This window comes from Hibiscus syriacus, unplaced genomic scaffold (genome assembly GCF_006381635.1).
Source record: "Hibiscus syriacus cultivar Baekdansim isolate YM2019G1 unplaced genomic scaffold, ASM638163v2 tig00110160_pilon, whole genome shotgun sequence".
In the NCBI taxonomy this organism is placed as follows: domain Eukaryota; kingdom Viridiplantae; phylum Streptophyta; class Magnoliopsida; order Malvales; family Malvaceae; genus Hibiscus; species Hibiscus syriacus.
Window position 1 is genome coordinate 3826566 of NW_024062608.1, and position 72089 is coordinate 3898654.

The 72089-nt window shown below is 33.4% G+C and overlaps 2 protein-coding genes and 1 pseudogene across 2 annotated transcripts; 2 read left to right on the top strand and 1 right to left on the bottom strand.

Moving 5' to 3' along the window:
* Positions 1-3703: 3703 nt before the first annotated feature.
* LOC120216538 (protein MAIN-LIKE 2-like) lies at positions 3704-4108 on the bottom strand. Its single transcript, XM_039213923.1, has one exon. It carries the CDS (start codon positions 4106-4108, stop codon positions 3704-3706), a length of 405 nt encoding a protein of 134 aa, XP_039069854.1.
* A 3066-nt stretch (positions 4109-7174) lies between these two features.
* On the top strand, positions 7175-9903 carry LOC120216472 (nitrate regulatory gene2 protein-like). Its single transcript, XM_039213891.1, has 4 exons — positions 7175-8029; positions 8468-8671; positions 8823-9046; positions 9172-9903. Exons 1-4 carry the CDS (start codon positions 7175-7177, stop codon positions 9842-9844), a joined length of 1956 nt encoding a protein of 651 aa, XP_039069822.1. The 3' UTR covers positions 9845-9903.
* Positions 9904-26022: 16119 nt separating this feature from the next.
* Positions 26023-27144, top strand: LOC120216414 (annotated as a pseudogene).
* The last annotated feature ends 44945 nt before the right edge of the window (positions 27145-72089 follow it).

Genomic DNA, 72089 nt, shown 5'->3' on the forward strand with positions numbered 1-72089 from the left:
TGCGAAACAGTAAGCAATGAATCGTTCAACATCTTCATTGTCGATTAACAAATAAACTTTACCTTTTCTCTGATAAGATAGCCTAAATCCACTTAGAGACTCTAAATTCAATTTCTTTGCAACACGTAACATTAGAGTTTCATAAGTTAACTTTTTTAATGACAGTTTTAATTGAAGATTCATGGGTAAAGACAATATTGTAAAACACCATGAACATTCTCCCATGACCCTCCAAAACACAAATCTATCCAAACATGATCAACATTAGATGATTTCATTCTACAAATTGTAAATTAATTTACTAAACAAACGAGCTATAAACTAGATATCAACACTAAGTTAGAGAAAAACATACCTTTATTAAGTTGATAGTTGATAATTTGGGAGAGAAATCATTGAAAAATTGTATAGGAATAAAATTATTTAAAAAAAATTAGAGATGGGGAAGGATGTCGTTGGATATAGGAACGGATGTCGGAGAGAGTGATAGATGGAGATGGAATGAGTTGCGATTTAGGGATTTAGGTTATGAGTTGCTGCTGCTGCGTAGTTATATACCCAAAACATTTGTGTTGCGAAACTAAAACCTGTTGCGAAATTAAATTTGCGTTGCGAATTTGGAAACTGGGTTGCGAAATAGGAGTTTGCGTTGCGAATTTGAGATCGCGTTGCGAATTTGTTGGTCATTTTCGTAAATCCAAAAAAAGTTGGTTAAAATCGTATATTATAAGGCATTTTCGGTCACTGAGGTTATTTTCTCTTTATAAAATTACATGTTTAAATAAATTTAAATAAACTTAACTAATATATCACGAATCAAATGATTTTATTTGTTGAGAGACTTATTAATATCTAATAAACTCATCTATTATCATAACATGCAAATATTAATCCTCCTCGATAATGGCCAGCTTAATCCCATACCTTTCTGGCAAAAACCATATATATTTTCTTACAAATTTGGAAATGGAGTACACCTCGCGAAGTGTATAAGCTTGATTAGTTATATCTTGTAGTTTAGCATGTAATTCATCAATTGATTTATCGTCAAGCACAAAAATGTATTCAAACATGCAATGAGCATCTATAACTTTGTTGTGGCATCACAGATTGAATGCATTTTTGTTAACAAGTTTGTGAATTCTTTAACCTTCATAAGCTTGAGTGCTATTTGAAATAAGCATGAACTCATACTTATATGATAGTTTCCATTCATTGACAACAATCATCCAAGTTTATTCGTCATTGACAAAATTCATACCTAATTAAGTCGCGACACCAACACCAAAATGAGTTTAACAATAAAAATATGATAGTTTCCTTGAAAACAAAAGATAGATATTTAATTAAAGAACCGTAGTATACAATGGCGAGAAACATAGTGCAGACCGGGGGCATGTCCCCAAAGTTTTTGAAAGCCACCAATCCACCCTTTATACTTTTTTTTAAAATATTAATCCTTTTTAAATAGTTGAATTTTTTAATTATTTTCTCAAATTTTTTATTTTCTGTTAATATATATTTTTTCCAACGAAATACCATAATAAAATTACCTTTAAAATTTTGTGGTATACACATTAGATAAGACGTTTTTTTTAAAAAAAATCTATAATTGTACCTAAAATCACTTCACTTGTAATATGGTAATACATTGCATAGGAGGTGAAAAAAAATGGCTAATACAGTACCTAAAACCCGGATTTTAAGGAGCCGTTAAAGCGGTTCCTCGGGAAACATGAAAGGACAAATCTGTCACTCTACGCACTTCTCAATGTTGTCACAGATGTTTTGTTGCAACACTACAAGACATCATGAAGATTTTACCAAAAAAAAAATTATTCAACTATTTATTACATGTAAGGTACTAATCGACCCAATTTTATTGAATTAATATACTTTTTGATAGTGTGACAAAAATGAGCAGATCATTATCTGCACCTTCTTCGAGTTCGTTCGAGTTAGCATCATGTAAGAATTAAGTGTAGATTTTGGGGTTTTGACATGCGATGAAAACGCATATCATTATCAACGCATTCCATTATTTCATTGAATTATTGGATACTCCATCATTATCTAAACCCTGCGAATCAATCACCCCTCTCCTTATAAATAACATCGTTAATAAACATAAAACCACACCAAAATTTAATTTTATATTCTTCATTTTATAATTTCTCTCTATTAAGTTAAGTAAATTTTGATATAGTTCTTAGAAGATAAAATTATTTTTATTATATTATTGTCATTTTAAATTTAATTATTGGATTAATTTTTTTGTACTAATGATTTTGTTTTATTTAGTGCATGTATAAAATGGAAAGCGAGATCAAATCTCGAGTTATTTTCACGAGACGGTAACAATGTTAAATTGTGTTATTAAATTTACTATGAAATTTTTTAAATGTTTTAGCATTAGTTTATTTTTAAGTTCAAATATTATTTATTTAAATAGGCGTATTTAATCTATTGTTTTTGCATATATAAGATTCTCAATCTTTCAAACTTTAAAAATGAGGCGTAATTCAGCTATTGTTTACTATGATGGAGAAATTAGGGAAGATGAAACAAACATTGTTTTCGCATCAAATCATTCTGTCAGAATATCATTCAAGAGAAACATCACTCTTGAGGAGCTAATCACTAAAATTTCAAGGAATGTTCATGTTGGAAGTACTAGAGACTGTCCTCACTTCAGTATAGATTTCTAACAACAATATTTCCATTAACTTATACAACGTTTGAACTCTCCAACGATGACGATGTTGCTATGATGGTTGATTCTTAAAATCAAAATTCAGATGTCGATACACAGATGTATGCGACATTTGTTGAAATGTATGTGGTTTGTGGTATGTCATTATGCTCCTACTATGGGCTGTCTCAACAAATTGATCAAGTTGACAGCCCAACTACAGTAATGTGTAATGATTTTAACGTCATAATGGGAAATCCACATCATGGTAACATCCCATCAAGTTCAATGAGGAGACATTCATCAACAATTTGTTACGATGTCTATCGTAGTGGCTCCACGAACAATCCGTATGGCAACGTCGCTTCCAGTTCAAGGGGAAGACATTTATCTGCCAATTTTTTTACATGAATATGGGAATGTCATTGACACAACAATCTGTTCAGTACTCATTTGACACGATGCCTTCAAGTTCCAAGGGGAGGCATTCAACTATGAACTTCTTCAACTTCAATGTCGAGATGTCTGCGACACAACACTCAGTCCAAAACTCGTATGACACGATGCCTTCAAGTTCAAGGGGAATGCATTCAACTACCAGCTTATTTGACTAAATATCAACATCGCAGAGGAACCCTCATCTCTACTAGAAAAACCTCTTCGTGAGCTAGGTGCAGATGATGCTGAGAGTGGACTATTTGTTGAGCTAGAGTCACTGCTATTCAATATGAACTCCGATGATGATGATGTAGATGAAGTTCCAATAACTACGATACACACCGAACCTCCAACACACATATATGAAGATGACTATAGTGCAATGTACGAGCCATAATTTGCGGATATGCCTAATGTTGATGATTATGGATTTAACTCATCAGTCAATGATTGTGAGTTATATATCGAAATGGAGTTTTCATTGAAAGAAAAAACAATGATTGCTATTAAGAATTATAACATTCGTAATTTTGTTCACTCTAGAGTCGACCGATCCACCACTGAAAAGTATGTTCAACGTCCTTTATCGAGCATCAAGATCTCTCCTATCAGTCGTAATATGCAAGCCCGAACAACTCTTTTAGCATGTTCCTCGGAACAGTCTTCACTCAAATGTTCAACATATGTCACCAACCATGATAACAGTATTTGACCACCGTTGAAATTAGGAGGGATACCTCCAAGATACTTATCGTACAACGAATGATAATCACCATCCGCCACACCCGAAATAACATCACCATCTACTAGTAGCCCCCAATGTAAGGAAATATCCTCCAGCGTAATCGTACACTTCCCACACAGAAGATGGAACTTGTGTGTCTCCGGTCTCCACCTTTCGACTAGTGCATAAATAAGATTGCTTTCAAGGTTACAAGGTCCTTCATATCTAGCTATGTAACCGAATCCAGCCTCCATTAAATACAACCATACACGATTTGGTATCTCTAACTTAACATTTACGAATAAATGAGTCTAATATACAGTCATTCCCTTAATTAAATAAATAGTATACAAATTAAAATATAAACTAATACTAAAAAATAAATAATATTCTTAATAATTAACATAACACAATAATAAAACTAATACAAATTAAATAAATTGTTACCGTATCAGCAAAATGACTCGCGATATGATTATCATCTAAATGCAGCAATATGTAATTCATTTTATAACTGAAAAACATAAAAAAAAATTAGACAGTAAAATATAATAAAACAATTAATTATTTAATGATTATAATATAATAACAATAATTTTACCTTCTATGAATAATAACATAACCTACTTGAACTTTGTTCGAATGAGTGATAAGAAGATATTATTTTTGTTTTGGTGTGATTTGAAGGCTTTATGAGGAGTATTTATAGGGGAGGGGGATGGGGTAATTTAGGCTGACGATTGGGGGTAATTCACAATCCGTGCCTTCGCTGAGTGTCAGAACCCCAGAAAGATGTGGATGGTGATCCGAACTTTACCCTACGTGACACCATCTCGAACAAACCCTAAGAAGACGCAGATGATAATTCACACTTATTTACCACGTTGTCACAAAAGGTGTTAGATCAGTAAAATTAAGACGATAAGTGCCTGACAGATAATTATTTAATGGTCAGATTTTTTTTTGGTAAAAACACCCGACATCATACTGGAAAATAGGGGTGGAATAGGTCAGGCCAGGCCATGCTTAATAGGTCTGAGCCTGGCCTACGGTGATATTTGTAGGCCTGAGCCTGGCCTGTAGACTGTCAAAGGCTTTTATTTGGGCTCGGTCTGACCTGTTTAAAAGCATGTTTCACAATAAACATTTAATATTTCCAATCTAGTCAGTAATTTTAGAGTAAAGTCCCTATTAAGTCACTCTAATTTAGCGTATTTTACAAAGTAGTCACTTTAAATAGGCCGGCCTATAAGGCTTTTTAATAAGCCTAAGCATGGCCTATTTAATTTAATAGACTTTCAATGGCCTTTTTATTAAATAGGTCAGCCCAGACTTTATATAGGCCAGGCCGTAGGCTCCTGTGGACCGGCCTGGCCTATTCCGACCCTACTGGAAAACCCAAATTAACTTCGGTAAAAAGAAAATAAACAAACTACCTCAATTTAACGCATTAACTCAGTTTTTTTAATTATGTCAAATCAATTGTATTTATGGGTATGTAAGTATATATATTTTATATGTAGTATACATTTTTCTAAAATAAAAGTCATATATATATATATATATATATATATATATATATATATATATATATTCTTTTATATTTTTTTTTCATTTTACTTCTATTCTTAACAATGTAACCATTAAAATTTCTCACCCATTTTTTTCTATAAAGTAAAAACATTTCATTTCAAATATATTTTAAAAATATATATATCTAAATATAAAGTAGTTTATCATACGTTAAGAAAAATGATGACAACTTTATATTAACAATTTATTTAAAAATAAAATATTTAAAATATTTTTCTTTTTAAATAAACAATTAGTAAAAATAAGGATAAATTATGTATTTAGTACCTATACTATAATTTTGGTCCGTTATAGTATCTAAACTTTCATTTTTTTAAAATTGTACATAACATTTAGTTTTTGTTTCATTTTAGTATCTGCTGTTAAAAACTTAACGGACGTGTTGACGACACATAGCTCTGATAGATAGACGACCAATCTGAACAGTAGACTACGAGAGAATAATGAGTGGACCAACATAGTCTAGTTTTAAGCTCATCGGACAGTTGATGCAGAGATCAAAGGATGAAGAAATTGAAGAGTCCATCGTCGATTTGGAGAGATTGAAGCGTTTTCCAGTAAAACAGAAGACAACTCACGTTCAAGGGGTCGAAAAAGTATGGACTGGAAAATTTGGGCTTTACCGACCTACATATATGACGACCAACGACCAGTAAGCTCATCTATTATTTTTTAACGGCAGTGTCTTAAAATGAAACAAAAATTAAACGTTAGGTATGCTTTTGAAAAAAAATGATAGTTTAGATACTAATACGGATCAAAATCAATAATTTATGTACTAAATTCATAATTTACCCTTAAAATAAATTTATTGAGTGACATCAATTATTAAAATGAATATTATTTTATATTAAAATTTTGAAATCGAATAATTATATCAATAGAATATTAACAATTAAATAATATGATAAATATATAGTACTATTTACAATCACCTCACGCTATTAAAAAGTTAATTAAAAATAATAATGAGATAATTATTAACCAATATCTGGTGGATTAACTAAACCCTGATTGATTTCACAGTCTGAACAGAATTAGTATTTAACTGAAATGAAAAGAAATAAAAACACAAAACGAGGCTACCTCCTCCTCTGTGTATCCACTAATCTTAGATTCCACTTTTCTGACTTTTGTGTGTGTGTGTTTATGTCACTTCATTCACCTTTCATTTCCTTCTCCACAATCTCTGCAAAAGTTTTCAATTTCATGACTGGGCAATCTCTGCAAATTGCTTCAAGTTTTTTTTCTTTCAAAAAGTTCGAGCTTGGAATTCCCATTGGTTTCCTCTTAGCTTCCATCCATTAAAGTGCCTGATTTTATTACACCCCGACCACTCTTTTCTTCTGCATTGTTTCTAGGAGGTTTCTGCTTTCGTATGTCTGTCTGTCTGTCTTAGTTGAAAACTACTACTCTGTTTTTCCTTTGATATTTTCCTTCTACTAAGTCCAATAAATTTATCTGTGTTGTCTCCATCGACCATCGTCATTATAAAATATTTCTTCCAACTGATTTCCCTTTTGTTCTTGAGAAAAAAGCTCGCTCTATTTTCCTCTGTTTTCTTTGGTTTGACAGTGTTTTACACCCCCCCCCCGAAAAGGGGTTTCTTTACTAAAATGACTTCCTTAAGCTTACCCAAAGTTGGTAATCTTTTTCTTATCCTTTTGTGAGTAGAAAGATTGGATTAATTTCATGAGGGAGATCGTTTTGTTCTGAGTGAAGGGAAAATGGGTAGTGGGAACTCCAAAGCTGGTAAAAATGAAGCCTTGCGTCTATGTAAAGAGAGAAGGAGATTCATAAAGCTAGCTATTGATTCGAGGTATGCTCTTGCGGCCGCTCATGTTTCTTATGTTCAATCTCTTAGAAACATTGGTATAGCTTTAAGAAGATCTGCTGAATCTGAGATGTTGATAGAGTGTTCACTAATAACATCGGCCACTGATTTTGAGAGAACCCCATCACACTCCTCCTATCCATTATCTCCTTCTCATTTAGGAGCCGATGTTTCTTATTCACCATTGGAAAATGGAAGTCCCATTTCTCCGGTCACCACGAATTTGAGTTACATGAGAGCAGCGAATAGTGCTGCTGTGGCTGTTGAGTTGAATCCTGCTAATGGTACTTCTTTGGAGGATGATTCATTGCCAATGCCGCCGCCACCAGTTCCTCCTTTTGCGTCAGGCTCTTGGGATTTCTTTGACCCCATTGATGATTGTGAGGGCTTTAGATTTGTTGGAAATAATGCAGTTGGTGTGGATTTTGAGGATTTAAGAGGGATTGATCATGGTGGTGGTACTAGGCAGACCAATGCCAAGGAAGTGGGGCAGCTAGGCGCAGAACATAATGTTAATGGTCCAGCTGAAACTTTGGAGAGCCAATGTGCTCTTGAACAATCAAGTTCAACAAGGGGAAATGCTATTGGGGAGAAAGATTTATCAGCAGAAAGAGAAGATCCTTCTGAGTTTGTAACCCATAGAGCCAAGGATTTTCTTTCAAGCATAAAATATATTGAACATCGATTCTTCCGAGCCTCAGAAGCAGGCAGACAAGTGTCCCGGATGGTTGATTCTAACAAAATCAAGGTTGGATACTCTGAAGCTGAAGGTAATCCTTTCTGTTCATGAGCAACATTTTACTTCTTATTGAACTTTAAATTTTAGATTCGAGCTCTTTTATTGCCAATTCAATGCTAGTGCTGCATATAGTCATATACTACCGATTCCTCGTAAGCTAACATCTTACAATAAAATCTTTTGTCGTAGGCGGATCCTCGATGTTGCTGATAGCTTGGCGACCTGGTTGCTGTCGCGGGAAGACTGCTTTGGTTTCTCATGGTAAGCTCTTGCTTCTGTATGTACTGATTATGGTATTAGTTTTCTGATGTTAGTTATGGTAAGAGTTTCTATTTCATACAGGCAATTGAAGGTTAGTCTTTTTCAACTTAGTGGCCTTTTTACTCTTTTTACTTTACCACTTATGAATTGTATCGTTCTTTTCTCACGCCATAATATATTGCAGAGCCAATGCAACATGTAAGTAAAATCATCCACTGGAAGAGATCAACATCTTTGGGGTCTTCTTCATCGAGGAACCCACTAGCCACGGGTGATGCTGATGACAGTGCAAGTGATTTTATTGAAGAGTTCTGCATGATTGCCGGTAGTCATTTGTCCACCTTGGAAAGACTGTATGCATGGGAAAGAAAACTCCATGATGAAGTGAAGGTACTTGCCGAAATCACTTAAAAAGAAGTGTTCCGATTATCACCAAAGTGTTGTCAATATCTACCATTGCTAGTTGCTTGCTTTTAAAGTCATCTAATAAATAGTATTGTCCTTCAAAACTCTGACTTGTTAGCTTTTTTGCACCCGTTAGTCTAGTGAATCTATCAGGAAGGAGTACGATCAGAAGTGTGATCAGCTCAGACACCAGTTTGCTAAGGGTCTTAGCACCCGAGTGATCGACAAAACACGGGCAGTAGTAAAGGATCTACACTCCCGAATTAGAGTGGCACTTCATTCTGTTAATAACATATCAAAGAGAATTGAAAAAATGAGAGATGAAGAGCTGCAGCCACAGCTTGTAGAGTTAACTGAGGGGTAAGCTCCTTTAAGTCATAAGTTTTTTAATGACTTAAAGTTCACTCCCATATGCACTTGAAAATCTAGAGTTTACAGAAACAGTGGCATTCATGTCTGGACTAAACTCATGCTTGTCTTTGCAGATTGCTCAGAATGTGGAAGGCAATGCTAGAATGCCATCATTCACAATATATCATCATCTCACTGGCATACCATTCAAGGAACTCAACGGATGCGGCACAGGTAGATGCGCGGAGGCAGATTATGGCTCAGCTTCGGCAAGAATTCGAATGGTTTGGTGTTAGCTTTATTGACTGGGTCAATAGTCATGCATCTTATTTGGAAGCTTTGAATGGCTGGCTGCAAAATTGCATCATAGAACCGCAGGAACGCTCGAAAAATCGATATCCATTCTCACCTCATCGATATCTGGGATACGGGCCACCAATATTCGTACTATGTCGTGAATGGTCAGCTGGGTTAAAAGCCTTGCCAGCTGAGGAACTTAGCGTTGCCATCAAAGCCTTCATGTCGGATATTTTTCATTTAATGGACCAAGTAGACAAACTACAGAAGGAACACAAATTAGTTGATGCAAACAATGGAGAATCGGAGAGCAAAGACGGTCTTCATGCGATTACAGATGGCGATACAACCGATGATGCATCTTCCACCTTGAGCTGCATACAGGCGAGTTTGACTCGGGTTCTTGATAGACTAAACAAATTCTGCGAGGCCTCGGTCAAGATGTACGAGGATGTTAGACAAAAAAGTGATGCTGCTCGAATTGCATACCTCAAGTTGCAGGCCAACTAGATTCTGTAAAGCTGTGTGATGGTTAAATATAAGCAACGTTAAGATTTTGGGTTTTGGAAATAGATTAAGAAAAGTTGCTATTAGACATGCAGGATTTGATCATCTGCATCTTACAATGCTGATTTCGTTGTAGTTTAAATCAAATTTTCGTCGGTGTCTCCACCATTTACGAGAGGTGTACCATTAGAGGTGCCTCAAAGTTGAAGTCCCAGAGTTGTTGATGTGCTCATAGCTTGCTCTTTCTGATTTTGCTTGAAAGGTAATTACTTTTACTTCTTACATTGGGTATTTGGGTAACAATGTATATTGTAACGTGTTAAGGTTGTTTTATACTGATAATCAGCTGCTTACACTTGAACAGCTAGTATGGTAAGTTGAACAGCTAGTATTGGCTTTAATTTTCTGGACTTCACTTGGTTCGAAACCCTGAAATTTTGCTCTGTTTTGCAGACAACTCGGTAAGAGGCAAGAATTTTATTCCACAACGGGAAAAGATATGAACCCCAATAGCCAATGGATCTCGTAAATTAGAATCCGGTCTCACAGGTTTTGAACATGGAGGTGGATGATATTTTCTTGATCTAATTTCTTACCTCTCTTATATTTCTACTATAATTTTTTAAGTTCAAACGTCTAATAGAAAATTGTACGATTATCATATCTCAATCAGTATACCATCTAACTTAAACAATCGTCAGTTTCTTAATAGAAAAATAAGAGTTTGAATTATATGAATAGTCGGATGGTCATTTCGTAACTTTTGATAGTCGGAAACTCAATAAAGAATTGTCATATTATCGATGGACCATTTTGTAACTTTTAATAGCTAATGAAATAAACAAAACAACATCCTATAGTTGAGGGATAATTTGTGAACTTTATCTTTATATTTGTATTTTTAAAAATACTCAAAATATTAAAACTCTTAAACCACACTTTTTTTTTGAATTAATCTGGGATAAATGCAAAAGGTACGATTTGTTTAAAGATAATTATTAACTATTCTACATTGAACGCTCACACCTAGAGGTGTTCAAAAATACCAGATCCGGTTGACCCGACCCGTCCCTACCGACCAAAACTTAAAAAAATGGGGTAATTCTCTAAAAAAGTTACATGACCCGTGATTTTTTCAGGTAGTTGGGCTGGGTTTGGGTCGAATTTTTTATAACCGAGTACCCGATTTGACCCAATAGTTTTAATATATATAGTTTAAATTATATTTTCCTTTCATGTTCCTTAATATTTTTTATCTTAAAATTAAATTTAAATCCCTAAATTTTTCTTGGGTTTATATTATGTACTTTTAAGTTTTGCAATTTTCAAAAAAAAAATTATTAATTTTCAATATGGGATTCAAAAGAAAAATCACTATCAATTTTAATATTTTTAATATTTTCTTTTAGAAATAAACTTTAATATATATATATATATATATATCTAAATATCTCTCCTTAAAACTAACTTTAAATCATTAATTTTTGTGTATGAATTGTATATTATGAACTTTTAAAATTTTATGTATATCCTGTGTTATTTAAATATATATATATATATATATATATATATATATATATATATATATATGAATCGGGTACCCGTGATCCAAAAATACATGTACCTGGACTTAACGGGTCGAGTCACAGGTCGATATACTATCCGAAGAATCGGATAGCCAGTACTTCGGGTACCCGATTTTGAACACCCCTACTCATATCCTGATATTTTTTTGTGCTCAAACTCGAGATCTCAAAGAATAAAGACAATTCTTTTATAACAGAGTTCACTCTGTTCGTTTTTTAAACCACCTTAATTATTATAAGGATAATAACATTAATAAACCAAGGGTTAATTAATGGGATTTAAAAATAAAAAATAAATTATAAATTATTTAAATAATTTAAACCATTTATAAGTTTTATTAAATTTAAGTAAATAAAAATAAATTATCATTTGGTCGGATTTGAGAACTGTCATCTTTTTATGATAATAAATTTTAATAAACAATAATCTGATTAAAAGTAATAAATAAAATAAACGCATAAAACATCATTGTTTACGTCATCAATCATTTCAATTAGTATTATAGTGGCCAAACATATTCTGGATTTTTAACGCCCAAACTAAAAGAAGACACGAGTCATAAAGTCCGTTGAAAGTATTGTCATTAATTCCAAATCTTGTCCACAAACAAAGCTTTCGCTCTTCAATTAAAGTGCACATTTTATTGCTCACACACTTCGATTCGGCAAATGTGCCTCCATCGTATAGATTTTGATTTTTGTTGATACGAGATGATTTTAAGATAATATATGTTATGAATATTTTTAATTAATAAATAATTCACACATATATTTCATAAACATAACTATTTAAATTTAAAATAAAAAAATAATATTTTATCATTAAAATCATTATCTTTATTTAATTTAATTGAATAAATTAAATGTCACGTCGATTTAACATTAGCGTTGCGCATGGGTTAGGATTAGCTTGGGAATCGGGTCATTTCGGGTCATTTACAATAATTGAGGTTGCTTTCAAAGGAACCCTAAGTGAACAAATTTTAGAAGAACCAACTAACCTCAAATCGTATCAACCTCTGGTGCTTTGTTGCCTCACCCATTACTTTTATTACTTCAACACAAGTTGACAATTATTTAGGTCAACTGTTTTTTTTATAAAATAAATATCATAATAGTCAACTAATTAAACAATTCGATTATCGAACGCATTTCTGAATTAGTGGCAATGACATGGCTTGATACTTTTATAAAATTATTTAATATATTATTTTAATTATTTGATTTTAATTGATTGGTTGGCAAGAAGGTTTTGTAGGAATACTCGTTTTGGATTGATCCAGTATACAAATATTGCAAGCAACAAAAGAAATGAGACACGAAAAAAATTAGATTAAAGTTATTCAGTATGAGTGGAAATTTAGTGCCATGTTCGCATTTCAATTTTATTTAAACCAAATTATCCATCTCACTGTGTTAAACAAGATTACCAAACTAAACATCTTTAAAATAATACATCAAGAAGTTTGATTTTTCTGAAAGTAACAAGATTCCAAGTTATTTGGGTTCAATCTTTATTTGTTAATAAATTTATTTATTTCCGTGACACAATATTAAAAAGTAATTTTTTCACTCACTAAATATTTGTTGAATGGTCAATTATTCAAAAGAGATAAAATTGATAAAAATAAATAAATACGAAGAGTTGTATTTTTTTTGAATTATTTCGAATTATGACAAAATTGATAGAATGTAGAAGTTTTGAGGATTAAAAATATTATTATGTTAGACTACATTAGACATCCACTTCAATTTTATTGACATACGTCTTTGTAATAATATTTTAATTAAGTGACATGTTTGTAATTTTTGAAAGAAAAGTAACATGTTTGTTACTAAATCTATAATAAAGTGACCAATGGTATAGTTTACCCAGAAAGCTTCCTTGGTGCTCGTATAATTCAGAAGGAAAAGTTTATCAGTTAAAGTGTCAGATTCTTGATAATTTGGAGGTGGTCTTACAATTTATGGTGATTTCTACGGTAACTGTGAACTACTTGTTTAGGTTTGAATAAGTCATGTATTTATCTTCAACTTGGTATGGTCGAGATTCTAATCCATAATATTACACAAACTAATTAGAATTAAAATTTCAATATCGAATAATTAGCTAATCAAATTATAACTTCAAGAGTAAATTATCATCATAGTTTTAAATATGAACATCAGTAGTCAAATCATGCAATTTAGTATACTTTGAAATCATTTTTTAATATGATCGTCAATCAAAGACTAAATTGAATAATCTTAAACTTTCATTAATATTGGTATCGATATTGCTCATACGAGTATACGACATCGATATTTCCTTAGAACAATATTGATACTAAATACACGGTGTCAATACCAAATTATTTTTTCGAACTTCAAAGTTCAATTTGGTATCGATACATTGATCCAATACTAATACCATACAAGTACAATATCAATACCTATCCATGGTATCAACACTCTTTTATGGTTATTGGATTTGGATCCCTCTAATGTGTATCAATTCCACATGTGTAGTAACGATACTCAATGCCACTTTGATACCAAATAGTCATTCGAAATTTCGCATTGAACCTATAGTATCGATACCTCCCATTTTGATACTGATATCATATGCACCAAATGATCAAAATCATAGTTCATATATACTTCAATGTGCATCAAACTTGACCTAGACTATATGCAACATATGTATGATGTATTGCCATTCCAATTTATGAAACATATCAAATTCATCCATGTTCCACCAATGCATACACATTATCATCCTTGTAACATATATCCATTAATTACAAATTGTAATTCCCCAAGAGTTTTAAAATTATTTGATTATTTAACGAGATAATTAGAGATAAATAATGGTGAAATTATTTTTTTCTAACTTATAGATCAAGCATGTAAATGTGATTTTTTTTTATATAAATTGACTTTTATTGAAAGGATCTTAAAGATATCCAATATGAATAAAGTGCTAAATATCATTATCTTTAGATCTTCAAACATTATTTGATGCATTTTCAAATTATGTAGAAATAATTCTTATGCACGAAACAAGTTGAAAAAGTGTATGTCTAAGACTATTGACTTAATATATCCAGAAAATATGTGATTTGCTCCTACATAATAAGATATTATCTTGTATGAATATAGTATATAATGTATAGCTCAATTGAAAGGAGTATACATCAAATGAGTCAAAACGAAATATATTTCTATAAATTTTCCTCTATAATGATTTTTAAAAGAATAGTAATATAAATATTTAGTAAAACCTTTCAAATGGTAATTTGGAAGATCTTTCACTAGTGGATTGTCTACTTCAACATTTGAAAATTGTATTCAAGATTGAATTGTGAAGATTCAAACTAAAATCTTATGTTATGTTATCATAAGGGAGAGTAAATACGCGATGTACTATTTTCCTTAAAAAAGATTTAATTTCATTGATTTTTGCTAGTAAGATTTTTAATAAGGTGACATATTGTGTTAATTAAATACATGTGTACTATTTTTCTTTGTAACGACCCAAATTTTGGAGTCAATGTTCGAGTATTGACTATAGAATTTATTGAATAAATTCTTTATAACATTGAGATACATCGATTTGAATTTAAGTTTAATTGGGTAAGAAATAGTCTTATAGAAGATAAAAAGATGATTTTTAAGCTTAGAAAGAATATAAGAGGACCTAGAGGGCAATTTACCCATTTGAAAAAAGAATGGCTGACTTGTGAGGATTCTTTCTTCTTGTAGATGTGAGATTTGTGGAAGAGCAAAAAGGTTTTCTTTCCCTCTTCTTCTTTTCTTCATCCTCCATCATTTTTATTCTTTCTTTTTTCTTCTTCTCTTTCCCCTCCTAGAGCAAAACAAAGTAAAAAAAACTTCACCTTTTTTCATCTCATTCTCTAATCCAAAATTCTAGAGGTAAGATTCTTAATCTAGAGTTCTTGAGCTTCATGAAAAGCCCACATCTCCATAAATGATGTTCTTGAGCTCTCATGAAATTTTGGAAGGGTTTGAGCTCCAAAGGCTCATCCTATGGGTTTTTTTCCTTGATTTTCATATATTATAGTTGTTGATAACATCTAGCGTCTTTAGTTTTCATGTTAGAATGATTTGGTGGCTTTTGGGTGGTGGAAGAGTGTTACAATAACCCTTAAAGAGTAAAGAATTGTGAATGTTGGTTTTTGAAGGATGTATTTGTGTAGTTAGGAGTTAATGTAACACATTTTAACTCTTCCATACTACTTGTAATGCATATCATTTAGAATGACTTTCTTGTATGGGATGGAAAAACATGTGGGGAATTAGATGCTTTATTTTTTTATGGACATTTTGGACGTTACCATAGTGTAAAAATGATGTATGATGACCCCTACTAACTTTCATAAGCTTTAGTAACCAATTTAGACCTTAAAATAAATGTTTGGCGTGAGTTTGAGGGTGTTTCCTGAGCAAAACGGTGTATTTTTGGGCCACATTAGTGATATTTGATGAACTAGTATAGAAATTATTCATATTTTGGGTGAAAACTGGGTTTTTTGGGCCTCATTATCTATACTAGATGAACTGGAATCAATTATGATCCCTTGGTATCAATATTGAAGGTTGTGGTATCAATACTAGAATCTTAGTATCGATACCGAATGAACTGTTATCCATATCGAATGAGTTGGTATCCATACTAGATGAACTGAGATCCATATCGAAGATTGGATATTCATACCGAAGGCTTGGTATAAATACCTAAAGTGGTTGAGTGAACTTCAACATGTCAAATAGATTTGGGAGTGAGGAGTTTAATATCGATTTAGATCGAATATTTAGCTTGAGTGTGGTATATTAATGAAATGCCTTTAGGAGGTTAAAATTACCAAATTACCCTTATGGGTCTAAGTGAATGAAATAACCTATACAAGTAAGCGTTTGAGTTGCATATTGGTTAAATAATGATTTGGGATGTTTAACTCTATAATGATAACTTATTCATGAAGACTCGATAAGAATATTATTAATTACTAATATCAGGGTTTGTTGTGGGTAATATCGACACTCTATTAATAAAGTATCGATATTATTCATCGACTACGGATACCAAATGATGAGGTATTGATACTCTAAGTAAGGGTATCAATATTAGATTATTTCTCCCCAAGCATCAAATGTAAAAATAGAATTAATACCAAGTCAATATCGATACTGAAGGGCTTAGTATTGATACCGTTGAACTATATTTTGATATAACAAATTATGGAAAAAAATTTGGAATTGAATTGAATTTATTCAAAGTTTTCAAAAATAATTCAAAGTCCATTTGATTTGGAATTGAGCAAAAAATGTTTTTATGAATAGTACTGCACCGTGTGAATAGTAATGAATAGTACCAATGCTAAAAAATTCCAAAATGCAAAATGGGTATCGATACCTCTACAGTAGTATTGACACTGCTACTGTAAAATCAAGCCCAACAGTAAAAAAATTTCAAATATTACAAAGGTAGTATCGATACCCATTGAAGGGGTACCAATACTACTTGTTTTGGGTAGTTTTATTTTGCATAAAATGAATCCCCAACGGCTTCAAAACATTCCCAACGACTATATACTATTTCAAACTCATTCCAACTTATAAATACATGTTCAAGACACTTGAAGAAGATTGAGAACACCTATCCAAGTATTCAAACACAAGAGAAGAGTTTCTCAATCTTATTTCATCTTTCTCTTATAAATACTGTGTTCTTGTGAGCTTAAATTTTATAAACACCCTACCTTTGAGAGGTTTTCTTGTTTACTTATTTTATCCTTTTGTAAAAGGAAAGGTTCTAGCTGAGCCCTTGAAAAGATAGGGATAAGGTTCTAGTTTAGCCCATGAAAAACTAGGGAGTTGTAAAGGTTATCTCTTTGTCCTTGAAAAAGAAAGAACAAATTAGTGAATTTGTTGGAAAATCCTTGGTGAGGAGCTAGATTAGTGGATGTAGACTTGGTTGAGAAGTCAAACCACTATAAATCGATGTGCAAATTTTCTATCTTTCAATCTCCTTACTCTCTAAACACAAGAACCATTCCGACCCCTCTTGGCGAACTCTTTCAGTTGTCGATTCGAGCTTCTACAAATCCTAACAAATACCATTGGACTGATTTAGGCAAGAAGCCTAGTTTTAGTTTAAAGACTTGGGAAAGGGTCTAGGGCCATTGAAACACCTCTTATAAGCTTACAAGTGAAAACAATAAATAATTATGTTATAAACATATGAATGTTATGAAGTAAGTTTTCATAAGACTTATACATTTGTTTGATACTCGAGTTACTTGTGTATGGTGATGACGTACAAGTCGTCCATTCAATTCAAGAGTGAGTTGAGAAAAAATGCTATAAGAGTGACTAGAGAGTTGTTACCAACCAATCAACCCTAAGTTAAGTATCATGTTAATAATAATGTACCAAGTGAGTAGCGATGAATATTAATTGTCTTAAAGGCATAGAACACTAAAAGACTAATTAATCCTTGCAATACATTCTAAATGAGAGAATGAAAAAGGTAATGGCGAGTGAGAGGATAACCACACATGATTGGGATGATTTATGATAGTGAGTATCTGAGCTACCTTGTTTTCCCATATATAACAATAATTATTGTGTGTTGCCTATGGGTACCATTGTATATCTGTGTACACGATGTTCGTCTTGTGATTAGAAATATTCAAATATATCACAGTTAGTGCCAAGGCACTTGTTTCGCTATATGGGCGCAGATGCCCGAGGCACTCACAAGGAGTAAGTTTTAAAACTCACCCTAGGTACCTAAAGGTACCATAGGTAGGCTAGAGGAGAGTGATTCCCGGGATATAATAAACCATACAACCACACTATGATGCCTACCTCAACTTGTGTGTTTAATGATTGTATATTTCATATGATAATGCATAGTTGCATGATATAGTGGTTAGAGACTCAATATATGTATACTCATGACGAGGCCCTTAGTTATGAATTAAGGGAAACATGAGAATCATACTATTTTATAGTGGATTTACTTTGGATAGATTGTTTATTAGTATTGATAAGATAGTAGTTTTGCTTCTCTGACTATACTTGTTTGTATGCTTATGTTATTAATGCATGTAGCATAGTAGAGGTATTGTGTGGCACGAGGCTTGTGGGTCAGCATTCAAAGATGTTCTTATGTTTGTAGGTTGTAGGTTATTTGGAGTGTGATGGGACAACAATATCATCGGAGGAGTCTCAACAGAGTACTAAAGTATAGTTATGAAAACTTAGTGAGCATATAGAGGTCATGGTTTTAAATAAGTCAAGTTGTAACATTCTAATTATTTATTTTAATTATCAAGTTTCTAAATTAGGGCCACGCTTTTAAAATGTCTTTATAAGTTGAATACGATTTTCAAAGAAAATGGTTCGGTGATTTCATGTGACACTCAAATTTTTAGGATTTAGGTGTTACATTTAGTGGTATCAAAACTAGAGTTTAGCTGGTTATAGGTTAACATGATTGTGTGCTACATGCCCTCAAAAGTTGCAAAATGTACTCGTTGATTGAAACTTTGATATTGTTCATCCATCACTGATTGTTATGTTAATGTGTTAACATTTATTAATAAATATGTAAAATAGAATATCCTATAAGAAAATTGTTGAGGTGACTAAATTGAGAATGCGAACTCTAGTGAGTTTATCATATCATGTTCTAAAATATGTTAGGAAAAGTTCAAGTAGGAACTTAGTATCTCCTTATGGATAAAGATAATAAAGTGTTTTCTAAATCTGTGAACAAAAGTACCAAGGTAAAGTGTAGAAAATGTTATTGTAAGACTAAAAAAGAGGATTTGTACTAAAATGATAGATATGTATGGAAGAAGTGAATGTTCGTTTTTGAGTTGTTGGTCGATAATAGGAAATTCAATAAGACACCCCTTTTATTAAGAATTGCTTTAAACATTGACCTTGATTAATCGAAGTGTCCTGATCATATTCTTAAACACGAACGCCATTATTTATGATCGTGAACTTTTACAAAGAGTTAAGACTCAGATGTGATCCAATGATGATATCAATACTTAGGCAATATCAATACCCTAAAAAAGAATTATTGATACTTTAAGTAAGGGTATCAATATTGGATTACTTCTACCTAAACATCAAATGTAAAAATAGTATTGATACCAAGGGTGAGTACTGATACTGAAGGGTTTTGTATTTATACTATCGAACTGATTTGGGAAAGAAGCCTGGCTTTAGTTTAAGGACTCAGGAAGGGGTCTAGGGTCGCTAAAACACTTCTAATAAGCTTGTAAATGAGAATAGTACATAATCAAATTATAAGCATAAGAATATTATGAAGTAAGATTTCATAAGACTTATGCCTTTATTTGATACTTGGGAAATAGTAAGGACACCTGGGTTACTTGTGTATCGAAATGGCATACAACTTATCCTTATAACTCAATGGTGAGTTAAGGTAAAGTACAATGAGAGCGACCAAAGAGTCATTATCAATCAATCAACTCTAAGTCGGGTGCCAGACTAGTAATAATATACCAAGTGGGTAGGGATGAGTATTAATTATCTTAAGGGCATAAAACACTAAAAGAGTAATAAACCCTTGCAATATGTTGTAGATGAGAGAGTTAACGATGTAGTGGAGAGTGAAGGGATGACCTCACCTAATTGTGATAAGTTATAATAGTGAGTAGTTGAGCTACCTTATTTGCCCTTGTGGCATTGATTAATGTGTGTGGCTTATGAGCACTATTATATTCTTGTGTTTACATAATGATCATCTTGTTTGATTAGAAATATGTGGATATATTACAGCTAGTGCCAAGGTACTTATTTCGCTAGTTGGGCGCAAATGCCCCAAGTACTCACAATGAGTAAGTCGAGTGTATGTTTCTGATACAAAATTCTAGAACTCACCCTATGTACTCGAGGATACCATAGGTAGGCCAGAGGGATATGAGAACCGAGATGTAGTAAACCCTCTGACCATATCATAATGCCTACCCCAGATTATGTGTTGCATATGATGATGCAAATGGTTAGAGACCTAATATATGTATTCTCATAGCAAGACCCTTAATTATGAATTAAGGGAAGCATGAGACTAATATTATTATGATAGTGGATGTACTTTAGATAGATGGTTTAGTAGCATAGATGGTTTAGTAGTATTGCTTCTCGGACTATTCTTGTTTGCATGCTTATGTTATGAATGAATGTAGTATAGTAGAGATATTGTGTGTCATAGGGCTTACGAGCTCAGCGTTTAGAAATGTGTTTATGTTCATATATTGTAGGTTATGTGGAGTGCGACGAGACAACGATATCACCAGAGGAGTCTCAACGGAGTACTAGAGTACATTGATGACAACTTAATGGGAATGTAGAGGTTATGATTTGAAATTAGTCAACTTGTAATATTCTAATTATTTATTTTAACCATTGAGTTTCTAAATTGGGGCCATGCTTTTGTAAAATGTTATATTTTCATACTTTGTGTAAATTCATTATAAGTTATGTATGGTTTTAAAAGAAAATGGTTAGTCACTTCGATGATTCTGTGTGACACTCGAATCTTTGGGATTTGGGTGTGACATTCTTTCACTAAGAATTTTTTCCCATGAGATTATTATCTTGGTAAGATTTGAATGAGACACATTATATTCAATAGGCATCGAAGAGGGAGTTTTATGAATATATGTTATTTGTGAATATTTATTATTATTAGAACTCTATGTATTAAATATGAATTTGATGTACTTTATTATTATACCTTTTATGTTTATTATAAGTACAGTTCTATATGATATCTACACTCGTATCTAAAAATATAGAGCTTAAATAAAATTTTATATATCTTAATCACATATTTCTTGTTCTCTTGTTCTTCTATTTTTCTTTTACTTGTTTTATTTTATAACATAAAGCAGTCCAAACCAAATTTATATTTATAATTGTATATTAAATAAATTATCAAAATACATAATGATCAATCAGTTTTCTTAAAAAATAAAATAAAATGAAAAATGCCTTTGCATAGACCAAAACAATTGAACGTGGGTGGTCATTGAATAATTATTAAAACAATTAACCCGTTATGCTTGAATAATTCCCCCCAAAAAAAACGACCTAAATAATAATTAAAAAAACATTTGGTCTTTCTTCAACAAAAAGAATATTTTTCCTGGAAAGGAATAACTATTTTTGGAAGATAAATTATTAACTCGAAAGGCACATGAAGCTATAAACTCTTAAGAATAACATGAAAGGCCACATACTATACCCCCTCAAAACCCAATAAGTCACTTCCCTCGTTGTATTATTTTCTAATAAAAATTTTGTATGCCAAATTATTGCTATTTGGGGTTGTTATTTAACAACTCTTATGTGTTACTATTACTTGATTATTTGACAAATTTATAAAAGAAATATTTAAGTAAAGCATTATTGTATAAATTAAAATAACAATCCATAGTTTCATATTTTGGTTATTTCAATGTACATGTGATAAACTACAATAATCAATCGATCCATTTTAGTTTTTTTATTTAATTCTTTTATTCCAACATTAATTAAATCAAGAAATTGAGTGATCGACCATACGTTTCCTTGAAAAGGTACCAGTATTCATAAACTGCCATTATCCATTTTTTTAATGAATTATATTAGTTGTAAATTTGGATTGAATAAAGCTAGGATTTCCTCGTACAAGATTCATTACATCCAAAAAAAAAAAAACATTTGACATCTTACTGAAAGAATCCGTTTCACAAACTCCCAAATAGTTAGTAAATAAAAATGAAAAATCAATAAATAAATATACATTATTTCGGAAGAAGTTAATGGTGGCTGTGTGTGCAGCAAGAAAGAAGATATTGGGTTTAAGACGAAAACAAAATGGAGACTGCTTCGTTTTCCATCTTATTAAAGTATATTATTAAAAGGTAATATTCTTGATACTCTAATATGAGACTTCAAGAAATAACAACAATTCTCCATAATATTATGTTAGTGTCGATAATCTCCTAATAAAATGACAAAATACATTATGTTAGTGACTAATGTGGCAAATTCTCCACTTTTGTCAAACAACCTCCACAAGGTATCTATATTCCAGACAAAACTTACATCACCACTAAGAATCGCAGTACATATGGAGTTATAAATTTTAGGGTAAATTAAACTATTTTTATTCTAATCATTACTCTTATTCTGTTTTGGTTATTCAATTATTTTTTTATTTTAATTTCATATTTAACTTTACGTTATGGTTTCATTTTGGTCGTATATCGTTAAAAAATTAATAGTGATACTGATGTGTCATCATAAGATAATATTATGTCATCAAAAAAATTGAAAAAAATATCATGTTAGTGGTTCTTTTAATCTTTTAACATCTAAAATGAAATCAAAACGTACTATTATATATGATTTTAAAAAAAATAAGTGACTGAAATAGAACAAAAGTGATAGTTGATATACAAAACATGTAATTTATCCCGAATTTTTAAATTATTCACATAGGATTTTAAAAATGTAATAGTAATTTATAAATCTAATTGGATTAAAACATAACTTGAACAAATCCTGATTGAGGATAATCTCAAATTGAAGTCTGAGGTAGGTTTGAAAAGAATGGTACCTTGCGTGGCTTGAAAGTGATGTCCACGTAGGAAACGACGTGTATGCGCGTCAAACCAGGTCCCATGCCACTTCATACATACGCACGTCCAACGCCCAAAACCCAAAATAATTAAATAAAGGACTTAAAATAAACACTTAAATTATTTCTATTTTTTATTTAAGAAATTATTATGCGTCAAAATATGATTGGTTGAAGCTTTTTTAACTATTTAACAGTCATGTTAAAATCGTATTTGAATATAGGGTAAACTATTCATTTAGTATATAAATTATCAATTTTGATCCGTTTTAGTATCTAAACTTTCAATTTTTCAAAACATAATGTTAAATTTTGAATGAGATACTAAAATGAAACAAAAACTAAAGTTTTTAACGGCGACATACTAAAATGAAACAAAAACTAAACTTTAAGTATTATTATGAATTTTTTTAAAAGTTTAAGGAGTAAAATTGACCAAAACTGATAGTTTAGGTACTAAACGCATAATTTACCCAATAATGAAATAAATCAAATAAACACTTAAATTATGTCTATTTTTATTTAAGAAATTATTATGAGTCAAAATATTATTGGTTGGAGATTTTTTAAACTATATTAACAGTCGTATGATACAATCGGAATAGAATATAATTTAGGTACCATATTTGATAAACAAAATTAGGTATCTAAAGTAATATATATATATATATATATATAACCATCGGTATCTGATCTATTGATCAATTAATCCGGATCAAATACTACAGAGATAAGATAAACCTCCCAACCCAACTTTTTATTCACAATCATCAAGATTCGAACATTTAATCTTACTTAAAAGATGTGGTATCTCATACTAATTTATTATTGATATATATATTTATTTATTTATCTAAGTTAAATGAAGTATGAATCATCGTGTCAACTATTAAATCTTATTAGTTTATATTTTTTAAGGTTTTTTTTTTAAATTTGTGAAATTAAATATAAAAAATTATATAAAAATTAAAATTCACTAATTGACGGGAAGTTTACAAAGAGATAAATTATATAATTTTAAGACTTAAACTAAAAAATATATATTTAAACTATATTATTTTATGTTTTAGTACTTCAACTATTTTTGGTCAAATTAGATATTTAAACTACTTCTTCTATTTTTTAGTCAAAACAAATCTCTAAATTATACCTTTTGTCGATTTGAACATTTAAAATACTTTTTAATCAAAATAAATATCTAATTTTATATGACGTGTTTTCATCTTATTGATAAAAATAATTTTCTAATTAAAAATATATTATTAAATATAATAATTAGAATACCTAATTTAACTAAAAAAATAATTTAAATACCTAAAACGAAAAAACAACATAATTTATATACTTATTTTTTTACTTTAAAGCCTAATTTTAATTTAACGCTTTTGGAATTGGAATTTCAGATCTTTTCGCTTCCTTCTTACGCAATCTTTGATTTGACACTCCCTCATCATCGTTTTGACTTTTTGGTTCATGGTTGCATATTCTGTCACACCCACCTTTTCACAATTAAATTATTTGATCCATTTTTTTATTATAATTATAAAAGTAAACTACATATTCTCATATATAAAATACATAGACTTCATTTTTATTTATTTAATTTTAATTTGACAACTAATTTTCTTATAAAATAAATGACGATAAGCTTACTTGTTTAAAAAATGTTGGACATATAATATGATATGAAGAATAACTCAAGTATTGGTCCAATGGTCATCCTGTTCATCTTTACTGTTTGTGCCCGAGTTTGAATTGTAATAGTTTTGATATCGTATATGTGAATTTTTCTTTTGCATTAAAAATGGTGACACAAAAAAATAATCAAACATTTTTAAAGCATCATATTTGAACAATGTTATAAACTGAAGATGTTTACCAAAATAAAATAAAATAACATCCAAATATTCGTGATAAATATAATCATGAACGATATTGATAGAGCAGGCAACGTGGCAGGGGAGTTACGCCAGGTCAACGGAATCTGAACCCAATAAGAGCCTCCCACGTGTAAAGCCTCCTTTTGGAGCCGACGCCTGTTGGTTGACCTTACAGGTGAATGGAAAATTTCATTTGGGGTACCTTCACATCTTTGAAGTTGACAAGAAGGAAGGCAATATTATTGGAATAATGTTCTTTTTATATTTCTTTCATCAAAATTAATCCAAATACTATTATTTATCAAAATAAAATATTTTAATAAATATGTGTCACGTGATAAGTGTCTTTCAAAAGATAAGTGTCTTGGAATAAAATTTATATATCTTCTTTATTTTTTATCTCTTCTATTTTGGTTTTGGATGATATCAACGTTATGAGAGATTATTAAAAAAAGAAATATATCACATAGAAAAAGACCTATCTTATAAAGAATGTCTTCTGAAAATCGTTTAACGTGTAACTCGTCTTATCAAAAGGATGGTGTTTCGATCAATAATATTGTTTGGGTGTCATTTTGTTAAAAAGGTTTAAATCGATTATTATTTTCATAAATTGGTTAAGAAGGGTGATTAATTAAATTTAGATTATATCCTAATCAGGTAATAATTAATTAAAATTTCGAAGAGGGTTTGAGAGAGAATCACATGAGCTAGAGGGTTATATAAGTAGGGATCAGCTTACCCAGAAAACGCAAGAGAGTGAACACCAAGGTGAGGCCACCCAAAAAAAAAAAAAATAGAGAGAATTTCCAGAATTTGCAGCAAGTATTTGATCATTTCATTTTTCTTAGTAATCCCCATCTAATTCCCTTTCAGTCATCGTTTGTCTTTATAAGAAAAATCCGTTTCCAAACAAAGCTTACAAAGGTTGTTCTTTTGAAAGCCAGGTGATCCATAACAGAGATCCAGTTTTTCTTCTTCTTCTTCTTCTTCTTCTTCTTCTTTTCACAAAGTTATAATCTTATTTTCATCAGCTAAGAGGGTTTATTTCTGTTTCCTCTAGGTTGTTTTTTTTAAAAATCAAATTATTGCCTGTTCTTTTATTTTGGTTAAGAAATAGGTTGGTTTTTCTGTTTATGTTTTGGAAATGGCGGCAGCTAAGATATGTATAATAATAGCAGCGTAAGCTCTGTTTTATCTGATCCTTCAAGAGAAGAGCTAATGAAAGCACTTGAACCTTTTATGAAAAGTGCTTCTTCTCCTTTATCCTCTTCTTCTTCTTCTTATTCTCAGCTCATTTATCCATCAGAGCGCAACTTATATCCTGAAATATGGTCCCCATCGAGCAGTACCTACTTCCACTTGTTTTGGGACTATGGGTTCTCTAACAACAGCAACATGATGGGTTACGAGCAGACAGGTCCACTGGGGCTTAACCAACTCACCCCTTCTCAAATCCTCCAATTCAAGCCCAAATCCAACAGCAGGAAGTGGAGCTTGCTTCCATGGCTGCTGTTGCAACATCATCCCTTCAAAACCAAAGGCAAAACTTTCTTTCCCCAAAGCCTGACCCCATGAAACATGTTTCCACCGCCCCTCAAAAGGCCACAAAACTCTACCGGGGTGTGAGACAGAGGCACTGGGGGAAATGGGTGGCTGAGATCAGGCTCCCTAAGAACCGAACCCGTCTTTGGCTCGGCACTTTCGATACGGCTGAAGAAGCAGCATTGGCTTATGACAAGGCCGCTTACAAGCTCAGAGGAGACTTCGCCAGGCTTAACTTCCCTCACCTCAAGCACTTTGGTGACTACAATCCCCTCCGTGCCTGCGTTGATGCTAAGCTTCAAGCCATCTGCCAGACCTTGCACAAACAAGGCAATTCGGGGAAGACCGGTTCAGTTCCCGATTCAAACCCTATTGTGAAGACCGAGGAGTTTGATCATAAACAGGAGATTTCATCATTTTCATCGTCTTCATCATCATTATCAACAACAACAACAACAACATCGGGTGATGAGTCCTTGGCGGGATCTTCTTCCCCGGAATCCGATATCACTTTCTTCGATTTCTCCGATTCCAAGTGGGAAGGCAATGAAAACTTCTGTTTAGAAAAGTACCCATCGGTTGAAATTGATTGGGAAGCCATATGAGGAGGATCCTAAAAAACCTAGAAAACACACACAACTATCATGTAATTTTCTTGTATTTTTCTTAGGTTTCATGTATCTTTTACCTTTGTGATGTAGGGTTCCTCTAGTGGTCTCTGCAATGATTTTTTTGACATTTGTAGATGATCCACGAGGCTATTAATTAAGTTTAAGCTATTTTGATTTATTCCTTCATTTTTTTATAATTTAAAAAAAAGATAAAATAAAAGGTTAAAAATACTCTTTTAAAATTTAGGGGTTATTTTTTTATTAGACCCAATATATAAACAATTATATTGAGTAATATTTTTAGAATGTTATATTATAATATTTTTTAAAAATGTGTGCAACATTTTGATTGAGTAATTTTTTTTAATCAGTTGCTATTAAAGGTTACCGACTTTAACACGTACTATAATCCTGGCCTCCCATAGGAAGTTACCATGAAAACAGGACAATCATTTGGGTTAAAAAAATAGTAAAGATGAAATTAGTGTAAATTATATATCTAATTATTAAATTATAATAAAAAAATTCATTAAAACTTTAAAACTTTTAAAATAATTATTAAACCTCTCAAACGATTATAAAATATTTTTAAATTTTATTAAATTATTATAAAATAATTATTAAATTTATCAAACTTTGTACAATGATCCTTAAACTTATTAAAATTTAGCTATATTTTATGTTATACAAAGAGTACTTTATAATAATTCGATAATTTTTATTAACAACTCTATAACTTTTAAAACGTCAATAATTTGATGAATTATTTTAATGTAATGTAATGACTATTTATTTATTTTATTCTAAAATTATATAGTAAATAATAAGATAAATGATTAGTGCCAACAAGTGGTTGAGATTCAGGATTTTGAGCTTGTAAGGTCAAGTTCGAATCCTACCACCGACACTCTTGGTAGGCAATATGTAAAGTCCTATGTAAATCCCAATTGAGTCTTAGGTATGCCTTGACCTTGGATTGGGAGAGCCACCCTTGACCTAAACTTTTTTTGTACCAAAAAAAGTAAATGATTAGTTAGTATTTATATAAATAGATGTAAAAAAACTAAAAATATTATTACATAATTTTTGAAACTTAGGATACACAAATATATTTTATTCTAAAATCCTGGCTATTAAAAAATCAGTTCATTTTTATATTAATATTTTTTGTAATATATAGTGTGAAGTGATTGTAAGATAGTATCTTTTAAAAAATTTCTGAAACGTAGTTGTACAATATTTTTTTGTTACGTAAGTTGATTACAAAATAGTATATATTCTAAATACTCTCAACCACTGGATAATGAAAGTTCAATCACCCTTGCAGTCGTTGGTGCTCGAACCTGTGACCTCTAGGAACAACGACCCCTTTAACCATTGAGGTAAGTTGATTTGGGCTAGTTGTACTAAAATCGAACGGATCGTTAATGTTAGGGATCATTCCCCCTTAATTTTTAAATTGGTGACCAAAGTCAATCAAACCAAAAACATAAGGTAATGTCTGCATAGTTTACCTACATTATATTGATTGAATATGATTATAGTTGAAGTAGAAAGATTGATGAATTCAACTTGATTTAAAGAAAAAGCCATTAATATTTCACATCATAGGTATCGTGGATCCTTGAAAAGTTCGTCAAAAGATGTTTGGATTAGGTAGGACCTAATACTTTTAAATTTTGTGTGTGTTTAACATTGGAATCATAATTGAATTCAGAATTCGATTACGCGTAGGAAGGTTTGAGCACCCCATCACACCAAAATATTACTACATTTAAATAGCTATGTTGTCTGAAAAGAAAATGGTCACAATGATGATATTAGTAAAAAGATGAATAAATGCGTGAAAGTGATGAACACAAAATTGAAAATCTTCTTAAAAATATTGGATTAGCACCAAATTGAAGTCAATTAAGATATCAAAGTCAATCTTATTAACCATATTTAGGACCTAATTGAAAGTTTAGATTTAACTGTTAATTATTTTAATTAAATCAGGATCTAAGTACAAGCAACTAAACGTATTAAGTTCAATTATTAATTAATTTAACTAACTAAGGAGCATTGTTTTGGAGCACTCTTTTTCCTCCATTAGGTGCAGTGAGGTTTTTTAATAAGGCTCCTATCTTTGTATCTGTTCCATGTTGGTTCCCAACCATTCATATATTCAAATAAGTATCCCATTTCAAAAAAAAAAAAAAAAAACTAAATAAAGACCTAATTTTAAGTAACTAAACTTATTTTATTCAATTATTAATTAATTTAACTAGTTATGGACCTAATTGGAAGAGGCTAAACTTATTAATAAATTTAACTAAATAAAACCTAATTGAAAGAAGCTTAATTTATTAGGCTTATCAATTAATTTAACTAATCAAGGACATAATTGAAAAAGGCTAAATCTAGTATGCTCAATTAGTAATTAACTTAATAAAATAAGGATCAAATTGAACTATATAAAAATTAAACAAGGCTAAATTCAATTCAATAAGACATAAAAATTAAACAAGGCTAAATCAATTCAACAAGGCTAAACTCAACTAAGGGCTAGCTTTTTCTTTTCCTTGATTTTATAGCTTTCTTCAACTTCTTTCACTAAAAAATGATCAATAAAAAAGTTACTTACTTAGGAAATTAGGAAGACTTCCTAAGGCTTAAATCCATTAAAAACGAATTAGTTGGCTAAGGTTTCTTAAACCCCAACTTAAACCCTTCTCATATCTACCATGACAAAATATAGAGGTTGAGGGCTTGATTTGAAGCTTTGGAGAAGAAGGTTATGATTCTTACCTTTGCCAAGCTAGATTAGATGAGTACCCCACTAAAGTTTCCACATTTGTTCTAGCTCTAAAAAGAAGAATAAAGTTGAAGGAGATAAACAAGATGACAAAATTTTGTGGGAGCAAAAAGAGGTCTGTTGTGTGACCTCGTGGCAATTAAAGGGTTTTAACCTTTCAAAATAAAAATGGTAAAGTACTTCCTTAGTCCCTCAAGCTTTGATATAAATAAAAAATGTCATTTTTTAACTCCAACTGGGCTCAATCCAAGCCCAATTCCACTCCAATTGGGTTAAGGCTTCGCACAAGGCTAAAGAACTTATTCTAAACACTCTCGATTTAGTCTGAAACTACTAACTCGAGATTTAGGGAGTTACAACTCTCCCATCCTAAATAGAAATTTCGTCCTCGAAATTTACCTAGATAGAAAATGTGTGGATACTGAAGCTACATGTCTTCCTCGGTTTCCCATGTTTCCTCCTCGGCACTATCCCTCGTCAAGATTCTAATTTGTTTTTCTTTGTAGGTAAGGTCATGGCTCACATCAATATGTTCCAAGAGTATGACGTGGGAAGGATCGGAGCAATATCTTCTAAGTATGGATACGTGGAAAAATTATGAATGCATTCAAACTCTAGTGGTAAGGTTAATCGGTAAGCCACTAGTCCAACTATTTCCAGTATCTCGTAAGGTTCTATAAAGCACAGTCAACTTCCCTATGCTCCCAAAATAAAGCACCTTCTTCCATGGAGAAACCTTTAGGAACACCTTATCCTCCACTGTAAACTCTATATCTTTTCACTTTAAGTCTGTATACGATCTTTGTCTATCAGAGGCTTCTCTCAACCGACCTTGAATCAATCAAACATTCTCTTTGGTTTCTCTAATAATTCGTGTCCAACTAACTTTTCTTCATTAGCTCTGTCCAACACAAAGTAGTCCTACACTTATGACCATACAAGACTTCATATGAGGTCATCAGAATGCTTGACTGATAATTATTATCGTAGAAAAACTCTACTAATGGTAAGTGGTGCTCCCAACTACCCTTGAGGTCCATAACAATGCACCTAATCATATCCTCAAGGATCTAAATAACATGCTCTTACTGGCCGTGTGTTTGAGGATGGAAAGAGGTGATGAAGTGTATTTTGGTGCCTAGGGACTCATGGAGCGCTTTCCAAAACTAAGAAATGAAACGTGGGTCTCTATTAAATATATTTGAAGTTGGTACCCAAATGCAACACTATCTCACGAATGTACAACTGAGCTAATCTTTCTAAGGTATTGTCCATCTGAATTGGAAGGAAATAAGCTAATCGCGTGTGCATCTTACATGCTCCAAATCGGCAGTCGATCTCCTTGAGGGCTTGCAGACCGTTGGATCGTCATTTGGATCCAAAGGTTGGGCTTCGATGGAGGCGGTGAAGCTAGGGTTTCATAAACCCTGATCAAAGTTGGATCTAACAAGTCTTGATAGGTTACTCGAGGCTACAAAAACACTAATTTTCCATGAACTGTACCGTTGATGGGGTCTAGATCTAAGGGTTCTCGTGACGGTGCTGAAAGGGGTTACAAAAGCCTAACATTTTCTCTGATCAGGACCATTGGATTAGTTCATATCCAATGGATATGGTGATGGCAGAGCTCGAAAGTGGAAAACCCTAATTCTTAATGATTTTATGCTGTTGGATCTTCTTCAAGTCTAACGGTTCATGTTTGGTTGTGCCGTTGGAAAACCCTAACTTCATTTGGGTTAATGCTCCTGGGCCTCATCTGCTGGGTCAAGTGGAATTTTGTTGGGCTGTTTGCTGGGCTTGTTCAGGGCTTATAAATTTGGCTGATTGGGTATGTAAAATAAAATATAATAATTGCACGTTAGTACACATTTGTAACGTTAATATAGCATTATACGCACTTATGTTTACCAACCATACATATTTTATACCCATACATAATTGAACTTATATTATGTACATATATTTTAATCTAAGCATAATTAACTTATATATCTATAATGATTAACTTGCCCAAAATTACGTCTAATATAAAACAAAATGTATATTATTAATACTTAATACTAGTCATTATCTATATATACAACTACTTAATTACTATATACATAATGAACTAAGAAAATGAAAACACTAATTAATATAAATAATTAGAGCAAATTGAGAATTGAGACTCAGGCAAAATATATTGTCTCCGCCATGTTTTTGTATTTCCATTCTAGTCCATTACAATTTATATATGCATATATTTGTATAATACGAATATTACGTACTTTGTATATTATTTATGTATTAAATTCTTATTGGTATATTATGAAATATAAATATAGGTTAATATTATATTAGCCCGTAGATTTATATGTTATAATTTCAAAAAGATCACTAAAGTTTGTGAATTATTGGGTTCGTCATCATCAAATAATTAAATGTATGTTGGTATATATACATACACACACATATATATATATATACATAACACAATGTAAAATATTTTTAGTTTTACACAGATTTAGAACCGTTTGATAACTGAAAATAGATGACTGAGATTAAAAGTAGGAAATGTGAAGATTATCACTTGGGAAAAAGAATAAGAAGTTAATTTCAGCTTTTGATTTCTCTTATCCAACGTTCCTAAATCTGTGTAAAACTAAAAGAGTTTTACATTGTAATATATATATATATATATATTGTTGGATTCGTTTGTAAATATTTTCAAAATATTATTTTGTGTGAGGAATTTATAGGAATGCATTTAATTGATAAAGATCGTGTTTCTGAGGTTTGTTCATACAAAATAGTATCATTTTTGTTTGAGTGCACATTTTTACATAATTTGTTGAAAAATTAGGGTAATATTATTTTGTATGGTGAATATATGAAAATGCACCTTAACTGACAAGGAAGATGTTTTCGAGGATTGTTCGTACAAAATGAAATCCCTTTTAATTATTTCAAAATAGATTATAATTTAAATACCATTTGAATTTACATTTTTCAAACATAGAGATGACATATAATCACTTAGGTACTGATTTCGAGCGTTGTAGGGGTGCTTATCCTTCACCACACGTAAAAAAATTTTTATTTTAAAATATATTTTTAGGTATTTGACTATCGATGGCTACTCTAAATCTTTAGTTTTTCAAACCCGATCTATTCTTAAATTAAGTTGGTTTGATCCCCGCCTAAGCCTCAAAAGGCTTAAGGGCCGTTCCGACACTTGGTTAAGCGATCTACTATCACCCACACTACATCGTGCCTTTGCCTAGTTATCGATAACTCGATCACGAAGTTCATGGTCACCTTATCCCATTTCCACTGAGGTATCTAAATAGGTTGAAGTAACCCTGAAGGGACATGGTGTTCCAATTTAACCTGCTGACACATTAAGCACCTAGAGACAAACTCAGACACTTTCTTTTCATGCCGACCACTAGTATAACTGTAAGCTCTTGGTACATCTTATTATTGCCTAGATAAACTAAGAGTGGGCTGCAATACACCTCATGAAGAATCTTATTGTACAACTAAGCATTTTCAAGTAAACACAACTGACCCCTAACGTACAATATGCCTCCATCATGCAACTCAAAACTCGATGCCTCACATTGACGATCTTGTTCTACTCGAGCCCTTAACCAATAATTCGAACTCTGTAATCACTTGGTCTCACTCACTAGTTCATGTTCAACTTATAATTCGACTAATAACCAACCTTCACTAGTCACACTTAAATGTGCTAGTAAGGCCTATAATTCTGTCATTGACATTCTGGTCAAGGCAACACAACCACATTTGCCTTCCCTGGATGGTAGATGATCACTTAGTCGTAGTCCTTTAACAACTTAACCCACATTCACTATTAAAGCTCTTTTTATCAGTGAAAATGTGATATTTCTCCTTGAAAAGGCAAATCTTCAAGGCAAACACTATTGTTGCTAGCTCAAGGTCATGGGTGGGGTAATTGCTCTCATGAAGTTTAAGCTGACGGGATGCGTACACTACAACTTTTCCATCTTTCATCAAGACACATCCTAGCTCATTCAACAAAGCATCACTGAAAACTGTTAAGTCCTTTCCTGACTCCGACTAAGTTAAAATAGGGGTATAAGTTAAAATGGCCTTCAACTGTTTGAAGCTCTTCTTTTTCTTCTCATCCCACACAAAGGAACTCCCTTTTGAAGTAGTTTGGTCATATGAATAGCTATCTTTGAGAAACCCTTACCAAAACGATGATAATACCCAGTCAGGCCCAAGAAATTGCACACTTCAGTCAATTTTTATGCGATTTCCAATCAACTACAGCTTGAATCTTTCGAAGGTCAAATCGAATATCGTCTACTGATATGACATGACCTAAAACAAAACATCTAAAAACCAAAACTCGTACTTCCTAAACGTGGAATATAAGTGGCATTCCTAAAGCGTTTGTAGAATGATGCAAAAATGTTGGTCTTGCTCCTTTTATGATCGCAAATATACGAAGATGTCATCTATGAAGACCACCGTGAACTAATATAGGTACGGGTGGAAGACTTGATTTATCAAGTTCATAAATGTCGTAGAGGCATTGGTGAGTCTATACGGTATTACCAAGAATTCATAGCGACCATACCTCGTCTTAAAGGCTATTTTTATAACATCAGAGTCCTTGACTTTGAACTAATAATATCTTAACCTCAGGTTGATTCTAGAGAACACACATGCATCCCCAAGTTGGTCAAAGAGATCATCGATCTTACATAGGGATAACAATTCTTAATAGTTAACATGTTCAACTGCCTGTAGTCGATGCACAACCTCATCGACTAATCCTTCTTCTTGAAAAATAAGACTGGCACTCTGTACGGAGATATACTCGGTCGGATGAAACCATTTTCTAAGAACTCTTAAATTTGGGTCTTTAACTCTTTTAGCTCTATTGGTGCTATGTAGTAGGGAGCAATGAACACCAAAGTTGAACCTGACAATATTTCAATGCCAAACTCTTATGGAAATACGTTAGAGAAGTCTTGTACAGTATGAATGTCCCTGAATATTGGAACTGAGATCCTAGTGTCGACCACGTGAGCCAAACAAGCTTTACAACCCTTGTCGATCAAGTTGTGCCTTTATGGCTGAAATAATTTTTAAAGAACTCACCGATCTCTCACTAGTCATTACTGACTTGGTACCATCATCCTTTCTAAGCTTGAGTTGCTTGGCCTTGAACTTTAAACTTACGTTATGCTCGGATAACCAGTCTATACCCAAGATCATATCAAACTCTCAAAACTAAAATTCTATTAAATCTGCTAAGAAGATCTAACCTTCAAGTTTTACTGGACATCGCCTAAGGATCTTATCTACTAGAACGTCAAGACCTAAAGGACTGGACACTAGGAATCTTATTTTTAGGTCTTCTATTGGAATATTTCTCTCTCACTAGGTCATGATAATTGTAGAAGTGGGTGAAACTCGAATAATAATGTTGTAATTGGAATAAAAACACTGTAAATGTACCTGAAATCATGTCTTCAACATCAAACTCCTACCGCTCTCTCACAATATACTTTCTAGAGGCCACTTGCGACTTAGTATTTGCCACTGATCTAGTTTTCCCTCTACCATGTTGTCCAAACACAGTACTGTGACCTCTCTTAGGCCTCTGACCTTAATGAAAGGATGAAGTATACCTATAAGTTGATGTTGGAGTTGCTTTATGAGTTCCTGAACAGTTTCTGATGAAATTGGTATGACCACCAATGATAAGGACCAAAAGAGTTCCCTAGTGGACCTATTACACGTGCAAGGGCGAATAAGTTAAAATTAGCCACGGGGAACCTATTTTGTCAAGCTTGGGATTTGAGGAAGGAAACATCAAGTTTGAGGGAGGAATACCATCTTTTACTTGTGCATGAATTTGCATGAGAATTTAAGTTTACATGAAATAAATTCCCATGAATAAATAACATGCTACTTCATTCAAAGTATGTAACATTAGGTCCATTTTAAGTATGTAGTTTCTTTATGAAAGCTACTTCATTCAGGTATGCTTTTCATTCAATAAAGCTAGAATGAGAGCCTTTTCATATTCTACAGGGGAGACAAGCATTCAAACCTTTCATTCAAGTCATTCTTTATAATCTTTTAGAGGGTTTTTACATTTTTCTAGGAGACATACAATTAATACCCTCTCAATTCATATTGTTATGACATTTAATAAGGTTAAATGACATAGGATGAGCATGGAATTCCAAGAGATATTCCCCCTTGGACACATAAATGTTTCCATATATTAAAGTATCTACATTGTTCCTTCATTTATTTCATAAGAAAGCTAACCATGGAAGTTCAAGAGTCTTTATCCCTTTAAAAGAAATTGTGTCTACATTCAACCTAAAATATGTCCAAATTCATCCCAATTATTCTAGAATATTCAACCATCAAGGAAAAAGAGAAGAAACAAGCAATTTAAGTTCATTTATTACCATAAGATGAATCATTCATCTTCCTTTGTAAGAATATTCATATTCAGCCTATGAACACTATAAATAAGCATCATTTTTTCATTGGAAACATACAACTTTGAACTATATAAACCTCTATGTGATTTTCTTTCTTTATAGTTCTTTTGATAACTTTATTGGCTTCAAGTTTGTTCTTGTGGTCTTCATCCATTTTATTTTTTATAACGTTGGTTCCTAGCCTTTTATAGCTAGAGGGCCACGTTTAATCCCCTAATATTTCAATCCATCATTTTATATTGTTGGTTTCTAGCTCCATATAGATAGTGGTTCATAATCCACATTCCTTTCATTCCTACAAAATCCACAATAATATCACCATTACCAACTTCACTTTTCATTTTCTCATAAACTATATATCTATCACTTACAATACTTCTTCCTTTCCCACCTTTACCTTAATAACATTTATCCTTGTCATTTCTATTACTTTGTCTTATTCATATCAAGCATCAACTATCACTTTTAAATCTACTTATCATTTCCTTCAAGCATCATTTTCAGAAATTCAAGTAACAAATTAGTCATTTACTTAAATCACGATTAGGAAATATCATATTTAATTCGGAACAACATAATTGAGATCATCATTTGATATTAGAGCTAAGACAATTTAGTAAGTTTCAATTTTATGTCTCTCGTGTTGTTGAAAAAAATTAAAAAAAAAGAAGTACCAAAAAAAAAAAAGAATTTCGAACAAAAGAATAAAAAAAATCAAGTTTTATAGAGAGAGAATTATTCTTTCATTTTAAAAAGAAATTTCAAGAATGTTCAATTTCTATTCTACATCACTTTAGCCATTTTCCATTTTATTACTCATACTCACCTTTATAATTGTTTCTTTGTAGTCGATTTCCTTTTCCTACACACTCCTTCATACTACCTAACCATTTTATTACTCAGACACTTCCCTCTTCATGCCCGACCACTAGTATAACTGTTGAAGCTCTTAGTACATCTTATTATTGCCTAGATGAACTGAGAGCAAACTACAATACACCTAATGAAGAATCTTATTGTGCAACTGAGCATCTGCAAGTACACACAAACCGACCTTTAAAGTACAATAAGCCTCTATCACATAACTCAAAACTCGATGCCTCACCTTGACAAACTTGTTTTACTCGATCCCTTAACCGATCATCCAAACTATGTAATCTCTTGGTCTCACTCACTATTTCATGTTCAACTCATAATTTGACTAATAACCAACCTTCACTAGTCATACTTAAATGTGCTAGTAGGGCCTATAATTCTTTTATTGACATCCTACTCAAGGTAACGACAGCCACATTTTCCTTCTCTGGATGGTAGTCTATCACTTATTCGTAGTCCTTTAACAACTTAACCCACATTCATTATCTTAAGTTCAATTTCTTCTAAGTGAGTAGGTATTTAAGGTTTTTTTTTCTGTAAAGAAGTCATATTTCTCCATGAAAAGGTAGTATCGCCAAATCTTCAAGGCAAACACTATTATTGTTAGCTCAAGGTCATAGGTGGGGTAATTGCTCTCATGTGGTTTAAGCTGACGGGATGTGTACGCTAAAACTTTTCCCTCTTGCATAAAAGCACATCCTAGCTCATTCAACAAAGCGTAACTGAAAACTGTTAAATTTTTTCCTGACTTTGACTAAGTCAAAATAGGGGCCTGAGTTAGAATGGCCTTCAACTGTTCGAAGCTCTTCTGTTGCTTCTCATCCCACACAAAGGGAACTCCCTTTTGAAGTAGTTTGGTCATAGGAATAACTATCATTGAAAAACCCTTAACAAAATGATGAGAGTTCCCAGCTAAGCCCAAGAAACTGCGCACTTCAGAAATTTTTTTATGTGGTTTCCATTCAAACATCTGAAAACCAAAACTTATACTTCCTAAACTTTGCATATATCTGACTTTCCTAAAGTATTTGTAGAATGATGCAGAAATGATGGACGTGCTCCTTTTTCTGATCTCAAATTACGAGGATGTCATATATGAAGATCACCACGAATTTATCTAGGTACGGGAGGAAGACTCGATTTATCAAGTTCATAAATGTCGTCGAGGCATTGATGAGTCTAGACGGCATTACCAATAACTCATAGCAACCATACCTCATCCTAAAGGCTATTTTTGCTACATCAGAGTCCTTGACTTTCAACTGATAATCTCTTGACCTCAGGTCTATTTGGGAGAACACATGCTCCCCTAAGCTAGTCAAAGAGATCGTGAATCTTAGATAGGGAATAACAGTTCTTAATAGTTAACTTGTTCAACTGTTTGTAGTCGATGCACAATCTCATCGACCCGTCATTCTTTTTGAAAAATAAGACTGATACTCTGTACGGGGATATACTTGTTCGGAAGAAACCATTTTCTAGAAACTCTTAAATTTGGGTCTTTAACTCTTTTAGCTATGGTTGTGCCATACAGTAAGGAGCAATGGACACCGAATCTGAACCTGGTAATACTTTAATACCAAACTCTTCTAGAAATACTTTAGAGAAATCTCGTATGGTATAATGTCCCTGAATATTGGAACTGAGATCCTAATGTCGATCACATGAGCCAAAAAGGCTTCACAACCCGATCAATCAAATTATGCCTTTGTGGCTGAAATAATATTTGAAGAACTCCCTGACCTCTCACTGGTCATTACTAACTTGGTACTATCATCCTTCATGAGCTTGAGTTGCTTGACCTTGCACTTCAAACTTACGTTATGCTCGGATAACCAATCTATACCTAAGAGCATATCCAACTCTTAAAACTAAAATTCTATTAAATCTGCTTAGAAGATCTAACCTTCGATTTTTACTGGACATCGCCTAAGGATCTTATCTACCAGAATGTGAAGACCTAAAGGATTGGACACTAGGAATCTTGTTTTTAGGTCCTTTGCTGGGATATTTCTCTATCGCACTAGGCCATGATAATTATAGAAGTGGGTGAAACTCGAATCTAATAATTTTGTAATTGGAATGAAATACATTGTAAATGTACTTGATATCATGTCTTCAGCATCACACTCCTACCTCTCTCTTACAATATACTTTCTTAAGGCCACTTACGATTTAGCATTTTCCATTGATCTAGTTTTCCCTCTACTATGCTAGCTAAACATAGTATTACCACCTCTCTTAGGCCTCTGACCTCGATGAACGGATGTAGCATACCTATGAGTCGATGTTGGAGCTGCTATATGAGTTCTTGAACAATTTTTGATGAAATTGATATAATCACCAATGATAAGGACCCAAAAGAGTTCCATAGTGGACCTATTACAAGTGCAAGGGGAATAGTTAAAATCAGTCATGTGGAACCTATTTTGAAAACATCAAGTTTGAGGGAGGACTACCATATTTTACTTTGCATGAATTTGCATGAGTATTTAAGTTTACATGAAATAAATTCACATGAATCAATAACATACTACTTCATTCAAAGCATGTAACATTAGGTCCATTTTAAGTATATAGTTTCTTTATGAAAGCTACTTCATTCAGGTAAGCTTTTCATTTAATAAAGCTAGTTCAATGATTTAACTAGTATATTCATTAAACTAGTGCATTAATCAAACTAGCTTCTTTAATGTTAGCATGTAATGGTTATTTTTACTTTATTTTCAAGCTTGAACATGTACTACTTTGTGTTTAGGTGAACTGGATATTTTGGATGAACATTGAATCAATGAGAGCCTTTTCATATTCTGCAGGGGAGACAAGTATTCAAACCATTCATTCAAGTCACTCTTTATCATCTTTCAAAAGATTTTCACATTTTGCTATAAGACATACAATGAATACCCTCTTAATTCATATTATTATGACATTTAATAAGGTTAAATAACATGAGGATGAGCATAGAATTCCAAGAGATATCCCCCTTGGACGTATAAATGTCTACATATATTAAAGTGTATATTATTCATTCATTTCTTTCATAAGAAAACAAACCATGGAAGTTCAAGAGTCTTCCTCCCTTTGGACAAGATTGTATATATTCAGCCTAAAATATGTCCAAATTCATCCCAGTTATTCTAGAATATTCAGCCATTAAGGAAGAAGAGAAAAAACAAGCAATTCAAGTTCATTTATCACCATTAAGATGAATCATTCATCTTCTTTTGTAAGACCCTTCATATTCAGCCTATGAACACTATAAATAGACATCTTCTTTTCATTAGAAACATACAACTTTGAATTATATAAACCTCTTTGTGAGTTATGTTCTTTATAGTTCTTTAGAGAACTTTATTGGCTTCAAGTTTGTTCTTGTGGTCTTCGTCTATTTTATTTTTTATAACGTTGGTTCCTAGCTCCTTTATAACTAGAGGGTTACATTTCATCCCCTACTATTTCAGTCCATAATTTTATATTGTTGGTTTCTAGCTCCATATAGCTAGTGGTTCACAATCCACCTTCATTTCATCCTACAAAATCCACACTAATATCACTATTACCTACTTCACTTTTCCTTTTCTCATAAACTACATATACATCACTTACCATACCACTACCTTTTCTACATTTACCTTCATAACATTCATGCTTATCATTTCCACTACTTTATTTTATTCATATCAAGCATCAACTATCACTTTTATATCTACTTATCATTTCCTTCAAATATCATTTTTAGAAATTCAAGTAACTAGTAAGTCGCTTACTAGAATAACGATAATGAAACATCATATTTGATTCGGAATAACACAATCGGGATCATATAATTTGATATTAGAGCTACATGATTCGGTAAGTTTCGATTTTCTCTCTCCATTGTTATTGAAAAAATTCAAAAAAAGTACAAAGAAATGAATTTTGAAAAAAAAAGAATACAAAAATAAAGTTTTAAAGAGGAAGGGAATTATTCTTTCATCTGTAAAAGGAAATTTCAAGAATGTTCAATTTCTATTCTATATCTGTTTATCCATTTTCCATTTCATAACTCATACTCACCTTTATATTTTTTTCTATATAGCCAATTTCATTTTCCTACACACTTTTTCATACTACTTAACCAAATTGTTTCAATTGAATTCCACAAGAGTAGTAAAAGGAAAGAGAGCACATCAAGAGAGCACACTTTTTCTTTGGAGTGTATTGATGATGTTTTTGTGTTAGTGAGGCTTATTTTTCATTTTATTACTAACCATATCTCATCATTCTAAAGATAATTCTCAAGTTTCAGGGGAGACACGAGTTTCTTATTTGCAAATGTAAGCTATGTTTGTGAGGTGAACATGTTGTCTAAACCAATCCTAAAACAAATGGATCGACTTGAAGAGGGAAAAAGTCAAGGGGGTGAGACAAAATCAAGAAGATGATGCCTACCATGATAAGTTCAAAGAAGAGGAAGTTGGGCAAGAAGATGAATGCGTTACACAACAAGGTGTAAGAAATCAAGAAGTGAGGCCTCAAAGGTATCATCCAGGAATGGATGACAACCTTATCAACATCAAGATTTCCATTCCACCTTTCTAAGGGAAGATTAATCTAAAGGCTTACCTAGCATGGGAAAGAAGATTGAGCACATCTTTGAGTGTCATAACTATTCTGAACTTAAGAAGGAAAAACTTGTTGCTATTAAGTTTATGAATTATTCACTAATATGGTGAGATCAAAAGACTTCTAGCAGAAGGAGAAATAGAGAGCGTCTTATCTCTACCTGGAACGAGATTAAAGCGGTGATGCGGAGAAGTTTCATACCAACCCACTACCATCGATAGTTGTTCAATAGGCTTTAAAACCTAACGTAAGAAAACTAGAACATGAAAAACTATTACAAAGAAATAGAGGTGGCCATGATTCATGCTAAAATAGACGAGGACCGAGAAGCCACAATGGCAAGATTCCTATCGGGTCTTGATCATAACATTACCAATGTTGTGGAGTTGCAACATTATGTTAAAATTGACGACATAGTGCATATGGCCATGAAGGTAGAGAAACAACTCAAGAGAAAGGGAACTTCACGTACCTATGGAATCCTACAACAAAATGGGGACAAAACTCTTATAAAAAAAGTTATCTATTTCTATCCAATGAAAGAGGTGGTCCACCTAAGAGCAACAAGCCTATTGTCGAAACTAACAAAGGAAATAGCCCTACCAATATCGTGAATTCCCTAATGTACAATGCTTCAATTACTAGGGGCAAGGACACATTTCTATCTAGTACCCAAACCGCAACATTATGCTCATTCGAGATTATAAGGAAATTGACACGAACTAATAAGAGGAAGGAGATGACATTCCTATCCAAGAAAAATAAAATGAGTTAGATCATGTTGTTAAAGGAGATTCCCTTATAGTTAAAAGGAGCCTAAGTGTGCAAGCAATTGAAGGGGATGAACAACGCAAGAATATCTTTCATACTCACTGCCAAGTTAATGGGAATGTATGCTTTTTCATTATTGGTGGAGGTAGTTGTACTAATGTTGCTAGTACATTGGTGGTAGATAAGCTTGGCTCAATGATGGAGGGGAACTCAGGGTCACCAAGCAAGTTCTCATTTCTTTCTCCATTGGAAGATACAAAGAGGAGGTGTTATGTGATGTCGTTCTGATGCATGCTGGTCATCTACTACTTGGACGACCATGTCAATTTGTTAGGCGAATGATTCATAATGGCTATACTAATCAATATACAATCACTCATGAAGCAAAGAAGATCACTTTAATCACACTTTCACCAAAGCAAGTTCACAAAGATTAAGTCAATTTGAGAAAGATTTTCGAAAAAACAGAGAATGAGAGAAAAACCGAGGGAAAATCAAAAGTAAGTGAAAAAGATGAGGGAAAGAAAATCAACTTCTTTATGAGGGAAAAAGAAATAAGAAAGTTTATTGTCGAAAAGAATGGTACTTGTACTCATTTACAAGGAGAATTATTTAAACACTAACGACCTTAACCCCAATTTGCCTTCTTTTGTTGTTTAACTATTACAGGAATTTAAAGATCTATTTCTGGAAGAGATTCCAAGTGATCTGCCACCTATTTAAGGTATTGAGCATTAAATTGATTTTGTTCTCAGAGTTATCATTCCTAATTCACCTACTTACAAAAGTAACCTAGAGAAAACTAAGGAGTTACAAAGGTAAATTTCATAGTTGACAGAGAAGGGCTATGTAAGGGAAGGTCTTAGTCCTTGTGTAGTGTTGGTTCTACTTATGCCTAAGAAAGAAGAAACATGGCACATGCGTGTAGATTGTCGCCCAGTCAACAAAATCATGGTAAAGTGTCGTCATCTTATTCCACATTTAGATGATATGTTAAATGAACTTAGTGGATATAATATTTTCTCTAAGATTAATCTTAAGAGTGGTTACCTTCAAATAAGAATGCGAAAAGGCAATGATTGGAAAACCGCATTTAATACAAAACAATGACTTTATGAGTGGTTGGTTATGCTTTTTGGCTTAACTAATGCTCCAAGAACATTCATGAGGTTAATGAATTATGTCCTTAGACCATTTTTGGGTAAGTATTGTGTGGTATATTTTGAGATATACTTATTTATATCAAATCAATAGATAAACATGTTCAACATCTCATGTCAATTTTGGATGCTTTAAGAAACTTTATGCCAATTTACAAAAGTGTACATTTTGTACTAACAAAGTTGTTTTCTTATGTTTATTTTTGTGAGTTTTAAAGGATTAAAAGTGGATCAAGAGAAGCTCAAGGCAATTGAAGAATGGCCACAACCCATAAACATTAGCCAAGTTAGGAGTTTCCACGGATTAACTAGTTTCTACCGACGATTTGTTCCTAATTTCAACACCTTAGCTGTCCATTTGACTGGAGTCATATAGAAGAATTCTAACTTCTTTTGTTCTTGGGTGGGAAGAGCAAGAGAAGTCCTTTAATTCCATTAAAGATGGTTTAACTCATGATCCATTACTTATCTTACCTAACTTTACGAAATTATTTGAAGTTGAATATGATGCATTAGGTTTAGGGATTAGAGCAGTTCTATCACAAGAATGACGTCTCAAAGCCTACTTTATCAAGAAGTTGAATGGTGCTACACTTAACTATCCAACCAACATATGACAATGAGATGTATGCTTTTATTTGGGCTATGGAAACATGGAAGTATTACATGTGGCCTAAAGAGTTCATCATTCATATAGACCATGAGACGTTAAAACACATCAAAGGACAACATAAGCTCAACAAGAGACATGTAAAATGGGTAGAGTTTTTAGAAGCTTTTTCATACTTAATGAAGTATAAAAGGGTAAGGAGAATATTGTTGATGATACATTGTCATAGAGGTGTACTCTTTTCAATACCTTAGATGATAAATTATTGGGGTTTGCTTTTATTAAAGAACTCTATGAATCTGATATTGATTTTTGGGATATTTATAAAGCATGTGAGAATGGTGCATACGAAAAGTTTTGTAGGGACAACGGTTATCTATTCAAGGGAGGGAAGTTATGCATCCCACAAGGATCCATACGTGAATTGCTCATTAAAGAAGACTATGAAGGTGGATTAATGGGACATTTTGGTATGGCTAAAACATTGAGCATACTTCAAGAACACTTATATTGGCCTAAGATGAAGTGAGATATGGAAAGAATGCGTGAACGTTGCATCACTTACAGGAAGGCCATGGAAAAAGTCATGCCCCATGGACTATACACTTCATTACTATTCCAAAAGCACCTTGAATAGACATCTCTATGAACTTTGTATTAGGACTTCCTCATACAAAGAACAATAAGAACTCTTTTTTAGTAGTATATAGGTTTTCTAAGATGGCCCATTTTATTCCTTGCAACAAAATTAATGATGCCTCACATATTGCTACTTTGTTTTTCAGGGAAATCATGAGACTACATGACGCATCAAGGACTATTGTATATGATCGAGATGTGAAGTTCTTAATTCATTTTCTACCAATTGTCACCCACAAGTAGACAGAAAAACTAAAATGGTGAATAAAGTATTATCCATGTTGCTACAGACACTTATTCAGAATAACCTGAGGACATGGGAGGAGAGTCTACCCCATGTTGAATTTGCATACAACCGAACCAAACATACTACCACAAATTTATCACCCTTTGAAGTAGTATATAAATTCAATCCTTTGACACGATTGGATTTGTTACCATTTCCTGTTAATTAAATAGTGAACAAAGATGGACTTAACAAAGTTGAATTTGTTAAGAAGCTTCATCAATAAGTGTAGGAAAACATTGAGAAGAAAATAAGGAAGTACGAGCAACAAAGGATACAAAGAAGTCATTTTTGAATTGGGAGATTGGGTTTGGTTGCACACGAGGAAAGAAAGATTCCTGGCTCAACGCAAGTCAAAATTAATGCCTCGAAGAGATTTACCTTTTCAAGTGCTTGAGAGGATCAATGATAATGCACATCAAATCTACCTCTCAGATGAGTATAATGTTAGTGTAACCTTAAATTTGGTTCTCTTATCTTCCTATGATGTAGATGACAATTTGGGGACAAGTCACTTTAAAGATGGAAGGATTGATATGACCACCAATGGCATGGACCCAGAGGAGTGCCCTAGTGGACCTATTATACGTGCAAGGGACAAAAAGTTCCAAGCAGCCATGGAGAATTTATTTTGTCGAGCTTGGGACGTGAGGAATGAAACACCAAGTTTGAGAGAACTATCATCTTTTACTTGTGCATGAATTTGCATGAGTATTTAAGTTTGCATGAAAAAAAATCACGTGAATAAATAACATGATATTTGGTTCAAAGCATGTAACATTAGGTTCATTTAGCCATGTAGTTTCTTTATGAAAACTACTTCATTCAAGTATGTTTTTCATTCAATAAAGCTAGTTCACTGATTTAACTAGTTCATTTATGAAATTAGTACATTAATCAAACTAACTCCTTTAATGCTTACATGACATGGTTATGTTTACTTTATTCTTAATCTTTACGTGTAGAACTTTGTGTCTAGATGCATTGGATGATTTGGATAAACATTGAATGAAAAAGAGCCTTTTCATATTCTACAAGGGAGACAAGTATTCAAGCTTTTCATTCAAGTCCTTCTTGATCATATTTTGGAGGCTTTTTGCATTCTCCTAGATGACATACAATGAAGACCCTCTTAATTCATATTATTATGAAATTGAAGAAGGTTAATGGCATGAGAAAGAGTATGGAATTCCAAGAGACATTCCCTCTTTGATGCATAAATGTCTACATACATTCAAGTGTCCATATTCTACATTTATTTTTGCATAAAAAAGCAAATCGTGGTAGTTCAAGAGTATTCATCCTTTTGGATGAAATTATTTCTACATTCAGCCTAAAATATGTCCAAATTCATCCCAATTACTTTATAATATTCGACCATCAAGTAAAAAGAGAAGAGACAAGAAATTAAGTGCATTCATCACCATTAAGATGAATTATTCATCTTCCTTTGTAAGACTCTTCATATTTAACCTATGAACATTATAAATAAGCACATTATTTTTATTGTAATTAAACATACAACTTTGAATTATATAAACCTCTTTGTGAGTTACTTTCTTTATAGTTTTTTTAAAACTTTAACGACTTCATGTTTGTCTCTTTTATAGTTAGAGGGTCACATTCCATCCCCTACCGTTTCAATCAATCATTTTATATTGTTGGTTCCCAGCTCCATATAGCAAGTGGGTCAGAATCCACCTTCCTTTTATTTCTACAAAATCCATGCCAATATCACCATCATTTATTTTACTTTTACATTTCTCATAAACTATATCTATCACTTACCAAACTACTACCTTTTCCACCTTTACCTTCATAACATTCATCCCTAGCATTTCCATTACTTTATTTTATTCATATCAAGTATCAATTATCACTTTTATATCTACTTATAATTTCCTTCAAGTGTCATTTTCAAAAATTCAAGTTACAAGTCAGTCGCTTACTAGAATCATGATAAGGCAACATCACATTGGATTGAAAACATCACAATCGGGTTCATATCAGAAATGGTCTAAGAAACTACAACTGAAGCAATACCTTGATCCATATGGCATGTACCCAGGTGTATCATCTCACAGTACGAGCATATCAGATGAGTAAAGACTCTCGTTAAATCATTGGCACCCGTCCTAGAAGCTAAAGTTAGAGGTCTCCTCCGGGGCTCATATCTACCTCCATGATCAGAGCTCTAACTACCCTTCTCGATTGGCCTACCATAGACCTCCATGATCCTTGAGAGTCTTTGGTCCCTTGGCTAATGTCTAAGAGGACTTCACTGGCTCTAAAGCTATTCAAGTCTAACCTACCAAATTACTAGTTTGTTTGGCCCTCATGTTCTGAACCATCCCAATCGCCTTTGCTTGGTAGGTCAATTAAGTAAATACTCTGAGAAAATTGGTCGCTAAATGAGAAAGAATATTAAGGTGCAGACCCTATCTAAAACATCAGCAACTGTGGTCCTCAGTCGACACAAGCTATTTTACATATTTATTCAATCGAAGGAACTCACACTCATATTCGTATATTGTCTAGTCCCCCTGAACCAAGTACATAAACTAGTCCCTCAATTCATCTGTGTGAGCCTCCTCAATATACTTGTCAAAACTCTAATAGGAAGTACTCCCACAATGTTCTCAGTAGATAATGTGCCAAGCTCTACAATCTCCCACCAATCTACGGTGTCACCCTTTAGTAGGGCAGTGTCACACTCAAGCTTACCCTCCAGGGTAAGATGTAAATGATAGAGCATATGAAGAGTCTCTCTAAGCCACTGATCGACTGTTATAGGATTTTCATCCCCAGAACTGTAGAAGTCAGTGGTTTTATACTTAAGAAACCTCTCTACTGGGGATACCTCGGGCACTATAGTAGGCAGGACTGGAGATGCTGGTGGGGCAGATGACATAGTTGATGCCCTAGGGATGGCCCTCACAATCTTTATAAGCGTTGAGGTCAAGTCCCTAAAGAAGGTTATCTCATTGAACCCTACATTCTCTAGAATCTCAAACTCTTACGAATCTGAGATAAACTCATCCCCGATATCGACTTCTAAGGAGGTGTGACTCTCGTCCCTACCATTCTAACTATGAGATAGGTCATTAGCCATGAATTTTTTCTGAAATTAAGAAATGAAGTGAGGTTATTATCTTCATTCTAGACATTAAGTACTCTTGACACTCTATAGACATGTACACGTATAGACATTTATTAACTCTAACATGCAGATCTTAGAAACTTCTGAAATTCGATCTAAAAAATGGTCGAATAGAGTATTATATTAGACCACCGAAGTGGCTAATCCAAAAATTTTCTTTTAAAACACATGAAAATCATTGTTAAAATACTATCAAATGAAATCATAAGTAGAAACGTGCGTACTCAAGTTTTCAAATGGAGAGCTCTCAATCACATCCCAAAATAACATCACAGTGGTAAAATAAAAGTATAGCTACAATTAAATACAAAAGGGTCTACAAATAGTACATGCCCACTAAAATAAACTCAAGATATACTCTAATACGTCAACAGGTCTGAAATCACTGGTGACGATAACGTTCCTTGAGAGATCTCCTAATTCAGTGGTCTTATACCTATGGAGCCTCTCTATTGGGGACTCCTCAGAAACTACAGTAGGCAGGACTAGAGATATTGGTGGGGCAAATGGCATAATTGATGCCCTAGGGATTACCCTCACAATCTTTATAAGTGTTGAGGTCAACTCCTTAAAGAAGGTTATTTCGTCGAGCCCCACATTCTCTAGAATCTCAAACTGTTACGAATTTTAGACAAACTCAACCCGATATCGGCTGCTAAAGAGGTATGACTCTTGTCCCTACCATCTTAACTATGGGCTGGGTCCTTAGCCTGATTTGTTTTTTTGAAATTGAGAAATGAATTGAGGTTATTATCTTCATTATAGACATTAAGTACTCTTGAAAATCTAGAGGCATATACACGTATATACATTTACTGACTCTAACCTGTGGGTCCTAGAAACTATTAAACCTAATGTTCTAATACCACTAAATATAACACCGTAATTTGATCCGATCTAAAGACTGATCGAATAGAGTATTATATTGGACCACCAAAGTGGCTAATCCAAAAGTTTTCTTTTAAAACACATGAAAATCATTGTTTAAAATACTATCAAATGAAACCATAAGTAGAAACATGCATACTTATGTTTGAAAATGAAGAGCTCCCAATCATATCCCAAAATAACATCACAATGGTAAAATAAAAGTATAGTTACAATTGAATACAAAAGGGTCTACGAATAGTACATGCCCACTAAAATAAACTCAAGACATACTCTAATGCATCGATAGGTCTGGAATCACTGGTGATGATAATGCTCCTCGAGAGATCTCTTAAGTCGATGGTCTTATACCTAAGGAGCCTCTCTACTGGGGACTCATGGGGCACTACATTAGGCTGGATTAAAGGTGCTAGTGGGGCAGATGGCATAGTTGATGACCTAGGGCTGGCCCTCACAATCTTTATAAGCGTTAAGGTTAAGTTTTTAAAAAAGGTTGCCTGGTCGAGCCCTGCGTTCTCTAGAATCTCAAACTATTACGAATCTAGGACAAACTCATCACTGGTATCAGCTACTAATGAGGCATGACTCTCGTCCCTACCATCCTGGCTATGGGCTTGGTCGCTAGCAATGGAGTTTTTTCTGAAATAAAGAAAGAAAGTGGGGTTATTGTCCTCATTCTATACATTAAGTACTCTTAACACTCTAGAGGCATTCACTACATGTGTTTGCTAGTAGGCAGAGATATGAACATACAAGAAAATTAACATGCAAAGCTGAGATAAGCATCATGGTGTGGTTGGAGGATTCTGTATAATAGGAACACACTCCTTTAGCTCACCTATAATACCCTTTAGTATTTGTGGTGGGATCCAAAACAACAACATAAACGTACACTTGGTCAGCCCACTCCTTAGAGTTTTAGGGCATTTGCGTCCAATCAACAACTGAAGTGTCTTGGAACTAGCTGAGATATATATGTATATTCTAACACGCAAGACGATCATCGTACTACTAAAGTAACTCAGGTGTCCTGACTATTTTCCGAGCATCACACAATGGCTAGCTATATGTCATCTTAATTCGTATCGTTTCTAGCTGTAGTTGTATTCATTAAATGTTTTCGCTTGTAGTTTTATTTAGTGACATTCTGGTGCTGTTGGACCCCTTCTTCCAGCCGCTTGATCAAATTGGGTTTCTTACCCAAATTAGTATGCTAGTATTGATAAAAAGTCTTTTAGTATTGATATTGACCCTTGAGTATCGATACTCACCCTAGGTACCGAGACCAAAATTAACTATTGGAATTTAAAGAAACTGGATAGTATTGATACTCTCAAATCGACTATCGATATTTATGAACTAGGGTATTGATATCATCCTGGGTATCGATACCAAAATTAAATTTGATGGTTTAAAAATTTATTTAGTGATGATACCTTTACTTAGGGTATTGACACCCTTCATACGATATCGATATACCCTCAAGTATCGCTACCAAAATAGGTCACTAGAATTTGAAATCTAAACATTGTACTGATACCCTACCCTTGAGTATCAATACCCAAAGAATGAGTATCAATACTCCTAGCCAAAAACCTCTTGTTTTAGGCTATTTGAAGAACAATATCGGTATTGTTCATCCAATATTGATACCCAAGCCTAGAAATGCTCTGTTTAAGCACAGAAATGCTATCCAACTTTCTCCAAAAGTGCTACTAAGGTACGTAACTATGCTTTAAGTCTTATGTATGTTAAGAGGGGTCATTATAGGCCAATATTCAAGCTAAAAAACACCATAACCTGAAATCTACCATGAATGTGCTTGTATGCTTCAAAAACTCATGCAAACCAACCAAGCACATCTAGTGATCAACTCATGCAAATCATAATGATAATTTTTTTATTAAGCTAAGGTGATTATAAAGTAGTATTTGTTCTAAATATTCTCAACCATTTGACAATGAACATTCAATCAGCCTGTTGCAGTCATTGGTGCATGAACCCGTGACCTCTAGGAACATCAACGATTCCTTTAACCACTGAGGTAAGTTGGTTCGTGCTCATAATGACAATTTTTAGTTGTTAATGATCGTCACTATTATACTAGTGACGAATTTAATTAATTTTGTCACAATTACTTATTTTTTGTGACTGTATTTTTTATACAAAAAAATTAATAATAGTGACAAAAATTTAGACTTTAATATTATCCTTATTAGTGATAGGTATTTTATCACAACTACATAATTAAATTGATTAATTAAAAAATCATTATAAAATAAATTATAATAGATATTACATTTTTAGTTGTACTCATCTGGAACTTATATTGCAATCATTATCATCAATTAATTATTCGTTAACAATGGATTATGTGACGTATCGACGTGTTTATTTTTTACAACCATTAATATATGATTTAATAATCGACTAATCTCGATCGGGTACTACATATGAGAGGTGACCCTTCCAACCCAATTTGTTTAAGGGATCTAGTATCTCATCCTAGTAGATTAACTCATTGTTTGTTCCAAAATTTTTTTTTGGATAAATTAACACAATACATGGTTTTTAATATGATCGAACCTGAGAGCTTCAGGTGAGGAATGCAACGCCTAAACACTATGTTAAGAGAGAAATATTTATTTTTTGACAAAAAATAATATTTAGATGAACCCATTTTTGTAATTTATTTTATGGAAATATATTAATTATAAAAATTAATTATTATTATTATTAATATTATTTAATTAAATTTTCTATAATTTATTGTATAAATACGTTATGACTAGTGTTTACACTTCCGTTTCCTTGTTAAGGTCTCTTTCTCTAGTACAATGATCTTTAAAAGGGTTATCCAATGGATTCAAATAGTTGATGGGTTCTAATTTACTATTGGACAGTTGCTGTTTTTCCTTCTTTTTTTGGACAGTTGTTGTTTTTCCTTTTTTATTATGGGAATGAATTCAATCAAGTAATCTACCTCCGTTTTGAAATTTGTGTGATGTTTTCCCTTATTAAATTGCATGCCCCATGTTTTTTTTTTCAAATGTCTCATTGGATAGACAAATACTCAATAATTGAAATCTTAATCGATTGATTAACGCTTCGTATACTTTCTAAATTTAGGGTAATTTACAAATTATAATTATAATTTTTATTTAGATTATAAACTTTTGATTTAATTAAATTATATTATTTAACTTTTATTATTGATAAATTAAGTCATTTATACTAACAATACTGAAAACTGTTAACAAAATAAAATCGATTGAGACCTATACTTAAATATTTTTTTACATCACCATCAAATAATGTTTAATTGAACGATTAAATAATTTTCTATTAGAATTTATATAAAGTTTAGTTCTTTTTCCTTCAAGTGTACCTCAATGAAATGTTTTAAAAATTCTAACCAAAAGTTATTTAAATTAACAATTAAATATTATTTGATAATGATATGTGAAAAATACGTGAAGTAAAAATATAAATTTTAGTTTGTTTATTGTAATTATTTAATAATGTTAATTATAAGTCATAGGTATTAAAGTGTCCTGACATTAAAATATAATTCTTGAAACAAACAATGAATAAGCCATCAAACTACTATGATAATGCATCGAGAGGGCGATAACTTACCCTACTACAACACATTGATGTCCTCCTTACTAGAAATTGAAGGTCAAGATTTTACATATGAAGAGATAATCGAATTAGATAGTAGACACTTGCTATTTTTTTTGCATAAGTTGTTTGTGCAATATATTATCCAAAAGAGAGCAGCAAAGCTGCTACAAAACACCATCAATAGCAAACAACAAACCACCAATCAACAAAGTTGCTACAAAATACCCTCAACATCAAACATCAAACCACCAATCAACAAAGTTGCTACAAAACCACTCCAACCCTTTACAAAATACCCCAATCAGCACAAAGATTCACATTGACACTATCAGTTCTATTTATAACCTGCCTATTCAATTTAATCCTGAACATTTCCTTTATACAATCAACAACACACATAATCGAGCGACTTTTAGTCCTAAATAGATAGTGATTTCACAACTCCCAAATACAATATAAGAAACTTGTCCAAGCTAACTTAAGAATATGAACCAAAAGAGAGCCACCTTTCAAATTATCATCCGCCACAAAAAAAAGTCATCCCAATTCAAGTCCGTACAATACAACCTACATACTCACAAAATGTCCACCCAAACTCGTCTAGAAAAAATACATTCATATAAATGGCTTATAGAGTTTATATCAACACCACACAACACACACAATTCATCTGTCACTGTCCCAAATCGATCCAATATGTCTTTTGTAGGTAATCTATCTAATATAACAATCCAAACAACAATAGAAAGTTTCAGAGTATAAGAAGGAAACCAAATAAGCCTATGCCACTTCACATATCCTTTGGAACTCTAGTATTCTCCCAGATCCACTTACAACTAACTAGATTCCAATTTATGACAAGCCCAAACAAAGACCCTGCCTCACCCCTCAACTTCATAAGTTTCCTAACAATCCAACTAAATGCGCTTTAATCTCTAGTTGCCAATAATCCACTCCCTCCAAGACATATTCCTTTAACCGGGCCACTCAAAAAGTGCCACCATCAGCAATAATCATCCTCACCAATATCAAGAGACATACCTTACTCTAATAAGGTGAGCTTTTTAGTCTCAATCCCCTTTCAGACTTCCAAGAACAAATTTGAGCCCAACTAGCCAATCCCCTTTGGTAGAAACATCTAACCCTTCCAATAAAATCTCATACAAAGCTTTTCAATTTGGAGGATAACTAACTTGGGCAAAAAAAAAAGCTATCTACGTCAGAAATTAAAAATGCTAAACATCATAACTTTAATTAATTACAAACAACCCCCATAGATAAGCTTCCTATTAGACCACTTTGTCAACTTCCCCCTAATATTCTCCAATAAAGGAAGACATTATTTACTAGTGAGTTTCCTAGTGAACAGAGGTAACCCAAAATACCTTACAAGCAAGCATCCTCTCTTTAAACCAGTCACCTTCTAAATTTCCTCCACCTTATGTTCAACCAAACCACTAACAAAGAACTCAGTCTTGGCAACATTAAGTTTAAAGCAAATCATCTCATAAAATTTCTCAATACACTTAAAAACCCCAAAACAACATCCAACGACCCATGATAGAAGATTAATAGGTCATCAGAAAAGCATATATGGGTTAAAGGAATTATTCTACACTTCAATGAAACTTAAAATCTATTAACATCAGTAACATCTTACAGAGCAGATAAAACATTCATTATCATCACAAACAAGTAACGTGAAAGATAATCATCTTGCTTTATCTCTCTTCTGCCCCTAAACAATCCTACCAATCTGCCACTAAAGGAAACAAAGTACCTAGGGGTAGTGACACAAGCCTTGATCCATCCACAAAAATTCTCAGACAAACCCAGAGCTTCAAGCACAGTTAAAAAAAAACTTCCAATCAACAAAATAAAATACCTTATATATCTTTATAACACAATGAGGAGACAAAGATTTCCTTTCATATCCCCTAACCATCTCTTGAGCAAGAAAAGTGTTGTCCACTATGCTTCTGCATTTTATAAAAGTCGATTGACTCAAAGAGATCATACCAGAAAACAAATCAGTCATCCTACTAACCAGGATCCTAGTAATAGTTTTATAAACTGTCAAACAACAAGAGATTGGCATGAACTCCCCAGCCATATAAGAAATCAAAGCTTTAGGGTATGAGTGCAATGGTTGTAACATTGAACGCTAGATACAACCAAGACTCATTAAAGAAATGTTTCACAACATCCAATAAATCATCTTTAATAATGTCCCAAGTTACATTCAAAGAACAGGGTGTATAACCATCTGGTCCAGGACTCTTGTCATTACCTTGTCTAAACAAGGCCTCCTTGATTTCAACATCCAATACCTCCCTACACAACATATCAGCTACCCCATAAGGCAAACATAGCCTAATAGACCCTGTAAACACTCAACATAACAACCCTTAACTCCACAATCAACAGTTCCAATGAGATTCGTATAAAATCAAACCATCTCAGCAGACATATCTTCAAAGGTCTCAAGCATTTTCATATTCTCATCCTTCATCACTCAAATTATGTTTCTCTCCTTATTCCCTTCCACTATGGAATGAAAAAGTCGAGTACCAAGATCACTATCCTGAATCTAGTGAGCCTCGGATTTTGGTTTTTAAAACGCAGTCTCAGCCATTTCTAACTCCAACAACTCATAGTGCACCAAAAACTCATCTTCTAATATACTATGGTCATCAAGACTAAGGTTATAAATTTAAAGCTACTCTAATTCCAACTTTTTGGCCTTAACTCTGGCTGAAATATACAAATAATATACCTTGTTAAGCTCTTTAAGCTTAGGCTTAAGACATTTCAGCTTGCTAAATAACCACTGCATTGAACTACCAGAGACCTCCTCTTACCATGAATTCTTCAATATATCAAAAATTTGTATGACCAGACTAACAATTAAATAACTTAAAACGGCTTGGGCTTATTAGCCTAAGCCTCATTGTGAAACTAAACCAATCCAAGAAAGTGATTTGAAACTCCTAAAGGCAGGTATTACACAAAAGAAGTAGGAAAAGAACTCAACCATTGACCATTAACCAATACTCTATCAAGCTTTCGAGCCAAATAATCTTCCTCTTGTTTATTAAACTAATTGAACAAAAGACCCGAAAAAAGGATGGTCTACCAATCCAAGATCTTCAAACAAGTTTGAAAATCTTCCATATCAGAATTAGAATGAGGCCCCAACCTACTAAAATCATAACTTTCCTCTCCTTTAGCAATAATATTAAAGTCCTACCCGACTACTCAAGCATCATCATCAACAACCATATCCAATTCTCTGAGATGAGTCCAAAAGCCTCTCATTTCCTGTGTATAGTTACAACCATAGACTACCGTAATCACATTTTTCTTATCCTTCACCTTAACAAGCATAGAAATAGCTTGATCAGGATTCTTAAAGACACACAAATTTAACTCCTTCCTTCAAAAAACATACAATGTTCTATTATTGGCATGAGCATAATTAGAGCAACAATTCCAATCAATAGAAAACCTAGACACTAAAGCATCATCATTATTCACTCTAATCCTAGATTTCATTAGACAAACAACATTCACAACCAATTTATTCAATCTATTAATCACTTTGACATGATTTAGGGGATTATTAAAACCCCTAACATTCCAAAAACATACTATCATTGGAAGAAATTGTACTTGCCCCTGCCACAACAATTACCTCATTAACCTTAGCCTTACCAACATGCTCATTCTTCTTGGCCTTTAACTCATTCAACAAAACAACAACTCCCATCGAAGTTGCTCAAGCTTTCCTAGGACTATCCACAACTGAAAACACTCGTAAAGCTTCAAACTTATATTTGAAGAGCCACCCACATCTTTTTTATCCTTAACTCTACCCCTTAACTTCTTTCTCTACAACATAGATATATGTAGAGTAGGGAAATCCTTACTACATCTTTCCACTCATTGTAAATCTACATCCTGCTCAACCTTATCTTCTAAATCATATGAAACCTCATCCACCACATCCACACTCAAAATCTTAGTAGGATCACTAGCATCCACTCCCTCAACTATACTATATCTAAAACACTATTTACCCCATAAGCAATATTAACATTAGCATTCACTATAAAATCACCTTTAATTCCAACTACCAATTCCTCAACTTTTTTAGCCATCAACACACTATTCCCTCTAGAAGAAGCAATAACATTTGTAACTAGGTACTCATTTCCCCCTGAAGTATCCCTCTCAACTATACAAGGAGAAGTATCCACAACCACTCCCTTTATCTTCCAAACATGAGTGTCTTTCTTAACCTGTTGCTTGGGCTTATCCATAAATATCTTATCAGTATGCCTGAAAGTTTTGTAATAAGAACAAAAAAATGGCATCTAAGAAACTTTAAAAGAAATCAACATGAAAGAATCATCCTTCAAAACCACCTTTATTGCTTCAGAGATAGTGTCCCCAACTACAATCTCAACACACAACTTCGTAAAAATGTTCATTCGATGTAGTGATAGTATCCATATATAGTGGACTACTAACTACACTAGCTATGTAACTCAAGCTACGCTCAATATAAAGTTCAAGATGGACATTGAAAATTGTACCCACACTAGCATTTTAGAAAGATCGAATTCTAATTTTTTTTTTCAAATCCAGTTCCCACTTCCGAAGAACAAGAGGTTTGTTCTATATATGCCTAGGTCCACTTTCTAACACCCAATCCTTCGTAGAAGTATTACCAAAAGAAAAGAAAAAACATACAAGCTAGAACCAGCCAAACTGACCTTAACCGGTGGGGATTTCCCCCAAAACGTCTCGACAATCTGTTGCATAGATGCGAAATCCAAGGGTCCAAAGCATGGAAGATCAACATGATAACAAATAAACGCCATATCAGATGTACGATGTCAAATCCAACCCTGAGAAAAAAGATAAACGAAAACAACAATCAAACGACCGAAAACTACCAAAAGACAGAAAAACGTGTCACAAAGGCAGAGATAAACGTGCTACAAAGGCAAAGATAAACATATCATAAAGATAGAATTATTCTTATTAAAATAAAAAAAAATAAACAAAGAGAATAGACAATTGGTTATCGACAACCAGCATTAAAACCGGTGCCCCCGTCGGCTAAAGAAAATTAAAGAAGAATAAATTGATTTGATCTATAGAAAATGACACAAATCGTAAAGAAAAAAGGGGAGGAAGAAACGACTGGGGTTAATGAGAGTAAGAACTTTAATATTTATAATAACTTAAATTCATAGATCAAGACACTATTTAATTATTATTTTTCTTTATGAAGTTTATATAAAAAATAATTTTTACATTATTTTTCTAAAATTTAATATCGTAATTCCAACATTAGATAGTGATAGGAATTTGAATAGCACCACCCTATTAAAATGATGCATGGACAAATTCACAGTAAAGAAAATGGAATTGGAAAAAGTGATTCTCGTTCAAAAGTTATTCTCTAGCCATTTGCAATCCTTTTCAAAGCTTAACAACTATACCTTCCAAAACTTAAACCACCTTTTCTTCTTCCTCCTCTTCTTCTTTTGAGGTTTGCACATTAAATATGTATATGACGTATGGAATATCTTTTGCTTTTGAATACTTCATGACTTTCCCTTAGATTCTGTCCAAAGCATCCTATATAGTGTGAATGGAATGGGAAATTGCATCCTCCTCAAGCTATTCAACAATTCCTTAAGCATGGTTAAGAAAAGTCTAATCATACCTTAAATTTAATTATTTCTTTTCCCTTCTTTCCCTTTAAGGTTGATTTACATCACAGAGTATAAAATTATTTGTAAATGTAGGATTTTATAATCACAAAATTTTAAAAATAATTTCATTCATATGAATGAAATAAGACAGCGTTACATAATCGATAATATCACAAAATAATCCAAAAATTAATAATTTTATTATTAAAGATATTAAACATTCTCTAAAATAAAACTCCTTTAAATATCTTAAAACTAAGAATTTAGATTATTCCCTTAAGGTGTACTTAAACACCTAATCAAAAAGAAATTGAGGCTAGATTATTTCTAGGGTTTTGTTTTTGACACCATGGATTGGAATGAATGCTTTTTGTCCCTCTGAAAATTCCACAACTAATGAATGTGAAAAGAGACCAAACAATTCATGTTAACCAAAAAGAAAAGGAAACATTGTGATGGGCTTACACAAATTTTGTTTTCTTCGAGTTCAAACGATTATCAACCAGCCAACCACCTATTTTGTCTTTACTTCGTTCGAGTTGCTTGGAAACTAATAAATTATTTTACATAATTTGCTTTTAGTAGGATATGCATACTTTGCCAAAGACTGACTTGTTAGAGACTAATATAAATTTTGATTCATGATATTTAGTTGAGATTATAATTAATTTTATTTGTTAGAGATTACTTTATTATTATTTTATTAATTTAAGGCTGATTACAAGGTAGTATTTGTTCGATAAATTTTCAATCAATTTGACAATGAACGTTAAATACTCCTGATAGATAATGTGCTCAATCTCGACTTCTAAGAATAACAATCATTCCTAAACTATTGAGGTAGTGTGGTTCGTGCACATTATATAATTATTAAGTATATCTAATGTTATAGATATTTATTAAGGGATAGGATCCAATTACATAATGTAATTTTTTAGTTTTATACAGATTTAGGACCGTTAGATGAGAGAAAATACACGATTTAGATTAACAATAGGAAATGAGAATATATTCACTAAAAAAAACAATGATTTAATCTAAGGCACATATTTTCACTCATATAACAATATAAAATTTATGTAAAACTGAAAAAAAATGTTTGAATCAATGGTTTCTAAAATAAATAGATTTTAGTAAAAATATATATATGAAAAAATAACATTTTTAACCCCTGAAAATATCTTTAATTTGCTTCGTAAATTTTAAATTTACTTTTAAATGGGATTGGGCTTTAAAGTTAAAATGGGCTTTTGAACTTATGTTTTGATCACTTGATTCCTTTTATTCGAGTCACCTGGCTATGATGATTCGGTGTTACTTGACCCAATATATATTTATATATATAGTAAATTGATTTTATTATTATTTTACTTATTAAAAAACATAAAGTTACAATGAAAAACCGTCAAAGGGTACCTATTGAGTGGTTCTTATATTGAAAAAAATGTTATTTTCCTCAAATTCGAATAATTATATTTATAAGATTTATACATGTTGTTGATAATTAAATAAAATTATAAATAAATATTATTTTATAATTATCCCATGTAAAAAAAGCAATCCTGTCAAAGAAATCTTCTAATTAACTTTTTTTAAATTGAGAATAGATGCAAATGTAAACCGATGATGTCATAGACAGTTCAACCTGCTTAATTCATGAGATCTAAAAAAAGTACGACTATTTTCACTAAATTTATCATTTAAAAGTTAAAAAAATAATAAATATGGTTATAACTATGCGAGGGATATCCATATGAATAATTGTTTTGGACGAGGGATGGGGCTATCCATTTTAATATTTGTTTTGGGTCTACATTAATGGTTCTCTTTGTTTTAGATTTACTCCCATTTCTTATGTAATTTTTATTAAACTAAGGTGATTATAAAATAGTATTTGTTTTATCTATTTTAAACCACTTGATAATGAATGTTCAATGACGCTGTGACTAGTGCTCAAACTCATGACATCTAAAAACAATAATGATTCCTTAAATCACCAAAATAAGTTGGTTCAAACCTTATGTGGTATTTGGTTTAAGTAAAAGTAACCCATTGATTATAGTAGTATCACATGATGTGTCAAAATATAGATAGTAGCACTCTCAACCATACATATATAGTAGAATCACAAGAATTTTAAAATGGTAAATTTGTTATCTTTAAAAATTACGACACATTTGTTCGTCAACACGGGTATTAACGCTCATCTTTGTGAGTATGAATCTTGATTATCATCGTGATACTAAAAAATATTTATATTATTGTTTTAAAGTGATTACAAAATAATATATGTTAAGAATATTTTTTAATTATTATCAATGTATACATATATTACACACATAATTACTCGAATATTAATCCTCTAAAGAAAATAACATTTACTTTTATCACTGAGATGGACTAATAAATTCAGATGCTACTAAATATTCAATCAATTCTATATTAATAAGTTATATCATAACCTCAAAATAAGAAAGTCATTTCCATACGATTTTTTCCCAATCATTATAGTATACATTTTTGCTTCTTCTTTCTTTAAGATGATTTCCCACTGGGAATTACAAATGTTTATAATTATGTGGATTCTGCATTCCACCCAAGGGCAAGGGTAGGTATAAGTTTAGTGGGTAGTGGACGGGCGTGGATGTAAAAAATCATACTCATCGTGGATAGTTGGTAGGTGATAGGTTTGAGACCTTACCGTCCCGCATCCACCCGCCCCATGAATTTTAGACCATTATTGTCGGAACCGTCTTTCGGTTGGGCCCCAGAATTGAGCTTCGACTTGGATTAAACGAATTGGAGTCGCCACCGATCACTTTTAAAAAAACATTTAGGTGGATCGGACACCATCTTACCTGATCTGCGTTTTACCAGAAACATGTCGAGTTCGGGAGTCGGTTACGGTCAAGGAAGGATTAGCACCCTTAAACCGCCCTTTCGGTACCAATTAATTTATCGGTTGCCTTGATTGCGAAAATTTGAAATTTAAATTTAAATTTAAAATTTAAAATTAAAATTAAAATTTAAAATTCCGATTTGAATTGCTTACCTCTGATTGGTTGAAATTCTTCCAAAAGAAAAATAAAAAATGTTAGATGACAAAAAAGTAAATAAAAATAAATAGAGGAAAAAAAGAGAAATATAGAAAAAAAATTAAAAACACAAAATAAGCCAGAAGAAAGATAAAATAAATAATATATACTAGCAATAAAAAAATTAATGAAAACAAATGATAAAAAAAAGAAACAATAAATTACGTAAAAATAGTAAAATAATGAGAAATAAAATAAAAATAATGAAAAACAAAAAAATAAAAAAAGATCAAATTGAGTGAAATTGGACCGAAATGAATTTTAAAGTGAATTGTAATTGAAAATAAAAAATTAGGGGCCAAATTTAATAAATCGACAATCCAAGGGCCAGATTGCATACAATGACCAAAATGAATTGTGCTTCAAAGTATGGGGGACGACGGAAATAATTAAACTATCCCCTAATTACACCCAAGCCCCTCGCTTATATATACCCCTAAAACCCACAAATATCCTCATTTCACTCGGTTTAGAGAAAAACAAAACAAAAAAATACTCCCGTTTAAACTCTCAACATTTCTCCCGGTCATCCCCTCCGATGAAAACCCCGTCGTGCCAGCCTTAGCCAGAAAATCACTCCGGCCGCCATCGTCGACGGCCGAACAACCCAAAAGCTCACCGAGTTACCTTCTCATCACCCTGAATACGAAATCAAATCCAAATCGCCTAAAACTACCCGAACGAAGTAGATATGACCCTAAAGATTTGGCCTTTTTACCTTCCTTGCCGTGACCCTTCACTTTTCGAGCCCAGCCGTGCGGTCTCCCTCTTCTGTATACGATATGTCCCTTGTGTCGGGCTTGTTATTTTTGGTTTATGTTTGATTGTTGTTCCCGATGTTGCTGTGTTATGTATTTGGTACTGTTGGGTGTTTGGTGGTTACTGTTGTCTTTTGTGTTCGTGGTTTTTTGTGCCTCCGATGGAAACCCCGTCGTGCCAGCCTTAGCCAAAAATCACTCCGGCCGCCATCGTCGACGGCCGAACAACCCTAAAAGCTCACCGAGTAACCTTCTCATCACCCTGAATGCGAAATCAAATCCCAAATCGCCTAAAACTACCCCGAACGAAGTAGATATGACCCTAAAGGTTTGGCCTTTTTACCTTCCTTGCCGGTGACCCTTCACTTTTCGAGCCCAGACCGGTGCCTCTCCCTTCTTCTGTATACGATATGTCCCTTGTGTCGGGGCTTGTTATTTTTGGTTTATGTTTGATTGTTGTTTCCCGACGTTGCTTGTGTTATGTATTTGGTACTGTTGGGTGTTTGGTTTACTGTTGTCTTTTGTGTTCGTGGTTTTTGTGGCCGTTGTTTTCGTGATGATGTTTCCCTCGGTTTACTGTGTTTATGCTTCGAAGATTTTCATGGATTCTCTCTCGGTTTTGTGTTCTGCCGGTGTAGCTGTTTGGCTCTGTTTTAGCCGATGATCTCTGTATGATCCCCTCCCCCTTGTTCGATTAGGGGTGGGTTATTTATACCCACCACCGACGTTCAACGGCTCCGATTATCATGGTAATGCTCGGCGTTGGTCGGGGACTTCGGGATCGGTCAGTCCCGATTTCCTCGGCCGGAAATCTTGCTCTTGACTCACACTGTCGTTGGTGGCTTTCAGTCTTCTGGAATCTTCCCGGATTTGATCTCGACCGTTGGATTGGGTCATATCCAACAGTCTGGATCTGGCTGCGCATTTAAGGGTTAGACAAACCCTAGTTGTTTTGCAATCCTAGCCATTGATCCCATCTCGATCTGACGGTTATGATTCGTGCGGCTTTGGACTTAATGATAGACCCCTAAACCTTTACTAGGCTAGTTCGAGCCCTAATCCTAGACTGATTAAACCTTAATGATAGACCTGAAAAATTAAATAAATAAATAAACGAGTAAATAATAAAACAAAAAATAATGAAAATAAAATGAAAATAAATACTATATAATATATATTTTAGAAAAATGTTTTAAAACTATATATAATATATTTCAAAAATATTTTCAAAACCGTATATTATATAATTTTAAAAATGTTTTAAAACTATATGTTATATAGTTTTCAAAAAATGTTTTAAAATTATATTATATGTTTTCAAAAATGTTTTTTTAAACTATTTATTATATATATTTTCCAAATATTTTAAAAACTATATAATATATATTTTCAAAATATTTTAAAAAAACATATATTATATACATATTTTTCAAAACGCTTAAAAAACTATATATTATATAAGTTTTCAAAATTAATTAGAAAACTAATATATATATATATATATATATATATATACGTATATTTATAGAAACTTTGGACGAAAATAAGTGTCTACAACTGCCCCTCTTTGTCCTTTTTCGTGGAACGAAAAATAGGACAAAGATAAAAAGACACAAATTTTCGTTCGGTGGAGTTGAAAAATAACTCCATGTCGAACTGGGTTGCAGATGGCTCCTCCGTCGTGAAGTCGAGTCCATCTTGAAATGATATAGAATTGAAGCCGTATTTTGGGATTTGAATCGGGATGCGACTTCTCATTGCCCTTCGGTCTTCTTCTCAGTTTAAAGACCTTGGTTAAAAATCCGACTGGAAAGTAATTCTTTAACTCCACTATGTGGTTGACAGGCCCTCGAGCCGAATGAAATCGAACTCGAAAGGTCTTCGTTGATAGATAGCTTTTCTCGACTTAAGCTATGCTGCCGGAAAGTGGGTTTTTATTACCCCGACACGGTTAACTCAGGTCTTCTTCTTGACTTGAAAACCTTGATTGCAGCCGGACAGTAGTGTGATTGAGGTGTCATCGAGTAGAATAATCGAACTCGACAATTTTATTGACAGATAGCCCTTCTTGCCTTGGGCTATGCTGTAAATGATGTGCCCAAGAGCTAAGCGTAGTCGAACCCAAAGGTCTTTGTTGGCAGATAACCCTTCTAGCCTTGAGTTATGCTGCAAATGATGTGCCTTAGAGCTGAGTGTAGTCGAACTCGAAGGTCTTTTGGAGACAAATAACCCTTCTAGCCTTGAGTTATGTTGTAAATGATGTGCCCTCGAAGCTGAGTGTAATCGAACTCGAGGGTCTTTGGCAGCTAGCCCTTCTCGACTTAAGCTATACTGCAAATGATGTGCCTTGGAGCTGAGCGTAGTCGAACTCAAAGGTCTTTGGTTGGAAGATAACCCTTCTCGACTTAAGTTATGCTGCAAATGATATGCCTTAGAGCTGAGCGTAGTCAAACTCGAAGGTCTTTTGGAGACAGATAACCCTTCTAGCCTTGAGTTATGCTGTAAATGGTATGCCCTCGAAGCTGAGTGTAATCGAACTTGGGGGTCTTTTGCAGATAGCCCTTCTAGCCTTAAGCTATGCTACAAATGATATGCCTTAGAGCTAAGTGTAGTCAAACTCGAAGGTCTTTTGGAGACAGATAACCCTTCTAGCCTTGAGTTATACTGTAAATGATATGCCCTCGAAGCTGAGTGTAATCGAACTCGGGGGTCTTTGGCAGATAGCCCTTCTCCACTTAAGATATGCTGCAAATGATGTACCTTGGAGCTGAGCGTAGTCGAACTCGAAGGTCTTTGGTTGGCAAATAGCCCTTCTTGTCTTGAGCTATATTGCAAAAAAAATGGCTTCTCTTCACAGGTATAAGCCGATCATAGTTCTTTAGGTGGTTCTTCTGAGCGAGTCTGAACCAAATGAGACAATCTTTGAATGACTCCCATTTTACGGGAAAGCCCACTGATGAATTCTGTCAGCCGGATATCTTCCGTCGTGGAATTGAAATCTGGCTTGAAGACATTAACTTGAAATATGTTGTTCGTTGTTGAGTTGAGCCGAACTAGATTTGTTCTGAACTGGTTCTCGAACTCATCTGAAGTTGATATTAAGATCTGTAGATATGTCAATCGTTCGCCACTGAGTTAAGCAACCACCATCATTCTTTAAAGGCGTATGTGAATCGAGTATCCTTCATCCTGAAGTCGAAACTTGACTCTAAAAGCTGCAAAAAATCATGTATGCTAAAATGATGAATGTGATGCACCTAGGTATGTCTAAGATGCATGCAACATGAATGAATTATGTTTTATCTCTTGGACTAGAGTCTCGTGTTTTGTCTGCCAATCTGGTCCATGGAATCGATCGTGCCCCATTATCTTTTCCAGTTTTGGCTTTACAGACCTTTCAAATTTGAGACTGTTCTGTTTGAAAATGTTTTCCTCCTTTTTCTTGTTTTTAGGAGTGAAAAGGTTAAAAATGTTGTAAAATATTGCTCTTTAATTCATGCTCGCAATTGAATCAAATTATAAACCCGAGTTCAAAGTATATCAAAGGAACTAATGGCTCTTTTAATGCTTTCAGAGATATAGTTCTTTGAAAAATGTTTGAATGGATTAGTTGTCTTTAGGTTAACCTCCTTTCCAAGGTTTTGGTAACCCAAAATATAATTTTTTGAAATATCGTAACATGCTTTGGCATTTCAATTGGGTGCTGACAAAATGACGCAACTAGCATGATCAATTACTAGACCTTTTATTTCGGTCTTCTGAAATCTTCCATTTGTTCAAGCTTTGTAGGCTCCTCTAATAAAGGCAGTGCAAAAAATATCGGTCTAAAAAAATGAAATTCTTGAGTGCTCGTGTGGATTTGACTATAACAGGTGTTCCAACTCCCTTAGTCCACCATTGCCGAAAATTTATTGCTTAGATAAATTTGATTTAACTTGTCGTTATCTGGATAGTTGAATCCATAAAGCTGGGGCATTTAACCAATTGCTTTAAAGGGACAACTTAACATTATAATCAGTTTTATCAAGTTCACTGAAGGATTCATCTCATCACAAAGTCTTCAGTCGGATAATAGCAGGAGCAAACACGAATTGCCAAGTGTTCGAGCAATGCCATGGTTTGAACGTAATCTATTCATAAGGACAGGGCTTTCAAGTTACCTCTATAACCAATTTCCTTAGTGGAATAGCTCAGCTTTGTGGATTTAATTTCTTAAGATTGTCAAGAAGAACCTGTTATAGTCTAGGTGTTGTTCAAAGTCAAAAATTTCATCTTTAGAGTTCAATTTTCAAGCAACTAACCTAAACTAGATCCACCCACTCGACTATTTCATTTGTAAAGATAATGATCATTATTGAACGTCTTAAACGAAAAGCATAGTAATTGTCATATGCAAATGATGCCCATGTTGTCCGCACCTTATGAAAGAAAAGGGTATATTGGTTAATTGCAATAGCAGGATACGGTGTTTGAGGGTATATTCTGGATAAGGTCAAAGTCCTTGTTTTAAAACATGTTACTTTGTCAAAGATCTGTAACTTTGAACCATTCACAAAGTTTCTTAATTCAAATGATATTCAAAGAATTGCAAGTTTGCAAATGTGATTCATTGCTCGTCATCATTAAAGTAACATAACTTTATTCAAATGTTCTTACAAAAACATGCCTCAAATGATGAAATGATCTTCCTCACTTGGATTCCCCCAAGTTGTTGAAGTCGATCCAGTTCTGGTTACGCATCTTCTGTACGACTCTCTTGAATGCGTAACAGTTCTCAATAGTATGCCCTAGGACGTCGCCGTGATATTCACAATGAGCACTCTCATCATACCACTTAGGGTATGGGGGCTTCATGGGTTCTACTGGATATGGTGACACTATGTGGGTGTCAAGAAGTTGATGGTAAAGCTCTTTGTAGGTTATGGGAATAGGGTCGAAATGTTCCCTTTCCCTCATTGGTTCTCTGGAAATCTTGTTTAGAAGTACCTGACGGTACAGCTGTAGTTGATTTTCGGTTTGGAGATCGTAACACCTTTACTGGCATGATTGATTTTGTTAATCTCTCTATCCCGCTCTCGTATAGGAGTTTCTACTGGCCTCCCCATCCTTAAGTTTGCCTTGCTTTATGGCCGAATCAATCATTTCTCCGACCATAACCAAGTCTGAAAAGCTTCCTGATGTGATCGCAACCAGGTGCCCGAAGCATGGAGCCTTCAGGGTCTGTACGAAGAGCTTTCAGGTTTCCTTTTCGTCCAACGGTGGATGAACTTGCACAACCAAGTCCCTCCATTTCTGTGCGTATTGCCTGAAACTCTCGTTATGCTTCTTTTCCATGCTTTGTAGCATAACTCGATCTGGTCTTATGTCATTGACATGCTTGTATTGTTCCAGAAATGACTTGGCCAGGTCCTTCCAGGTCTTGATATTTGATCGGCTTAACTGGTTGTATCGCCGAATGGCTGAGCCCGATAGACTCTCCTGGAAGCAGTGGATCAGGAGTTGGTCTTGTCCTCTATATCCTGTCATCTTTCGGCAGAACATGGTGATGTGAGCGGATGGACAACTGTTCCGTCAAACTTCTCGAATTTCGGGGACTTAAATTTCAGAGGAAGAACCAAGTCCGGGACTAGACTGAGTTCTGCGACATCGATTTCATGGTATTCATGGTCTCCTTTGACTACCTTCATTTATTCCTCCATCTTCCTTGCTTTATCCTCTTCGTCCAAATCCAGGTACATGGTAATAACTCGGATTGTTCTTAGGGTTAAATACAGAGGACGAGGGCTTCGCTTTTGCAGTAGATGAGTCCCCTCGAAGTTCTGGTAAGATTTCAGGTGAGGCAACTACTTGTGAGGTAGGTGGTATAATTACTCCTTCCGGTGAACCTGCCCCAAGCGCACTAGTCTGTTGTAAGCCAACTAACTTGGCAATGATATGATCAACCAAAGACTCTTGGTTCTTCATGATTGTATTCAGAGTACTCAGACTACTCTGGTTTATCTTGTCTTCAAGCTCTTTCTGCAATTTTACCATGTTCTCCTCGATTTTCTCCATTCTTGCTTCCATCTTCTTCTTTTTCAGGCGGCTATTATGCGGATGGGGCGTGTCTAACACTTGAGGTGGTGTATCCAGTATTTACTCCTTTTGATGAGACATGTATATGTTAGTTAATGTGAATGCAAAGAAAATAACAAAATGGAAAATATCTAAATGCATGATGCATGAAATGTCCGAGGCATTGATCCAAAAAATGTGCCTGTTATTCTGAATAACCCTTATTGGTGACAAAAGTGTTAAGTCTGAAGAGACAGAAAACTTTTTTATGGTATAGATCTCACACAGCTTTTGACAAGTCAATTGTCTTCTTCCTTTTTCCCCGGTTGAATATACTGTCGAACCATTCTGGTTCATTTGGCTAAACTTGTGCAGGTGACAAACTGCTTGCCCCAGAAAAAGGTCTCGAAGGACTGTATCTTCGGCTTTCACTCTATGTCGAGCTTGTTCTAAACGAAAGTGCCATCGGAGCCCTCCATCCGAAGTTTATCGACTTGTTTCTAGAATTTATCAATAATAGTCTCCAGCTTAGCTAGGGTTTCGCCATCTTGTTCTCGCAGTTTTCAAAAGGACTCTCCGGGTCAATAACATTTTCCTCGTTTTTCCCCTACAACCTTTGCCTCTGAGTATTCTTTGACCACGACTGGGTTTCTGAGCTTTTTATCTCTTTGTATTATAACCCCTTTATCCATTAATGATTATTCATGTTTAACAAACATATTTTTGGTGGATCAACACATCGTTTTAAATGATGCAAACGATGAAAACAAAATTAATGAGAACAAAAAATAAAAAGAGTTAGTGAGGTAAATCAAAACAATAATAAAAATGAAAAATCCTACCCCACATGTTATTATCCTACATGCTTTAATTCCTACCCGGACATGATCTCTATCCCGCATGCTAATTTCAAACAAATCCTAACCGCATATTTGTCTAGTTCGCATGCTTTGAACAGAAAGTAAAACATGAAATAAAATCAAAGCAACCTAGGGTTTGGAATAAGGTTTTGGGGTGGGCTCTAATTCCCTGCACTCTCCCATTTTAGGTTCTAAAAAGGTACTCAAGTTCTCCTTGCCGGTGCCCCCTTGGGCTTGCCAGACCCTTAGTCCTAAGCCTATTACAAGCTTGTGTGGACTAAGTTAAACTCGAGAGGACACATTCCCTTATGTCTGTGCGGCGAATAAATTCACACGAAGACATAATGTATATGAATCCCGAAGGCTACTTGCTAGGCTTGTGCAGTGAATAAATTCACACGAAGGTGTCTCTTTCATCCCCACTTAAATAGGGTTCAAAGCTCAGGTATAGAGCCTTAGATGGGAACTTTGAATATCTGAAATCATTGAAAAAACGTCAGTACAACTATTTATTTGAAAAATAATCAAAGATAAATAATTAGAATCGAATAAATAAATAATTTAAATTTAAATTTACTATTTTCGCATAAAAAGACAACCAAAAATTAATTATGGTCTGACTCACTTACCTGTCCCCAGCGGAGTCGCCAAGCTGTCGGAACCGTCTTTCGGTTGGGCCCCGGAATTGGGCTTCGACTTGGATTAAACAAATTGGAGTCGCCACCGATCACTTTAAAGAACATTTAGGTGGATCGGACACCATCTTACCTGATCTGCGTTTTACCAGAAACGTGTCGAGTTCGAGAGTCGGTTACGATCAAGGAAGGATTAGCACCCTTGAACCGCCCTTTCGGTACCAATTAATTTATCGGTTGCCTTGTTTGCGAAAATTTGAAATTTAAATTAAAATTTCAAATTCTGATTCGAATTGCTTACCTCTGATTGGTTGAAATTCTTCCAAAAGAAAAATAAAAAATGTTAGATGATAAAAAAAAGTAAATAAATAAATAAGAGAGAAAAAAAAGAGAAATATAAATGAAAAAAAAATTAAAAAAAAGAACAAAAAAAGTAAGTCGAAAGAAAGATAAAATAAAAAATATATACTAGCAATAATAAAATAAATGAAAACAAATGATAAAAAAAGAAACAATGCTTTGAAAAACCAAGTCTGGAGGAACCTGGAAAACCATTTTCTGAGCTGAGGGAAAGTGTCCCATTACGGTTCGCTTAGGGTGCTAATCTGACGTATTCACATTATGCTTGCGCCCGTAAAAATAGTAAAATAATGAGAAATAAAATAAAAATAATGAAAAAACGAAAAAAAAAAATAAAAAAGGATCAAATTGAGTGAAATTGAAATTTATGGGCCGAAATGAATTTTAAAAGTAAACTGCAATTGAAAATAAACAAAATTAGGGGGTTAATTCATTAAATATAAAAAGTGTAAACGATGACCAAATTGAATAAATCGACAATCCAAGGGCCAGATTGCATACATTGACCAAAATGAATTGTGATTCAAAGTATGGGGGACGACGAAAGAATTAAACTATCCCCTAATTACACCCAAGCCCTTCACTTATATATACCCCCAAAACGCACAAATATCCTCATTTCACTCGGTTTAGAGAAAAACAAAACAAAACAAAAATACTCCCTTTAAACTCTCAACATTTCTCACGGTCATCCCCTCCGATGGGAATCCCGCCGTGCCAACCTTAGCCAGAAATCGCTCCGGCCGCCACCTCTGGCTGTCGGACAACCCCAAAAGCTCACCGAGTACCCTTCTCATCACCCTGAATGCGAAATCAAATCCCAAATCGCCTAAAACTACCCCGAACAAAGTAGATCTGACCCTAAAGGTTCGGCCTTTTTACCTTCCTTGCCGGTGACCCTTCACTTTTCAAGCCCAGACCGGTGCCTCTCCCTTCTTTTGTATGCGATATGTCCCTTGTGTTGGGGCTTGTTATTTTTGGTTATGTTTGATTGTTGTTTCCCGGCGTTGGTTGTGTTATGTATTTGGTACTGTTGGGTGTTTGGTTTACTGTTTTCTTTTGTGTTCGTGGTTTTTGTGGTCGTTGTTTTCGTGATGGTGTTTCCCTCGGTTTACTGTGTTTATGCTTCGGAGATTTTTGTGGATTCTCTCTCGGTTCTGTGTTCTGTCGGTGTAGCTGTTTGGCTCTTTTTGGTCGATGATCTCTGTATGATTCCCTCCCCCTTGTTCGATCTGGGGTGAGTTATTTACTACCACCATGATTCCCTCCCCCTTGTTCGATCTGGGGTGAGTTATTTATACCTACCACCGACGTTCAACGGCTCCGATTATCATGGTAATGCTCAGCATTGGCCGAGGACTTCGGGATGGGTCAGTCCCGATTTCCTCGGCCGAAAATCTTGCTCTTGACTCACTATGTTGGTGGCTTTCAGGCTTCTGGAATCTTCCCAGATTTGATCTCGACTGTTGGATTGGGTCAGATCCAACTGTCTGGATCTGGCTGCGCATTTAAGGGTTAGACAAACCCTAGTTATTTTTG

Coding starts and splice junctions, on each gene's coding strand:
- LOC120216538 (XM_039213923.1), bottom strand. CDS start 4,108: ATGGAGGCTGGATTCGGTTACATAGCTAGATATGAAGGACCTTGTAAC.
- LOC120216472 (XM_039213891.1), top strand. CDS start 7,175: ATGGGTAGTGGGAACTCCAAAGCTGGTAAAAATGAAGCCTTGCGTCTA. Junction 8,030..8,467: donor TTGATTCTAACAAAATCAAG/GTTGGATACTCT, acceptor TATATTGCAGAG/CCAATGCAACATGTAAGTAA. Junction 9,047..9,171: donor CTTGTAGAGTTAACTGAGGG/GTAAGCTCCTTT, acceptor TTGTCTTTGCAG/ATTGCTCAGAATGTGGAAGG.